Source organism: Erythrolamprus reginae, chromosome 2 (genome assembly GCF_031021105.1).
Source record: "Erythrolamprus reginae isolate rEryReg1 chromosome 2, rEryReg1.hap1, whole genome shotgun sequence".
NCBI lineage: Eukaryota > Metazoa > Chordata > Lepidosauria > Squamata > Dipsadidae > Erythrolamprus > Erythrolamprus reginae.
Genome location: NC_091951.1, coordinates 245,245,821 through 245,317,909, shown reverse-complemented (window position 1 = coordinate 245,317,909; position 72,089 = coordinate 245,245,821). Strand labels below are relative to the sequence as shown.

Genomic DNA, 72,089 nt, shown 5'->3' with positions numbered 1-72,089 from the left:
GGTTTGGGGAAAGCAGTTAAACTGCCCAATAAGATACATGTTTTGCTTCCCATAACACTTTTTTCAAAAAATCATTTATGTCAAAAAATGTTCAAGTTTCTTTTTAAATATTCATTGTTTGCAACACTACTTAGCACATTCATATTCCCAATACAGGAATATTAAAACTTCCGTCCTATGGTGCTGTTTTTTCCATTTTCCATTATATTTCACTGCGATGACTGATTTCTGTTGACCAAACAAACAACATATGGTCCAACACGCCTGCTTGTTTTCCTGAAGCTTCTAGAAAAATTAATTGCAGGGAATTTGCAAGAACTATAATATGTATACGCAGTGCAAAGTAATCAAATAAGGATATAAGCTCATAGGCATACATAATTAAACACTAATAATAACTGATTATATTGCATTGTACTAAATGTCTACAGTCACAAACTGAGAACAGAAATTATAATATTCTAAATCCTTTGTATTTCCAGTTAGGTTTGGCGTCATTTATTCAATGTACTCTTCAAAACATCACTCAAAATTTTTGCATATTGGAAGTTTATCCTAAAGGTTTATATGTGTTTTGAAGTCTAAAAAGCACACTACAAATTGTTAATGAAGTTTTATGATGAGAAGGAAGCAATTATGTTCCTGTAACAAGATATACAGTAGAAGAATTTCTTGTTACATTATTAGACTACGTACGTGTTTGGCAGGTTTATACTGGCAATAAATAAGTGGACTAGTAGATAGAACTCCGATTAGCAAAGTATCAACCTATAAAAGTAAATGGCCTTGCCTGGTTTTAAATGAGAAATCTGTTCTTTCACCACTATTGCTCAAGATCACATGCAAGACTAAAAATACATACACGTGTCTCTGTATGTTCTAATAGAAATATATGAATTAACACAAATTCTGTTAAAACATAGAAACAATCATATAATGAGAAATTTAGCTTGAGTATGATAGAAGTATTTCTATAGGCAAAACAAAAATTAAGCCAAGATCAAGCAATTTCTGAATAAAATTGGGTGTTAATCATTAATCTTCTTAGAAACCTATGTAATAATAATAATAATAATAATAATAATAATAATAATAATTTATTGGATTTGTATGCCGCCCCTCTCCGTAGACTCGGGGTGGCTAACAACAATGATAAAAACAACATGTGACAATCCAATAATATAACAACTAAAAACCCTTATTTATAAAACCAAACATACACACAAACATACCATGCATAACTTGTAATGGCCTAGGGGGAAGGAATATCTCAACTCCCCCATGCCTGGCGGTATAAATGAGTCTTGAGTAGTTTACGAAAGACAGGGAGGGTGGGGGCAATTCTAATCTCCGGGGGGGAGTTGGTTCCAGAGGGCCGGGGCAGCCACAGAGAAGGCTCTTCCCCTGGGTCCCGCCAAACGACATTGTACCTATTGTGAGCGCTCCTTGTCCACCTCTGGTAATGTCAGATTCTGAGAATGAGCCAGATGAAGCAGAGAGTGAGAATGAGAATGAGAAAGTGACCTGAATGAGCTTGAGGAAGCTGATATGTCAATGGAGGAGTGGTCCCAGTCAAAGGATAAAGAAGACATTAGAGTGGATGACCCACTCTTTGATACTAGATACAGGAGATTACTGAGAAGACAACATAATTTGTATGGGAAAAGGAAATAAGCTTGCAGCTTTACCTCGTGGGGGTTTGATGTCACTCCCAGCAAGTATAAAAGCAAAGGATTTGGGGAAATTCAGGGTGGGGTTTCAACGTTGCTTCATGAGTGCTGTGTTAGAGTTGGAGTACTCAAAAATGTCCCCCGAAAATCTGATTTCTGCTTTGATAACAACTCTCTGCCAGATGCTGCCTGACTTAGAAAATTGGTGAGCTGACTTTTCTCTTCTGTGTTGCATTCCCTTTCTTATCTCGCTGACATGCCATTAGGCTGAAGTTGGCGCCTTTCCCGGAACCTAATCTGATCATTTTGCAGCAGAGAAAAAAATACTCCCTGAACATTTTAACAAACTGCTTTTTGCTTAATGCTGTGTTTTCCAATAAATAATGTGATTTAAAGCTGAAAATAGTGGGGTTTAGCTGGTGGTTTTGCTCTGAAAGCCCGTGAACAGAACAGTACCTAAAACTCAAAATAAATACAATAAGCTGGTAGAAATTTCAACATCAATGATAATACTAAGGCCCGTGTTATGGTGTAAGGAGGTTAAAGCAATATAACAGAAACCTTCAAGACTGAGAAATGAGCAATAGATAAATAGATGGTAGATAGATAGAAGAGAGAGAGAAACAGATATATATAGAGAGAGATGCAATATACAGTATAGAAGTCAGGATTCTAGTGCAGTTACAGAGGGTATTCCTAATCTCTTTAATAAACCTATTAACCTGATGTCTACTACTGCCTCTGGAACAAACAGATAGTTTAACCACAATACCTTGACTGTTTGAACCATTGTCGTAATCTCCATATTGAGGATGAGGGTTAAATTCCATCTATTTATGTACATTATCTGAATTAATAGTGCAGTTTCTCTAAGTAACCCATTCCTAATTCAGAATTTAGAGTGAATAATAAACTCAAAATGCATCTATGCATTCTATCACCTATGACTGAAGTTGTGCTTGCGAGATAGATTTTGGTGATGTTTTGCTTCCATGCATGCACAAAAGCAAAAAATTGCAAAAATCTCACGCATGCACACATCCCCTCGCAAGAGTTTACTTCCTGGACATGCACAGAAGCAAAATCTCGGTGGGACATATGTACATGCACGCTAGACACCCGAAGCTGTGTGTGCAGCTTCCATTTTACTATCAGTGCATAATGTGGCCCGTACTGGGTAGAACCCGATACTGGGTAGTATCGCTTATTGCGCAGTCAACATTAGGTTGTTCCAAATACCATGTGGATTCACTACAGATTCTTAAATGACTAATAAATAAATCTGACGTGTTGCCCATGTGTTTTCCATCCCACTCAACTCCTATCCAAAAGAGTCAAAGGATTAATGCATTTCTTTGATGTCAGTTTTTTATGATCTGCATGAGGTTATATGTCAGAGTGTATACTCAAATCTTATGGAGATTGAAAAAAAAAGAACTATTATTTTCCTAACAGTTAACAAATTAGCCAAAGCTAATTCTGTTTCAGCATCATTGCTGTCCAGATAATATTTATTTGTTTGTTTGTTTGTTTGTTTAATTTGACTTTTTTGCTGCCCAATCTTGAAGGACTCAGGGTGGCTTACAATATATTATTATACCATAATATCAATAAGTATTATTAATATTATAATACTTATTGAGAATACTTTTGACTGTAAGATGTTATACAAGTGCTTTGGGGGAGATTTTGGATTGTAAATGGAAATTATATTTGCTGATAGGATGGCATATATGGGGTCCTGCTAACCAACTCGCTCAGACTGAAGAAGTTATTTGTATAAGCAGTGAAATGTTTCAATCCAACAAAAAATAAGTCCACTTGCATTGACTCAACTACCAGATGAGCAGATGGCAGATGAGACAGGTGACCTGTATTGGAGATTGAATAAAGAAAGAAAGAGGATTTAAGAATAATTTAAATAGACATAGAATAGAAGTAGAGATGTTTCACTAACTTTAGATTCCATAGATAGTTTCTTTTCTTTTCTTGATTTCCTCTTGTTTAATTTTATTTGAAGAAGTAGACAGCCAAGAAAAGTGGTAGAGTGGAGAGAAATAGGCTTTGAGATATGAGGAATATAAACGAAAATAAAGAACTGTTTTGGAAGTGAGTAAACAGATTAAACAAGGAGATTTCAAGAGAATGGAGTGAATTGAGATATGGGAAATATCTCAGATTCTTAGCCATTTCAATAGAAATTTAGATTCCTAGAATACAAAGTATTTGTCCATTTAATTTAGAATTATTTGGAAATTTAAGTTGTTTAATTAATAAGGCAAAAAATAGAAAATCAAAGGCATAGACAATTACAAGAGCAAGATTGCTTCATGCATAATCATTCAGCAAGCATAAACTTGAGCAAGTGACTTGAAACTTTTGTGAAATAGTTTACACACTGAATATGCCCCAAAATCCGGATGTTAGATTCCATTTTGTAGCTGAACAAGGAAAAGTACTGTAATTGTGTAAGATGTACACGATTATGTGTAATTATGTTAAGATGTACATGAAGTTCTTTTTGAAAATAGCACATGAACTTGTTAGACATGCTTTGGATCATGAAGAATATTATTTTGATGGCAGAGTCCATGGGCATTTGAGATTTAAGGAAGGTTTAGATGGTTAACTTCTAAAAAAATCACCCCAAACCTTAGATTGCTATGGTTCTTATTCACTTTTCTGTATTATTTCTTAGCCTTCATCCCTGAGCATATATGTATATGTAGATATTTTTTTTTCCAAAAGGCAACTGGACTCCCCCCCCCCCCCCCTTGCAGGAGAAAAATTATGGCCTCTTTAGGGTATCTTTGAAGTATTTTTGGGCGGAGCGTTGGAGGCTATAAAAGCTTGAGTGGATCATTTTTTTTGTTGTTGTGGGGGAGATAGGAGCCTTTTGGAGAGAAAGATAGGAGCCTTGTGGGGAGAGAGAGAGATAGGAAATAGGAAGTGAGGGAAGAGATAGAGGGTAGAGCAGTTGGAGAAGGAAGGGGGAAAGAAGGTTAAAGAAGGTAGAGGGATGAGGAGAAGAAGATGGGAAAGGAAGGCTGAGTGAATAGAAAATGAAAGTTCAGATTAACAAATTTTGGTGGTTCAGCTCAAAGTAATAGTGAGATATTTTTGATGATTTCTTTTTATTATTATTATTATTATTATGTTTGGTTTATATGGATAAAATTATCTGATGCATGGTGGAGAAAAATATTTTTTTTTAAAAAAATGTTTAATTAAGTGACGGTTATGTTCTATTTTAGGCCATGGGGCTTTCCCTGGTTGTGATATACCAATATTTTTTATTTATTTCTTGTTGGATGAACACATTTTGAATGGAAGTTAAGTGACCAATCATAAATGGATAGGGCATCCATTTATGATTGGTCATTTAAATACCATTCAAAATCAAAATAAACTTTCCAAAAATGTACTTATGACCTAGATTCAAAATTTACAGCTGCTGTTATTCATACTTATGACCAACATTGGGGACAATGCAGTATTTCCCCATCCTGCTGGATCCCATTAGGCTTCAGCCATTCAGCAAGGGAGATGAAAGAAGCTACCAGAATATGGAGGACAGTTACAGCCTGTAGGCCAAAGCCTACTTCTCATTCAGCCACCTAAGGCCTTTGTAGGCCTGGGCCTGCTCCTCAGCCCACTCCAGCAAGGCATCCAAATCAACTTAACCTTTTGCAGAAATGCCCACCTCATGGCAACTCCTGCTATTCTCCTAGCAAGCAGTACTTCTCAGGAGACTGTAGGAGGGTCTCTTGTTTTAGGAAGGCTCTGTTTGTGGTATTTATGGGCTGGGTTGGGATGTGAAGTAGGCCCAGGCCCACAGGCTGCAACTGACATCCATGTGTCAGTTTGTGCTTTAAGCTCCCTTGTGTGGTTGAGGGGCTGGTTTGGGAGCAGGACAAAGCCTGCGGAAAAGTGAAGAATAACAGGAGGCCTTGACAGGCCCTGAGTTTATAACTATGGATCCATAAAGAGAGAAGAATTTATCAGATTTTTTTAAAAAAAAATTCTATTCAGCATCCAGCCAGGGTAAAAAAAAAAGTATATTTAATGTTTAGGTCATATTTTCCCTTAGTGTTGGATGTATGTATATTTCTGTTTGTTTTATTGCCTTGTATTTTATTCCTATTGATAAAACATAATAAACATATATACACATGGGAAGTAGGCTTGAGGCCTACAGCTGCAACTGCCCTCCGGATCCCAGTTGCTTCTGCTGACTGGCTTGAGGCTCCCTTGCCTGACTGAATAACTGGCTTGGGATCAGGATGAGGCTGAGGAACCTTAAGGGAGACAGGGAGCAGATGACTGGGTGCTTCAGGGATGGGGGAGGCTATGGGCCTACGTTAGGCCTTCAATGCTTCCCTCACCCTGAGGCACCCAGTGCTCCACATTTTAATAACCTGAACGGTCATTTTTAGTGATTGCATTGGGGAGACCAGGGTTGAGGGTGGTTATTAGGTGAGATGCTTCACTTAATGACCATTTTGACATTGGCCGTAATGGGAAGTCATATCTCTAGGGCAACCTGTAACGAAAATTGGATGTAAAGGGAAGATGGCGTCAAAATGGAGCAAAAGCAAAATTAGAGACTTGTTACTGTAGGAAAAATATTCCAAGTGTGATGTCCAACAGCTAATAGCTGCAAGTATGATCAAATCATTTCTGTTACAGTGATTTAAAATTTTCCTTACTTTCCCCACCCCTTTTCCATTTCAGAAATGGATGAATCTGAACTCATAAGACCAACAAGAGCCAGTGAGGAACTTGGCTTTCTATCAAAGCCATGGATGGTCATCTTGATTATCGTATCGCTCTATTTCTTCATTGGCATTTTGATTGGTATGCGTCAGTGCTAGTAAGTTCTGCATTGTGGAAAAGATTTATTCTGTGGACAAATACATTCTTCAAGTAAGCATTTTTCTCTCTGAGCCAAAATGGCTCTACTAAATTCTGAGGGAATAATATCACCAAGGAATAATATCACCAAGAAATCAGGAGCTTGGGGCAAAGAAAACTCTACTACTTATTACAAATAATAATAATTCTTATTAATTTTAAGAAAATAATATACTGCTCAAAAAAAAATAAAGGGAACACTCAAATAACACATCGTAGATCTGAATGAATGATATATTCTCATTGAAGAACCGTTGTACCTACCTGAATGGTCTTCTCGGTGCACTGGAAGGAGAGTCCATCATGGATTATTTGCCAATCCAATTGGTAGAGACTGAGTTAAAAATTAACATAATACTTAGGTACCGCCCCCTAGCTGCCCCCATACTTTCAGTTTTAAAAACGAGACCAATGTAAGAAACTATTATTATTTATTTTCAACAATAATGAAACATATAACTTAAATGGACTCAAACTCCAGTGTCCTTAAACGAGAACAATGCTGGGTGGGTTTGGACTCTCCTTCCAGTGCATTGAGAAGACCATTCAGGTAGGTACAACGGTTCTTCTCCACTGCACTTGGAAGGAGAGTCCAACATGGGATATACCAAAGATCAAGAACCATGGGAGGGAAAAGATTGAGTCAGGGTCTTCAGAGGTGAGCACACCTGGTGTAGAACTCGTCTCCCAAAGGCTGCTTCTGCCGAGACGAAAGAGTCCAACTTGTAATGACAAATAAATGTGGATGGAGCTGCCCAGGTCGCTGCTCAACAAATGTCTTCAATGGACGCCTGTGTGGACCATGCCGCGCACTCCGGGTCGAATGAGCTGTCACCCCCGGTGGCGGGGGTTGAGCGCTTGCCTTGTATGCCTCGTTGGTACAGTTGCGGAGCCACCAGCTGATGGATGTTGATGACACTCCTAGCCCCATCTTGTGCTGGGAAAAAGATACAAACAACCTTTCAGATTTCCTGAATGGCTCAGTCCTCCTAATGTAGATTTTCAATGCTCATCTGACATCGACCTTATGCCACCTGAGCTCTTCAGGATGGTTACCATGAGTGCAGAAGTCAGGGAGCATGAGTTCTTGTTTCCTATGGAAGGTGGAGTTCACCTTGGCTATGAAGGAGGGATCTAACCTTAAAACGACTCTGTCCGGATGAAAGATAAAGAGGTCCGGATGAATAGACAGGGCCGACAGTTCAGACACTCTACAAGCTGAAGTTATTGCTACAAGGAAGGCTGTCTTAATGGAAAGCAAATGAAGAGGAATCGATCTCAGGGGCTCAAAGGGAGGACCCGTGAGTGCCCGTAAGACGAGTGAAAGCTCCCAAGATGGAAACCTGTGGACCAGCGGGGAGTGTTTGTTAGAGGCTCCTCAGATGAAGTCTCTCACCCATGGATGGTGTGCCAACGAGCGGGCTTCCATCACTTGAATAATGATTGAAAGAGCCGCCACCTGTCTCCTCAGGGTGTTAGGGGCCAAACCCTGATCAATCCCTGTTTGTAAGAATTCTAAGACTGGAATCACTGATGCTTCCCTAGGGTCAGTCTGTTGTGAGGTACAAAAGTCACAGAAGGCTGACCATGTTGTCTGGTAAATCCTGGACGTCGAGGGACGTCGAGCGGCCTGCATGGTAATAATGGCCCTGTCTGGTAATTGTTGTCCTTTCAGTCTGTTTCTCTCAACTGCCAGATGGTTAGTTGGAATCATTGGGGATCTGGATGATATCAGGTCCCCTGGCTGACAGGGGACTTGATCCGGAATCCTCCACAGGGGAGACACTGACAGGGCTACTAGATCTGAGAACCATGGTCTGCGTGGCCAATGGGGAGCCACCATTAGCATTTCCGCTCTTTCTTCCAGTATTTTGTCCACAACCCTCTGAATGAGGCTCGTTGGGGGAAATGCATACAAAAGGCCCTGAGGCCAGGCAGACAGTAGAGCATTGACCTTTTCTGCCCCCGGCGAAGGGAACCTGGAGTAAAATCTTGGGAGCTGGGCATTGATATGGGTCGCAAAAAGATCCACCAATGGAGTTCCGAATCGAAGAACTATTTTCTGAAATAGCTCCGGGTCCAGTCTCCACTCTGAGGGATCTAGGGTAGCCCTGCTTAACCAGTCTGCCTGTATGTTGCTGATTCCGGCAATATGTTCTGCTGTCAAAGAAGCCAGATGAATTTCGGCCCAGGTGAACAGATTCATAGTCTCCCTCATAAGGCGCTGAGACCTCGTGCCCCCTTGATGGTTCAGGTGGGCTCTGGTCGTGATGTTGTCTGTTAACACCAACACATGCCTGCCCAAAACCAGAGGAAGGAAGGAGTGGAGGGCAAGAAACACTGCTTTGAGTTCAAGAAAGTTGATATTGACTGGGGTCAAATCTTTTGCGGTCCTGAGTCCTTGAGTCATGTGGGGTCCAATGTGAGCTCCCCAGCCCGAAAGGCTTGCGTCTGTGGTGAGGATGACGCGATCTTGTATGCGGAAGGAGGATCCCCGCAGTAGGGCTGGAGATATCCACCACTTCAATGATTCTCTGACCTCTCGAGGAAGCCTGACCCGTCTGTGAGAGTGACTCACCTTGGCCCTCTGTGCAGGAAGAAGGAACCACTGTAAGGTCCTGATGTGATGTCGGGCCCATGGCACAATGCCTATGGCTGACACCAAGGTTCCAAGTATCTTGGAGAGCAATGAGAAGGAACCTGTCTCTGGTGCTGGAGTCTGGAAATTAAATGGCGGATGTTGACTTGTCTTTCTGGATACTGTGTTTATGTTGGAACCCAGATGCAATAACTGGGTTGTGGGACAGCTGAAAGGTGCTGGCGGCCGCTTCTGGCATTCTAATGCTCTTTGGGGGAATTTTGTAATCCCCTGAAGCCACCCAGTGGGGGGGGCGGACCCCTCCACCTTCGGCTTGCAGTCCAGTTTGGCCACGGAGGCCAGGGACCCTGGGGCTGCGTTGCTCCTCTCCGGAGGGATTCCCACTGAGGGAAGAGGCCCCCTGAGGAGAAAGACTTCGGGGGTGGTGCCCGCGGAGGGCAGAGACTCCATCCCATTCTCTTAAAGGATCTGTATGAGAAAAAATAAAAGGGGAAAAAACAAGAAGACAAGTTAACATAAGGTAATACAATTTATTTTTATAGAGAATAAAACTCAGCAGTCTCTACACATGGACTGAGTTTTTAAAAACTGAAAGTATGGGGGCAGTTAGGGGGCGGTACCTAACTATTATGTTAATTTTTAACTCAGTCTCTACCAATTGGATTGGTAAATAACCCATGTTGGACTCTCCTTCCAAGTGCAGTGGAGAATACTTTGTTCTGTACAAAGTTGAATGTGCAAAACAGCATGTGAAATTGATTGTCAATCAGTGTTGTTTCCTAAGTGGACAGTTTGATTTCACAGAAATTTGATTTACTTGGAGTTATATTGTGTTGTTTAAGTGTTCCTTTTATTTTTTTTTTGAGCAGTGTATTTACGTTAGTTAATGTTTTATTTTATTTTTGTTTTTCAATCTCCAGCAGAAGATTCTGCCAGAATAATGTGGCACCAGGGCAGGAAGACACTTCTAACAAAACCAACAATGTGGATGACTTGGAGGTTATATCCCTCCCGTATAACCTGCCAGATAACTGGAACACAAACATAAATATTACAAATGACATGAGCATCAGTTTCAGAAGAATGTCAGATATACTTCAATCCTCATCTCTCTAATATCTGGTAATCTTTCGCAAATTACTTAAGACCCCTGTATCGCCAGGCATGGGGGAATTGAGACACCTCCCCAGGCTTTTATATTTTATGTATGGTATGTGTGTTTTGCGGAGTTTTTAAATGTTGGGTTTTTTAGATGTTTTTAATATTAGATTTGTTTCCATTGTAACATTGTTATTATTATTGTTGTGAGCCGCCCCGAGTCTTCGGAGAGGGGCGGCATACAAATCTAATAAATTATTATTATTATTATTATTATTATTATTATTATTATTATTAATTGTTTAAATTAATTTGATTACCAGGTTTTCTTAATTTTTTGTCCCTTGATTATTTTAAGATATTAAATTATTATTTAAATATTAGATGTGCTCCTGTCATGGTGCAGAACACAGATGTCCCAGAAGGTAGGAGTGAGTACTTTATCCTAAAATATTAATTTATTTTTTCTCATTTTGGATATGGAGCAAATTCAAATTTTATTACAAATTTATTTTACAAATAAAATACTCTTATTATTAGTGTTTAAAAATGTTATATAAGTTAATAGTATTTTATTCACTTTTTGTTCTTAGATATCCAGGAAAAGCTGTTGCATTGGGAGAGTGTTGCCACAACAGTAATCCACCTCCCACAATACCACCAAGCAGGGCTTGAAATTCAAAACTTTTCTCTACTGGTTCTGAAATGTGGCTTGGTGGGCATGGCAGAGAAAGGATACTTCAAAATCTCCATTCCCACCACACTCCAGGGGAAGGAGTGAAATCCCCATTCCATCCCCACTCAGTTCTGCTACCAGTTCTCCAGAACCTATCAGAACATGCTGAATTTCACGCCTATCACCAACACAGAAAACAACATGGCTGAAATAAAAATGTGAAATTAAATAAGATTTGATTTGACAAAAACATCAAGACTTCTCTCAACATCTACATGGTATTTGGTAATTTTTAATATTTGTTTTAGTTTCTTGCTGCTTCTTCTTGTTGTTGTTATTTTATTCACCCCAAAACCCAGTAATACAATCAAAAAAGATTTATATTCTGGATTTCGCATCACAATATCAGAAGTCAAACACTTCCAAAGCGTCTAGGACTGTGTGATATATTTCCGTATGATGCCTGCAGATCCAAACTACTTCCAAGTAGTTTGTAGGTGAGGTCTCCAGATCAGTTCTGGAGACCTCACCTACAAAAAGATATTGACAAAATTGAACGGGTCCAAAGACGGGCTACAAGAATGGTGGAAGGTCTTAAGCATAAAACGTATCAGGAAAGACTTAAGGAACTCAATCTGTATAGTCTGGAGGACAGAAGGAAAAGGGGGACATGATCGAAACATTTAAATATGTCAAAGGGTTAAATAAGGTTCAGAAGGGAAGTGTTTTTAATAGGAAAGTGAACACAAAAACAAGGGGGCACAATCTGAAGTTAGTTGGGGGAAATGAGAACATGAGAAAATATTATTTTATTGAAAGAGTACTAGATCCTTGGAACAAACTTCCAGCAGACGTGGTTGGTAAATCCACAGTAATTGAATTTAAACATGCCTGGGATAAACATAGATCCATCCTAAGATAAAATACAAAAAATAGTATAAGGGCAGACCAGATGGACCATGAGGTCTTTTTTTACCGTCAGTCTTCTATGTTTCTATGTTTCAAGTACGGTGGCCTTTTGCAAGTGATAGATCGTGATTTTGTTAATGTTTATTGTTTTTAAATGCCGGCTGAGGTCCTTTGGCACAGCACCTTGTTGCCGATTACTACTGGGACCACCTGTACTGGTTTATGCCAGAGTCGTAGTTCGATTTTAAGATGCTGATATCGGATATGTTTTTCTTGTTGTTTTTCATCAATTTCATTGTTGTTGTTGTTGTTGTTATTATTATTATTATTATTATTATTATTATTATTATTATTATTCTAAACGTGTTCCTGTTATGGTCTAGGACTCAGACAACTCAACTTCCTTGAGGAAGACGTTCTAGCAGAACTGTGAATGTCAGCCTCAGGAGACACAAAGCTAAGCATGAGGCTGATCAAAGAACAGCAACAACTGCAGCAGTCAGTTAATATTGATGATGTCAGCACTCCTAGCTGTGACTAGAGTGAAGACTGAGCAACATTGTTCTATTAGGCTTCTCTCCAAGAAATATTTCCAGTAATTTTATATAGGAAAACCACTGTCCATACATAAAGTATCTCCCTGTTAAAATTTCAAAATTATTTTTGGGTCTTTTTTAATTTATATGCTTTCTGGTTTACTCAAAAATTCAAAATTCTTTTGCTTGGTATAGTTCTTGATTTCTACTCCTTTTATTGCTGACATAGATAATTGTCCTTCTAAAAATCTAATTTGACTTGAAATACTTTTCTGGCAATGTATTTATTCTTCCTTTTCAGTTAAGTATTATATTGTATGCAATACCTTCAAAAAAATATTAAAGAGTAATATACAATTAAGATCATGTTTTTTCTTTAGAGATTGATAAACAATTGAAAAAAATTCCTGAAACTTTGTTTTCATATAAGATAACTGCAACAAAATTATTGTGTGTAGTCCGTCATTTAAGATTACAGTTGGCCTCAAATCTCAGTTGTTGAGTGAAGCAGCCTTTAAGTGAGATGCCACATTACCACTTTACCCTAACCCTACTAGAGAGAACAATTGTGAGATCAATGGAATTTGCTAATATTAGGGCTGGTTTTACAGTGCATTGAGGGATTTCTGGAAATAAAATCCCTTGGCGGCCTGAAGGACTGGATCTCAAATCAGGCAAAAATACTGATGAACTGCCTTATTCCAGAAGGCACAGAACAGCATTTTCTTCTCCAGAAGAGGGGAGACATGGTTCACTAATATGCTGGCAAATATCAGTGTTATAAAAGGTCCAGAACTTTAGATAATTGACTTTTGTTGGTGTTTTCCTCTCCCTACGAAAACAAACATGGTGTTCATTAAAACACTAACAAATATCAGTCTTCTGAAAAAAGAAGAACCCAGAATGTTCACTAGCTTTTCTCCAGATTTGAGGTCTGTTCAACCAACACATGCATGGATTTCTCATTGCACCATGGAGATGAGGGGAAATCCTTCAACCTGCTGAGAAAACAGACCTCAAATCCAATATACTCTCCACTTGCAACATTCCCTGTTTATTTTCCCACTGGTTTTTTTGAGAACCCAGTAGAGAATCTTATAAATGGCAATCACATGATTGCAGGGCACTTGGCAACCAATCGTAAATGTAAACAGGTTGCCATCCACCTGAAATAAAATCATGTGACTGTGGAATCAGCCAAGATATTTTATAATGGTTGGAAATGCTTTATAGACTATAGAATACCTGTTCCAAGGCTGTTAAGATGCAAATGATAATGTTGATGAAAAATCAGTCATAAATTGAGGATTACCTGTACACATAAGGATGGAAAGATTCAGAACTACCCACAATTGTATAGTATGTTTGTATGTATGTTTGGTTTTATAATAAGGTTTTTTTTAGTTATTTTACTATTGGATTGGATTGTTACATGCTGTTTTTTATCACTGTTGTTAGCCGCCCCGAGTCTACGGAGAGGGGCGGCATACAAATCCAATAGATAGATAGATAGATAGATAGATAGATAGATAGATAGATAGATAGATAGATAGATAGATAGATAGATAGATGGATAGATAGATAGATAAAAAATAAATTGGTTGCCGATCAGTTTCCGGTCACAATTCAAAGTGTTGGTTATGACCTATAAAGCCCTTCATGGCACCGGACCAGAATATCTTCGGGACCGCCTCCTGCTGCACGAATCCCAGCGACCGGTTAGATCCCACAGAGTCGGCCTTCTTCGGGTCCCGTCGACTAAACAATGTCGTCTGGCGGGACCCAGGGGAAGAGCCTTCTCTGTGGGGGCCCCAACCCTCTGGAACCAGTTCCCCCCTGAGATTAGGATTGCCCCCACCCTCCTTGCCTTTCGTAAACTCCTTAAGACCCACCTCTGCCGTCAGGCATGGGGGAACTAAAACACCTCCCCCTTGCCCATGTTGTGTTGTTGATTGATTGACTGTGTGCCTGTTTTTTATATATATTGGGATTGTTTTAGGAAATTACTAATTTTAAATTGTAATTAGATTGGTGGGCATTGGATTTTTATTATGTACTATTTTTTATTATTGTTGTGAGCCGCCCCGAGTTTGCGGAGAGGGGCGGCATATAAATCCAATAAATCTAATCTTAATCTAAATCTAAATCTAAATAAATAAACAAACAAACAAACAAATAATAAATAAATAAATAATAATAAACAAACAAACAAACAAACAAATTTGGACGACAAAGGTGATGGTAATGCTAAGATGGTTAAATTGTCCTCTTTGATCAGAAGAAAGACAAACTCTACTTTATTGCTGACTTATAAACAACAATACTGGAGAATTTGGTATTAAGTTCAAATATTATACTTTTTTATGATAAAAACAATTTAATACTTTCTGCATGATATCTTTTACTATCTTTTAAATAAAAGTATAAAAAGGCACAAAAAAAATCAAGCACTAAATAAAAATTTAAATGTTAAAAAATTATTTGTTCAATGGGAAAAAAAGGTGCTGGGTGGATGGAGAGATATTTAGGTCTACTTGAATGTGCTTTCATCAATTGGTTTTATTATAATTTTGTTTCCTATTGGAATTATGGCTGGAACATTTAGTTAGTCAATTAAATTTACTGTATATACCTCCCACCTCACTGCCAAGCAACTCTATGCAGGTAGTAAGGATTAAACATCTTATGCTTTCATAAATTCATCTGAAGGGATCCAGGTAGTGAAACTTTAAATCGTGTATTTTGAGACATATGTACTTTGATTCCTATCATCCCAAATGTTATACCTCCTTGGGAAATAATGGTTTGCACTCCAGCCAGGTGCACAGTCACATCTGCATTCAGCTGATGAGTCATGACCATCCTGTTCAAAATGAAGTAGAGTAGCCAATATGCTCAGTTACAACCTGCCTCTTGCCAGGTATCCTTTGGAGCCAAAGTTCCTACATCATCATCCAAAACATAAACATAATGGAATAGAAAGATCTGCTGAAATCACAAAGCAACTTTTCAGTCAAGGTTCACCAACTTTAAGAACTGAAGGTGTTGTGGTTTTTTTAGAGTTATAGAAAGGGTGTGTGTGTTTCCCGTTGGAAAGAGGACAGAGTGGCAAAATCCCAAATAAAACAAAAGTTGCAGATTTATAATGTCAAATGAAGAAATGACAAGCGTTGAATGTAGTTGATTCTGAAAAAATAATGCAAAAAGTTACAAAATAACTACAGTGACCATATTTTCTTGGGAGAAAAAAACAAAGGACAAGTCAAGAGTGCACTAAGTGATCTACAGCCAGGTGTTCGATCCTCAGGCTTTCCTTGTTTCAAGGCAGTAAAATGAAGACCCTGAATGTTGGGTGTAATATGCTGACACTGTAAACCACTCAGAGACTGCCATAAAATCATTGTGGAATAGTAGTATATACAGTAGGTCTACGTGCTATTGCTACAGCAACCTAGGGATCTTGATTTCAAATCTTATGAAAAAAAAGCCACATCTTCTCATTGGCCCAAGCACAGCCCATCAATTATTGATTGATTGATTGATTGATTGATTGATTGATTGATCGATTGATTGGATTTGTATGCCGCCCCTCCCCGTGGACTCGGGGTGGCTAACAACAGTGACAAAAACAGAATGTAAAAATCCAATACTAAAAACAGCAAAAACCCTTTTTATAAAACCAATCATACATAAAAAAATACCATGCATAAATTGTGGAAGCCTAGGGGGAAAGATTATCTTAGTTACCCCATGCCTGACGGCAGAGGTGGGTTTTGAGGAGCTTACGAAAGGCAAGGAGGGTGGGGGCAATTCTAATCTCTGGGGGAAGTTGGTTCCAGAGGGCCGGGGCCGCCACAGAGAAGGCTCTTCCCCTGGGGCCCGCCAACCGATATTGTTTAGTTGATGGGACCCGCAGAAGGCCCACTCTGTGGGACCTAACTGGTTGCTGGGATTCGTGCGGCAGAAGGCGGTCCCTGAGATAATCTGGCCCGCTGCCATGAAGGGCTTTATAGGTCATAACCAACACTTTGAATTGTGACCGGAAACTGATCGGCAACCAATGCAGACTGCGGAGTGTTGGTGTGACATGGGCATATTTAGGGAAGCCCATGATTGCTCTCGCAGCTGCATTCTGCACGATCTGAAGTTTCCGAACACTTTTCAAAGGTAGCCCCATGTAGAGAGCATTACAGTAGTCGAGCCTCGAGGTGATGAGGACATGAGACTGTGAGCAGTGATTCCCGGTCCAATGCCCCGCAATGGAAGTAAATTTTTCAAATAAGATGGAAACAAATCTGGTATCAGATGATATCGTAAAACCAAATTTTTAAACTTTAATCAACATGCGAACACCACCACTTCAGCATACACACATTCTTTTTTTTTTAACAATGCAGATTAAAGTCAAGCAGGGCAGGCAAGGGCACTTACCAATAAATCCAACAAAGGTGTAATGTGGCAAAGAAAGAGGTAAGGGCATGATGGCCGGGGAGGGGGTGGGAGGAATTATGTGATGCCCTCTTTCTTTGGTGCCTGAAGTTTATTTTGCTTAATAATTTCAGCCTTTGAATGTAGTCCAGACTAGGAACCAAAGTCACAAAACCGGTTTTATTATAAAGTTATTGTCAGAAACAAACTCCCAGACCCATAGATGAAGTGTTCAATTAGCTGTTTTGCTGCTCAAGCCTATACACAGGAATCTTCTCACATCAATGGTTTGCACCTGGAGTAAGACTAAATAAGGTTCAACCATGTGCAAGGAGGGGGACAGACTTCAACCTCGTGTAGGGCACGGGTGTCAAACTCAATGGCACCATGTGACATCAGAATTCTTTTCCTTGGTGGAGACAGGATAGACATGTTTACGGAGTCTACGGAGAGGAGTGGCATACAAATTTAATAAATAATAATAATAATGTTTGCATGTGATGCATCCAGCCTGCGGGCCATCAGTTTGATACCCCTGATGTAAGGGATTCCAGACTAATATCCCATTTGACTCCTTCCCCCTGTCTCAGCACTCTCTAAGCCTTCCACCCTTCCGAGGTGGGTAAAATGAGGACCCGGATTGTAGGGGCAATATGCTGGCTCTGTTAAAAAGTGCTATTGCTAACATGTTGTAAGCTGCCCTGAGTCTAAGGAGAAGGGCGGCATAAAAATCAAATAAATAAATAAATCTAATAAATTAAGTGCACAAAAGAGGAGGAAATAAGATGAATCTGTAACTCACTATGGTTCCAAGGAAAGAAACGTAAAGGGAGAGGAATACCCACGTAAGTAAACCCAGTCTAAACATGTAAGTGAAGGCTTTTCTAAATTAATCTTCTCATGATCATGACCAGCACTGAAGCACCTATGTTTTGCCATCTAAAGGGACCCACACGTTTTAACCACAGCATGAAACAAATCAAAAACACACTTCCCCTCCAGAAAGCATGTACAAAAAAAATCTAACTCATCTTACTTCCAAATAAACTCCATGGAAATCTAGCCAGTTGCCATGTTTAGCAGCATTTCCCCTAAGCATATATTCTCGTGGTGGTCCTGAATGTTAGCTCCAAATCAGTTTATATCCTGAAGAGCACATTGACGCAGTTTACTTCCGTAAGACTGAGAAACAAGTAAACAAATAAATAAATAAGCAAAGAGCCTTTAACTTCATTGTATAAAGAGAAAGAGATTTGCTATACATGGAAGAGCAGACTGTATAATTACATTCCCCATTCTCCTCTTAATTACAATGCTGTCTCTCAGAAGGCCTGTCACTATCACACTGCCCTCTAATTGAGCACATCTGGAAAATCCCTTTTCTGCAACAATGTTAACCAATGGCATGTAATTAATAATAATAACAACAGCTAGTTGTGATACAGCTCCATGCATCCAAGACTCTTGGGCTGCTTTCCATTAAAATAAAAGGCTCTGGCCAAGATTTTTGCAATGTGGCTTTAAAGAGACAGATGACTATGAAGGGGGGGGGGGATCGTCTATCTCCCAAAAGGGATTTTTACTGGGGCTTGCAAGAAACAAAGAAGGAAGCTCAAGTTGGCATTAATAATACAGCAATTGTTGACTTGAATTAGACAGATGTTAACTCTCCAACAGGCAGATGCTAAGATGGAGTCGGTCACCATTCTCTGTGCCATTCATTAATATGGCAGATTTTTCCTTCCTTCAGCCACATGGTGGGGGCTTTGTACAAGACAAGAGTGATATCTATGTAACTTCATTTTAGCATGAGTCTTACTGGTTTGTTCTTTGCTGACTTAAAATATTTGTAAAAAAATATTTGTGGGTTTATAGCCCTAGCTAAAAGGGTGAGTTCCTCCTGGTTTGGACTGGATCAACCGAACTGGTAGTGACTCGCTGTTGAGGTCACAATGGTGTCATAGATCTAGTTTGGTTGGTGCTGGCCCATGAGTGCCACCAACTTGTTTTTTGAATTTTTTTCTGAATTTTTTACTGTTTGGAAGTTTTTTCCTCTGCTGCTGGAAAAGGGCCTTCCCGCCTGCCGCCGGGTTTATACTTACCTTTATTACTTTGCCTGAAGCACAGCTGATCAGCTTCTCAGCTGTGTTTCGTGCTGATTATAGCTACTGAGCATGCACAGAAGCAGAATTGTCTGAGGGGATGAGTGGAGCAAGCAAGTAAGCATGAAATATCATGATGCGAGCTGGTGGCGAAGGTAAGTGAAACCTACCCCTGCCCAGCTATTTTAAACCATCTGTTAAAACTTCCCCAAAAGCGGTTTTAAAAGACAGGGCAAATAAAAATGACAATAAAAGATCTGAGCTCTGAATATAATAATAATAATAATAATAATAATAATAATAATAATAATGATTTGTATGCCGCCCCTCTCCGAAGACTCGGGGTGGCTTACAACAATAATAAAAACAATATTATAGTAGAACAAATCTAATATTAAAAAGCATATAAAACCCTATTTAAAACCCTATTTTTTATTTAAAAAAACCAAACAACACATTCATACCAAACATAAAACAAAATATAAAAGAGCCTGGGGGAAAGGTGTCTCAACTCCCCCATGCCTGGCGGTAATGAATCTGATAATGAATATGCTATTAACAAATTTGTTCCAGCAAATTCCTCCAAAGCAAGGCTGAGCAATTATGGCCCCTTTACAAGCATGGCTGGCTCAGGAATTCTGGGAATTGAAGTCCATAGGTCATAAAGTGACCACATTTGCCTATCCCTGCATATTTTTTGTAGTGCCAGTTAATAGTGGAGACAATTCAGATATTGAATCCATCTAATTTTGCTCTGAGAAATTGCTTCTCTAACCTTGGGTGTGTTTATATGCATATAGGTGAACAAGCACTTTAAATATCAATTCAGAGCTCACTAGGTTCAAGATATATTTAATGTGTTATCAAGAATTAAAGTTTTAATACTTTAAAAACTAAACTGGGATGCAGTGATGGACTACCAAATTTTTTTACTATCACTCTGTGGGTGTGGCTTATGCTTTTTGTTTCACCATCTTTCAGTGCAAACTTATTTGTTTGTTCCTTTCTTTGTTTGTTTGTTTATTAGATTTTTATGCTGCCCTTCTTGAGGTGACTCAGGACAGTGTACAACAACTGGGTGATCTGGGGTGGAGCTCCATTTTCGCTACCCCACTGCATTCCCCCCTGTCCAGGCAGTAGCTCACTCCTGATTATCTACTATATAAAGTGTATGTACACACTCGCACATACAGCTCTTCTAAAATTATACACATTCAACCTCATTTACTATGATAGGGAAAACCCAGAAGGGAAAAAAGAAAAAAAAATCAAAATTTTGCTACCGGTACTGTGTACCTGACCGTACCCATAGGAGCCCACCACTGCTGGGATGTGACAATAAACAACTAGATTATCAAGGAAAATACAGGTAGTTTACAAGGAAACTACAGGTAGTCTACAACTTACAGCAATTTATTCAATGGGTCTTTATTTATTTATTAGTTTAATTTATATGCTGCCCAACTCCTGAAGGACTCTGGGTGTCTCACAACAAAGAGAAATAACATCTAAAAAGGAACAATTTAAAAAGACAATTTAAAACCCGTTAATAAAACCATGCATATATTTTGTGGCTGGATCTAGATGATGCATCATTTGATCAACTGCCCAGAAGTTACAATGGCATTAAAAAAGAAACTTATGACCATTTTCACACAACCTTAACACCACCCCTATGGTCACATGATCAAAATTCAGATACTTGGTTCGTATTTATGATTCAATTCAATTCAATTTATTAGATTTGTATGCTGCCCCTCTCCGAAGACTCGGGGCGGCTCACAACAACAATAAAAACAATATTCTAGCGAAAACAAATCTAATATTAAAAAGCACATAAAAACCCTATCATCTTTAAAAAGCAAACAACACATACATATCCAAACGTAAATATAAAAAAGCCTGGGGGAAAGGTGTCGCAACTCCCCCATGCCTGGCGGTATAGATGAGTCTTGAGTAATTTACGAAATTGCCATATCCTGGGGTGATGTGATCACTTTTTGTGACCCTCTGACCAGCAATGTCAATGGGGAAGCCACTTAACAACCCTAACTAACTTAACAAATTTATTTATTTATTATTTAGATTTGTATGCCGCCCCTCTCCGAGGACTCGGGGCAGCTCACAACAGAGAAAAACAAATCATAAATAATTCGAGTAAGTTTAAAACATTTAAGATTTAAAAGAAAACCCCATATACTAACAGACACACACACAAGCATACCATACACAAATTAAACATGCCCAGGGGGAGATGTCTCAATTCCCCCATGCCTGACGGCAAAGGTGGGTTTTAAGGAGTTTGCGGAAGGCAGGAAGAGTAGGGGCAGTTCTAATCTCCGGGGGGAGTTGGTTCCAGAGAGCCGGTGCCGCCACAGAGAAGGCTCTTCCCCTGGGGCCCGCCAACCGACACTGTTTAGTTGACGGGACCCGGAGAAGGCCCACTCTGTGGGACCTAATCGGTCGCTGGGATTCGTGCAGCAGGAGGCGGTCTCGGAGGTATTCTGGTCCGATGCCATGAAGGGCTTTAAAGGTCATAACCAACACTTTGAATTGTGACCGGAAATTGATCGGCAGCCAATGCAGACTGCGGAGTGCTGGTGAAACATGGGCATACCTAGGTAAGCCGATGACTGCTCTCGCAGCTGCATTCTGCACGATCTGAAGTTTCCGAACACTTTTCAAAGGTAGCCCCATGTAGAGAGCATTACAGTAGTCGAACCTTGAGATGATGAGGGCATGAGTGACTGTGAGCAATGAGTCCCGGTCCAGATAGGGCCGCAACTGGTGCACCAGGCGAACCTGGGCAAACGCCCCCCTCGCCACAGCTGAGAGATGGTTTTCTAATGTGAGCTGTGGATCGAGGAGGACGCCCAAGTTGCGGACCCTCTCTGAGGGGGTCAATGATTCCCCCCCCAGGGTGATGGACGGACAGATGGGGTTGTCCTTGGGAGGCAGAACCCACAGCCACTCCGTCTTATCCGGAGTAATTGTAGTAATTCACTTAACAACTCTGGCAAAAAGGTTGTAAAATGGGTCAAAACTCACTTAACAAATGTCTCACTTAGCAATAGAAATTTTGGGCTCAATTGTGGTCTTAGGTAAAGGACTACCTCTGTAGATACTACCTCAACAATGGTGATATTCCAATCCCTGACCTCTTTCAAAGAGATTCTTGTGTGTTCATTGTATTTGTATTGCTTGGTATTTTAAAATCCTCAGTCCTCTCTATCCCACAACAGGGATTAGATCAGGGGTGGGTTCCTTCCAGTTCAGACCAGATGGTGATGTCACAATGGCATCACAGATCCAGTTCAGTTAGTGCTGGTCTGAGGGCACCGCCATCTTTTGGGGGGAATTTTTTTCTGATTTTTGTTTACTGTTTGGAAGTTTGCTGCTTTTTGAAAAACAGTTGTGCTTCGAGCTGATTATACCTACTGATCATGCGCAGACGCAGAATTGCACTGGGGACGCACACAAAACATCATGATGTGAACTGGTTACGAAAGTAAGTGGAACCCACCCCTGGACTAAACTGCTGCTCATTTGGGACATTGCTGGAGTGCAGTATACAAAATTGTAACTTGTAACTCCAAATAGCACCTGACAAATAAATCAAGTCCCAGTCCAATTCTCTTGATCAGAGCTCAATTTATTAACATAACCATGTTGATTACACCGTGGCCATTCCGATTCTGAATACTTCCCAGAATCCCACCTGGCTTAAGGTTCATCCTACATCCCCACACCCACAAGTTCATCACGAGAGCCAGTCCGTGTGCAGGGGTTTATCAACTTCCTCATTTTCTTCAGTTGAGGCAGAACAAAAGATGACCTTGGCTCAGAGAAAATAATCGTCGACTAAACAATGTCATTTGGCGGGACCCAGTGGAAGAGCCTTCTCTGTGGCGGCCCCAACCCTCTGGAACCAGCTCCCTCCAGAGATTAGAACTGCCCCCACCCTCCTTGCCTTTCGTAAACTTCTTAAAACCCACCTCTGCCGTCAGGCATGGGGGAACTGAGACATCTCTCCCGGGCCTATACAGTTTATACATGGTATGTTTGTGTGTATGATTGGTTTTATAATAATGGGGTTTTTAGTGTTTTTTTAAATTATTAGATTTGTTTTTACATAGTCTTTATTATTGCTGTGAGCCGCCCCGAGTCTACAGAGAGGGGCGGCATACAAATCTAATAAATAAATAAATAAATAAATAAATAAATAAATAAATAAATAAATAAATAAATAAATAAATAAATAAATAAATAAATAAATAAATAAATAAATAAATAAATAAATAAATAAATAAATAAATAAATAAATAAATAAATAAATAAAAATAAACAAACAAACAAACAAACAAACAAAATAATGAAAAAACAAAAAAACTAAAAACGTAAACAAACCAATCAACCAACCAACCAACCAACCAACCAATCAATCTTTGGTTGTGTCTAGTAGTTTCCCCACTGACTACTCACTACTCTCCCAACCCCCCTTATGCTGCATTGTTGTGGCAGGCCTAAATCTCTAACTCCATATGATGGCTTCAGTCTGACACGTGAACAGGTTTTACAAAGATGGCTGAATATTAGTGAAACAGGACTCTGTTTTTAAAAAATGTAGAATAAATCAGGGAACATCGGATATAAGAGCTGGGGTTATGAAAGAATCAAGATAAAACACAGAGAATAGCAAAACAGTCCTGGAGATCCAGTTGCCCAAGGTAAATTAAGAAAGTGAGAGGAAAGATCAGAAGATTACAGGAAAACAGTAAGTGCAGACCTGTTGGCTCTAGCTCATGATTGTTTATTTTTGCAATAAACACACTAACTCATGGAAGCATGGGGTTGCCCAAAAGACAACTGGAAATAATTAACAAGAAATACTATATGAAAGACTATCAACTCCATCCAAAGGACACGCACACATACCACACATGCACGCAAATATATAAAGAAGGATAGATGATCACTGACTTCTTAGTTTTCTTCTTTAGAAGTCAACTTCTTTGCTAAATGTCACTCATATCAAAATTTAAAGGAAGTGGGTGGGGGGAGAAAAATGAAAAAGAAAACCAACTTCTCTCCACTTCCAGTAGCAGTGTAAGTTTAAACTGATCTGAGCACTTTCACTGTAAACCGCGATAATGGCTCAAGGTCTGTAATCATGCCTAAATATCATCAGTCCCATATGGAGGAGAGGGCTTAGCAGGCCACACAGCTATCCAAGAAATCTACCATCACTCCAACTTTTCAGTCATGGCAAAGCTCTGAATAAAATCCATTACTGTAAAGGAAAGAAGTGAATCATTTAAAGATGATGGCTGAACTCGCAACAAGCATAAACGCAAAATTCAGCTATATACCCTTTTATTCTTTAGAAAAATATATCTTTAATTCAGTGAAAAAAACAGCTGTATTCAGGTGTCACAAAAAGCAAAGATTTTTAAAAAAAATATAGACTAGTAATACATAGGCAATATTTTCAGGTACATACCCATGGCTTCCTCTTGATTCTTCTTACTGTGCCTATTGATAGGTTGTTTAGAAATATGTGTGAACACTGCAAGTTGTTTTTCTTCCAATGAAGAAGAATTTTTTAAAACTCTCATAAATTGTTTTAACTAGATGATTTAATGCATACAATGTTTTAAGAAATGTAATGCATTTGAGAATAATCTTAACTACAAATCTCAAGTGTGGTTAGATAGGAATAGACAATTTATTATCTGGATAGTTATTCACTCTTACACATATGTACATAAACCGTAGACTTTATTTTTTACAAAACAATTGATTATTGGAATGGAATGGAATGGAAAAAATTGTTACTTACACAAGTGGTTTGATGTAACTTTTACAATATAATTTTGCATAGTTAAGGTATTTCTGAGTGGTGCAAGTAATTTTGTTCCACAAAAGCAATCTGTTTTATACAGCTTTGATTTTTATTTATTTATTTATTTATTTATTTATTTATTTATTTATTTATTTATTTATTTATTCATACATTCATTCATTCATTCATTCATTCATTCATTCATTCATTGGATTTTTATGCTGCCTCTCTCCGTAGACTCTCGATATGGATTTGTATGCCGCCCCTCTCCGTAGACGTTTTGCAGATTCTTTGACATTCTTTCCAAAATATCAAACTTTTTTCCTTTGGTAATGCAACTGTAGTGTTGGCAGCATTGTGTATCACAGCTGTCTTCTTCTAGTAACAATTAAAGTAGTAGGTGGCATCTCTCTCCAACTCTTTCCATCAGTCACTGCAAATCATGATGTTGTCCTGTATTCTTTGCTCCTCTAGAGAATTACTTTCCCCAGAATTACAGAATTACCCTTCCCCCCAAAGAAGCAGAAATTTTACAGATAGGAGAACAAAATTAATAATTTCCCTGCCTGTTCAGACATTAGGCTTTTCAAGTTTGCACTTGACAAGAACTTCCTTCTCCAATAGAAACCTTAATCTGACCTCTAAGAGTGTTTTCTGGTGAAAAAGGTGTCACAGTATTACTATACTATATTATATATATAGTATATTGCATGCTTCTGACGAAAGAGACTCCAGCTCCAAGTCAACAGAGTTTCAACACATCACAACGGTTAAAGCAATGTGTTGGATTCACTGACTGTTCCTATATCTGGTGCTTCTTAATCATGCTTTCACTTGCAACATAACCAAAAGGCACAGAAACATCTTAGACAGATTAACTTTCGACAAACAGAGCAGGGAATGTCGTCTTTACTGAAGAAAACTGCACATGAGGAAAAGGGGAGGGAAGCATTTTGTTACTGAAAGGTATTTACATCTACTTGTCGACTAATACAAGAAAAACGAAGATTTCATCAACCAACAGTGATTTATTGCAGTGCACTTATCTTACTTAGCAGAACATAAACTTTTCATCCCGTATTAAATCTTCTGGTTTTTATTATATTAAAATGACTAAGCCCCAATCTCCAGATGGATTTTGCAAGTTTCATTCTGGTCATTTCAATGTGGACCAATTCAGAAACTGAATGCTCCGTTTAGATCACTGGGCATCAGCTAAATTGTGCATTGTGCCCAGATGCATAACATAGTTTGGCACAGTCAGGTTTATATCCTTAGCACTGAAATTCCTGCCTGCCCTCGACAAGCAACCCATTTATCCTCTGTAATTTTAGCCTGGGAAGGAAGACTGTCGTGTACTATAAAAATAGTCTAACCACCCTAATTATGGAGCAGATTAAAACAAACAGCAAGCATACAATATGCCTCCATCTTCATAGGCTTGGGAGACTGCAGTAGCTTCAGCATTTCAAAAACATCAAATGATAAACATTTGAAATATTTTTCTATCCAAGGAATCTTCACTGTGTTTGGCTAATGGACAATGCTTGAGTGTAACCACTGCCAGAAATTGATTAAAAAATTATCCTTTGCACTTTTGTGGCTGCCTTTCCACCCCTCCACCCCTGTGTAAGGTCAGAAACCATAACACCACAATAAAATTTCAAAATTGGCTCAGATATAAGGCTAGCAACTTTATTGAGCCAATTTTGAGGAAGCAGCAAGTTTGCAACATTCTGAGCTTTCCAAAGCTCTATATCAGGGCATTAATACATCCCAATTCATTTTTAAAAAAATTATATTTTGGGCATAGATGTTCAGTTATGTTCAGCTTCGTAAATATATGTTCATCTTTTCTTCATTAAATATCCTCCCAAGAATGAAAATTATCCCTTACCAGGCAGGTCACAGTTAAATGTTGAGATGGGGCGAACACTGCTTTTTGTGTCAAAGGGAACTTTCTGCAGTCACCTCCCCGCTACATGTAACTGCTGAGATATATGATTTTTTTTCAGAAACATGACTGGAGAAGAAGAAAGAAAGAAATTTTCACATGCCTTAGTCCTAAAATAATCTTTTACCCACCTCATTCCTCAGATGTGTTTGCTATAAAAACTCTGAGATGGGTAAAAGCCAGACAATTAGGTTGACATAAGGAGATAACTCTAATGCTTGCAGATTAATTATTGTAAATGTGCTTTCTATTGGAGGATGGAGATTTATATATGCATGCAGATCAACATGCAGCTTATCACAGGCATATGGAATGTCCCAAAGGTGCTTTTTCATAAGGCAACTGGATTTTGATTTTCCTTGAAGACGTTTTGTTTCTCATACAAGAAGCTTCTTCAGTTGTTCAGAACTTGGACAAATGACTTCCAGGAAAAACAAAGCCCTATTGCTTTTTGAGAAACCTCCCCCCCCCCCACACACACACCTTTCAGACAAACATGCCCTGGATGACTGAAAATCTCTATAGACATTTATGCATATAGGATACATATGAATTTATCTTAGATAGGATCCATATTAGTCAACTAAACAATGTCATTTAGTGGGACCCAGGGGAAGAGCCTTCTCTGCGGCGGCCCCGGCCCTTTAGAACCAACTCCCCCAGAGATTAGAATTGCCCCCACCCTCCTTGCCTTTCATAAGCTTCTTAAAACCCACCTCTGCCGTCAAGCATGGGAGAACTGAGATATTCTTTCCCCTTAGGCCTTACAATTTACGCATGGTATGTTTGTTTGTATGTATGTTTGGTTTTATAATAAGAGGTTTTTTAGTTGTTTAGTATTGGATTGTTACATGCTGTTTTTTATCACTGTTGTTAGCCGCCCCGAGTCTGCGGAGAGGGGCGGCATACAAATCCAATAAGTAAGTAAGTAAGTAAGTAAGTAAGTAAGTAAGTAAGTAAGTAAGTAAATAAACAAACAAACAAACAAACAAACAAATAAATAAATAAATGTGACATCTTCTAGAATCATTCCACCATTGTGGTACCAATGCAACAGTAATGGGGATAGACTTTACATGATAGCCAGGTGACACTAGAAAATTCTTTTAGTTCTTCTTGTGGAAACAGCCCTAGGCAAATTTCAGTATTCATGTATAGATATGCATGCACATAGTTTCCCATATTGACAATGATATTTCAAAGCACTGCAGAAAATTTAAAATTATAACGCATGATGCAAAAATCCCACCACATTTTAAATCATTTAAATATTCAGAAATTCATCCGCATGAATATTCAGATAGGAACACTGGTGTCTGCTCCTAATTACAATGACATCCAGATGAAACCTGAATCATATCCATGTCGTGACATAGTTCACAAGGTCTTAAGGGACAGAGTTTGTACTCAGGGTTGTTGCGGGGGGAGGAGATTGAGGGAGGAGAGGGTTATGAAAAAGTGAAAAAGTTGGCTACCATCTTCTAAAAACCCTACTTCTTTATACATTCCTCCTCTTTCTCTCTTTTCTATATTTCTATGGATAAAAAAATCCAGAAGAAGAAATACATCTTAAACCAGGACTTTTATCATACCACATTTAGTACCTGTCAAAAAGCAGAAAACTATTTCGATTTTATCATTCGATTGACCTCATTACATTTGTAAATCAAATGCCCATAAATGAGTTGGGCAGTTGTATTCCTTATTCTGATTGGTGTACTTGATCCTGATTCACAGTTGCTGGCTCTTTATTCACAGCTATGGAGTTGGAAGTGTGGATAATTTGGCAATTTCCTACCAAAAGAAAAAAGGCTAAATTAACACAATACATCATTTAACAAAGTCAATACCACAAACAGGAACAGTTTTAAATGCAGAGACCAAGTTCTTGGCCTACATCCATTTCTATTTTCTTTGAGGAATTTGAATATGTTTGCTATTCCAAAGATAAACCTATTTGGGTTTACCTTCACTTTGGAAAGCATGGATAAATTCATAATTCCTTGGCAATTTCCTGAGTATATAAGTGCATAATTAAACCTAAGCACATTAGCCTCTAGCCTAACATACGATCCTTCTGGAAACTCCCTCTATCAGACACGAAACCCTACAACCTTACATCATGCCAGTTCCTTCTAAAGTGAGAACTTTTCTTTTTCTTTTCTCTTCTTTTTTCTTTTCTTTCTTCCATTTGTCATCTATTTTTCTCCGAACAATTTTTGGAGTTTAATTTACTATGATCAAACAATTCCCTGCCTTCAATCTCTATATATTTGTTAGAAGCATTGTTAGAAGAAAGTCTGATTTACTTCATAATTCATGGAAAATAAAAGGCATTCTGAGGGAGGGAGTCAATTATTTAGGGAATTCCATCTCCTTCCTTAGAGGTGAGACTAAATGATTAGAAGCATTTACAGATCTTTATTTTATGATTACCGCTTTTGCTGGTGAACTTAAATAATATCCCCACATCACTTAAGGGATCACTGAAACCTTAATTACATCCATCTTCTTGAGTGTGAAACCAAAGGCATATCACTAAAAATCAGATGCAGCTCAAGTTATTTCTCTGCCTGTGTCCAAAACAAGATAACCACCCTTTCCCAGAGCAGCTGAACAATACTTCATCATAAGCAGTAGGGAATTCCTCTCCCTACAGTTAAAGAGCCAGCTAGTTTACATGACACACAACAGGCTGCATGACATTCCGTATTGCCATTTACAATTGTGCTGCTACTTCCTTGCATCTGACGCCAGAATTTACCACCTCATTCTGTTAATAGCAAGGCTAATAATCCATATTATGAAGCCACCAGACTCTGTGTAATTCTACAGACTGGATAATCTGGTCTTTGGGAATTGTTACCAGAGGGAATTTGCAGAGTTCAGCACAAAGTTGTGTTTGTGTGTGTGTGTACACTGATTATTTTAAATGACACTTATTTCTCTTTGAATAAAAGATGTAACCAAGTACAGCAAATTCCAGAGATTGGAAATGAATGCAAAGACTCAGTGTATTAAAATGCAATTAATCATAACTGGGGGAAGGGGAGAAATTCCTCTCCGTTCTGGATAATATTACTTGTATAAACTATTACAACTTTATTAAACGTCCAGGGCTGAGAAGCAAAGAGGCAAAGAAATATTGAAACAGTACCTCTCTTTCAGCCCCTGAATCATGCTGAGGAATGTTTACTTACTCCAAGATATTTTACACAAATAACCTCACATACACTCATATTGTAATTGTTTCTAAATAAATGGTTCCGAGTAGTTCTCTTGTAAGTTAAAACAAAAATATTGCCGTAACCTTTTCTTTGGAAATGGAGGTGGAAAAATAATCACTCTGTGATTTCTGAAGAGCACCACTTGGCAAAAGCAATCTGAAGAGCTGTTTTTGTTTATGCAAGAGTTCAGCTATGTGTGAATAAAGCGAGCTTCAAGGCACATGGCAGGTCGCCATTTTGAAAGCATTTTCGACTATTGTACAGTCGAAATGATAACAGTGTTTTGGTGTCTGTATACATTTTGAGAAGCAAGATCTTTTTGATTAATGTTTCTAATTTGTTTTCTCTCTCTCTTTTAGCCTATCAGAACTTTCTTTCCAATGAGTAAGAGTGCCTTTTGTATTGTTTCAAAAACATCCCTCCCCAAAGAAGTGTTTTCACAACTAAAGAACTTTCTTAGACTCTCTAATCTTTAAATGCTGGTCTGAATGTTTGAGTGCAATTTTCAATTTACAAACATTGAATATAAAGTGGATGGATTAGAGAAGGTTTTCTAGAAAAATAGGTGTGAAGGTTGTTTTTAATTTTAAAAATTCAGAATGACAAAGTCAAACTTACCTAATAAAAATGGACCGTAGATGGATTGATCTACCCAATTCACCATAACCTTCAATAAATTTGTTCTTTCACAGCATAGTGTGGGACAATTCCTTCTGTAATGTCTTGGATTGGATTTTTTAGGAGTTTACATGGTAGCATTAATACCCATTCTGGAAATCTACTCCAAGTCACTTCAATGAAAGCAGGGTAAGTACCAAATAGAGATAGTCATACATTATTCTTCAATAAACCCATCATCACTTTTGTAATCTACAATTCATCTGGGGAATCTTCCAAAAATAGAATACAACTTCTGGTTGTGTTGATATTGGTTAACAACTTGAAAATATCAGTTCTTTAAAAGTCAGCTATAAATGAGATAGATGGCACACAAATCTAATAACTAAATAAAGATGAATTCTAAAAAATTCAACTTTGACAATAACCGAAATATTTAACTCAGAGCCTCCTTTCCTAGCTTGTACCTTCTAATTTCCACTTACTGTATGTTCTAATCTAACCATTACATTCACTTCATCTCCTTCCCTAATAGGCCTGATTCCTAAGAAGATTCTCAGGCCACAAACCTTACTGTAGCTTATGACATTTTAGTGCATAGTTTAAAATTGAAACCCTATGCACAGTACTGCAGGCATTAACCTAATTGTTTAAGGCTGTCTTACTATTACTGTTTTTCCTTCTCACAACTGCTGAAGGCTCATTCATCACTTCTGGGCCAAAAGAGAAAATAGGAGATTTCTCATACAGCAACATCAACATTAGTAGCCCAGGTGCCAAAAGGCAAAAGGGAAGAGGCCGTCTTTCATTCCCTCTCTTTACTTTTTGCTCCTTTTTTTAAAGTTTTATTTATATAGCATAACAATTCAACTTCCATCAATTTCCAGAATTTTTGCTCCTAATGTGAGATTGTTACAGCACTGGGCTGAGTTAGTAGGATGGAAGTTATACATCTCCACCCCATGTCCAGTCAACGAAGCAGTGGAAGTGATGTGCCGGTGCCTGGAGGATGTTGGGGCCTGGATGGGTGTCAACAAACTCAAACTCAACCCAGACAAGACAAAGTGGCTGTGGGTCTTGCCTCCTATCCGTCCATTACCCTGGGGGGAGAATCATTGACCCCCTCAGAGAGAGTTCACAACTTGGGCATCCTCCTCGATCCACAGCTCACATTAGAGAAACACCTTTCAGCTGTGGCGAGGGGGGCGTTCGCCCAGGTTCGCCTGGTGCACCAGTTGCGACCCTATTTGGACCGAGAGTCACTGCTCACAGTCACTCATGCCCTCATCACCTCAAGGCTCGACTACTGTAACGCTTTCTACATGGGGCTACCTTTGAAAAGTGTTCGGAAACTTCACATCGTGCGGAATGCAGCTGCGAGAGCAATCATGGGCTTTCCCAAATATGCCCATGTTACACCAACACTCCGCAGTCTGCATTGGTTGCTGATCAGTTTCCGGTCACAATTCAAAGTGTTGGTTATGACCTATAAAGCCCTTCATGGCACCGGACCAGATTACCTCAGGGAGCGCCTTCTGCTGCATGAATCCCAGCGACCAGTTAGGGCCCACAGAGTGGGTCTTCTCCGGGTCCCGTCAACCAAACAATGTCGCTTGGCGGGACCCAGGGGAAGAGCCTTCTCTGTGGTGTCCTAGCCCTCTGGAACCAACTCCCCCCAGAGATTAGAATTGCCCCCACCCTCCTTGCCTTTCGTCAGCTGCTTAAAACCCACCTCTGCCTCCAGGCATGGGGGAACTGAGATACACTTTCCCCCTAGGCCTTTACAATTTTATGCATGGTATGTCTGTATGTATGATTGGTTTTTATATAATGGATTTTAAACTGTTTTTAGTATTGGATTATTGTTATATACTTTTTTGTTACTGTTGTTAGCCGCCCCGAGTCTGCGGAGAGGGGCGGCATACAAATCCAATAAATAAATAAATAATAAATGAATAAGTCAGTGGGGAGAATGGCTTTAAAAAAAAAAAAGATTATTGGAAAGGTGATTTTATTTTGGAACTTAGAAACTTAAATCAGTCAGCAGAACCCAAAAACTTTACCTCTCTTTTATTTGCTACCAGAATGCTAGTCCTTCTGAAACCAAATCACCCCGTTGTTATTATTTTGTAACCATTTCCCCCTGGAATTTCAGTTATTGAATGACTTGAGGAGTCAACAACTCCTACTGACATTTCTTGCATTATGCAACTTGTTTTAAGTAGTTACAGCAGCAGATTCTTGGCACCTTATAGATAACCTAAGTTCTATCCCAGGGCTGTAAAACTCATGCCCTGCAGGCTGGATGCATTACATGTTGGCCATGCCTATGCCCGGTTTAACAAAGAGGGAGAAAGTCCCAATACAACACATGAAACCGCCATGATGATGTGAGTTTGACACCCCTGTTCTATCCTATGCTTAATTCTTTGGTAATTCTCTCCATCATCCCATCTTTTAACACAGCAACTTCTGCCTCACTTTGTGTTCACTCATCACTTGAGCCCCAAACTTGCTAATTGCATTTTAAGCATAACACATTATGTAAACTCAACTCATGTGGTCAATTTATTATTCAGTTATGAAGCCCATAAAATTGGGCTAATTGACGGCACTTCCACAGAAGGACAGCATGCCAGTTCAAAAGCCAGTTTAGACCTCTGCGATCCCACAACAGCAGTTCAGTTCAGGAACTGAGCCAATATGCATTTTAGCATGGTCGTTCCTTGCAGTGGGGACCTCTGCAGAGTTTGTAGGTGGTCTGCTTCTCCATTGGAGGGAACTCTTATTGTTCTGCTTTCCTCTGAGCTTCAAGGCCCTTTCTGCCTCCCTTTCACCTGGAAACTAGGCAGGGAATTGAGGGTTGAGGGAATATAGGTCATTCTGATGGAAAGAGAAAAAAAACATAGCAGTATAGAATTGCTATTAAAATTGTTCTATCTTCTGCAGCTTCAAAGTACACATTTTTGTTGGAACTCATTGCTCCCCTTTCAGTGATTGACCAAAATATTTATAGGCTTTGAAAAAAGGCCCTGGTTACAAAGTGGATAGCATGATAATGCATCACCTTCCAAGATCTCAATGGGATTTGTAATGTTGGAGGAATGACAGCTTTGGAAAAGGAAGTTTTACCCTATTATAAATGCTGGGTGATTTTATTGCATTTCAGTTCATTTTAAGGTGGAGTGAAGGAAAGAAGAATCCTTGTTACTTCTGCAACCCAAGAACTGAATGAAATTGGTTTTGAGGAGAAATTTCATCACAGTGAGAACAATTAACCAGTGGAACAGTTTGCCTTCAGAAGTTATGGATGCTCCATCTGTGGAGGCTTTTAAGATAAAACTGGACTGCCACTCATCTTCAATGGCATAAGAATTCCTGCTTGACCAGGGAATTGGACTAGAAGGTCTCTAGGGTCCCTTCCAACTCTGTTATTCTGTTAAATCTCCTGTTGGTCAAGTAGAGAAGTCAACGTCTTCTTTTTTCAGCCCACCATCATCAGTGTTCTGGGATTATACAATATTTGTGTTAACCAAATCCTAACAAGACAGCTTTGTCTCCCTGTCTTCCTTTTGGAGGCAAAGTAAAACTGTAACTCCTAGAGATTCTGGACGCATGAGCCTCCTAAATAGCCTTCAAAAAGGATATTCCAAGAACCAATCTTTGTTGCATCTTATTTATTTATTTATAAAATGTATTGGCGACCCATCTTATTACTTTGGGTAACTCTGAGGATCTTACAATATTAAAAAAGATTAAACATATACAAAATGTATAGACGATATAAATAAAACACTATAAAGATCTAAATGCTCAGCCCTAACTAAAAGATGAGAAGGGGAGAAGTGGGATCACTTATTAACCGATCAACCACTCCCATCATGAAGCCCCTCCCTTGGAGCCCCAAGCCATCTGTCTGAACCTGATGTCTAAGCCCGTGTTTCCCAACCTTGGCAACTTAGAGTTTTCTGGGAGTTGAAGTCCAAATATCTTCAAGTTGGCAAGGTTGGGAAACACTGGTCTAAGCTCCTACAGAAGTTCAGGAGGGTTGGAGATGACCTCATTCCAAGGTGCAAGAGGACAGGTGCAATGGGAAAGAGGGCTCTTCTCCTAGACTCAACCCACCAGAATACCCTGGCTGATTTGGCCTGCAGTGTCTTAGTTAAAGATAGCTGAAGGACACTTTGATAAACCTAGAACCTATGAAATCATCTACTCAAGTAATGAGTAGTAATATGCTTTAGTTATATGGAGTCTGATTTAGACACAATGCTAAACTGTGGTTTATTCTCTCTCTCTCTCTCTCACACACACACACACACACAATCAGTGTCCAGCCAAATTTAAAAGAACAAAAAACATAAAAGCAGACTGAAGAAAATAAATACAATAATGTACTAACAGTTAGCAAAATAAATCATAGACTATAAAATTCACTCTTCTGTCACTATGTTAATACAATTCTTACGAGATATGTGTGTGTGTGATTAATCTAAGATACTACTTGGTGCAAAATAAAAAAAATTAAAACTACATATCCCCTAAAGTTAACGTTTAAAATGTCTATCAAATCAAGTAATATTTTACAACAGAATAAGTATGTCTTTGACCTTTGACCAGTGTCTTGCTTTTATCACAACAACACAAAATATGGCTATCACGCACATAATAAATACCCGGCCAACGGTTTCTCCGTCGGCCGGAGTTGCCTCAGGGGCGGGGGAGGCGATGAGGCAGCTATTTTAGCTGCGAACTTCCGGTCTCGGCTGAAACCGGAAGTTCGGGTTCTGGCAACGCGCCAATCAGAGCGCGTTGCTGGCAACTTGAGGCGGGCCAGCAGATCGCCCTATTTAAAGGGCGATCTGCAAAAGCGGCTCCCATTGCTGTTTTTCTGTTTGCAAACAAAACAGTTTGCAAACAGGCTTCTTGACGCGGCGATCGGCGGCGGCTGCAGCGGATCGCCTTCAACGAGGACGGGGTCTATCGAGGCCTCGACAGGTTTCGAGTTAGGGGCTTGCTGCCCCTGACTCTTTTCTGTTTATTTGGCAGCGGAGGGTAGGGTAGCCTACTCTCCTGGGGGGTGGGGACAGGTGGCAGCCGGGCCCAAAGACCTCACCCGGTGGCATTAGGATTCTGGGGCTTTTACCTCTGAGTCTGGGATGGGATTTTGATTATTTGCTTGGGAAACTTTTACTTTGTCTGGGAAAGGCTGGTGCCAGGGGTTTAAGGGGGTGTAGTAGGCCTCTTCCCCTGGGGGGGTGGTAAGCTAGCCCACCCACCCCAGCCTAGCACCCTCTGCAGGGTGACGACCCCCCCCTTTTTTCTTTAGTGTGGGGCACAGGGGTTTTTTGGGTTTTTTGGGCCAAGGGGCCTTGTTTTGGGGGTGCTGGGGTTAGGTGGGCTGAACCAGGTTCCCTACGCCCCTGGGCTCCCTTAGTGGCCACCCCTTGGTGAGTTTTTATTTTTGGGGGGGTTTTTTCCCTTGGTGGGCTTTGCCCCAGGTTTTTAGGACCTCTAGACCTCCCATCCGGGGGGCTAGGGGAATAGGCCCATTTTTGGGGGCTTGTTTTTTATATTTGGGTTTGTGCTTGGGTGGCCTGTTTAGTATGGGCCCCAGGAAGCGTGTAGCCAAGCAGGCTCCACAGGGCCCTCGCCCTAGAAGGGCCAGGGTCCCCTCTGTCAGGGCTAGGGAGGCTGGGGCCGTAGTTCCTACCCCCCAAGCGCCGCCCCCGCCTGCCGCCCAGGCCCCTCAGGGCCAGGGAGCGGTGGTATCTGCTCAAGCTCTTTCTGCTCTCTTAGATCGCCTGGACCGCATGGACGCCCGCTGGGAAGCCGCCTTCGGGGCACGCGGGGGTTCCGGGCCCTCTGCAGCGTTGGGGGCCCCTCCGGCTACTGCGCACGCGCAAGAAGCTCCGGACCAGTTCGACCCTGTGGTGCGGGATGCCAGTTCTGCAGCGGGGGCCCTTGGGGTCCCATTGGATGGCAGGGGTGAGTCTCTTTCCTTCGCACCCACGCCGGTTGTTCAGGGGTTACCCACCCTAACCCCCCCGGCGGGAACGGCTGGCTTGGGCCCTCCTTTGGGGTCCAGCACGCCTGCGGTCTGCTCCCAGGTATGGGGGCCGACCGCACCGCCGGCTTTAGCTCCAGCCGGGGCGCCAGTGGTGACCACGGGATCTTTGATTGGCACGACTGGGGTGACCGGGGTCCAGGTGGCCCCCACTGGGATGGGTGGTTCTGTGGTTCTGCCTGGATTGGCCAGCCTTCCGGCGGCCGTATCTTCGGTGGGGTTGGCCAATAACAGTGTGGCCACCTCGACTGACCCCATGGCAGCCGCCGTGGGGGCGCTTCCTACGGGCCTTCCCTCGACCCCTTTGGGGTATCATTTACACCCCTCAATACGAGATAAGATTTGGAGGGGGGAATACATTGATCTCTACACCCTTTTGAATAGGGAAGTTCCCAAGAAGGAAAGGGATGAGGAGGCCCGTACCGACCGGGCCAAAAAGGTCAAGGTACCTAGGTCGTTCCGTTCTTGGCTTTACGCCTTTTTGACATACGCCACGGTTGTCATACAGAAGGAGCCGGGCAGGGCCACTGCGCTCCTTAAGTACATTGACCTCATTGCCATGGCACACTTCGAGGTCAATGGGGATGCCTGGCAGACTTACGACGAGTCATTCCGCATGAGGGTGGCGTTTGACCCTTCTCTGCCCTGGGATCGGGAAGTTCCCGATCTATGGTTTCAGGCGACCCGCAAGAGCGGGTCGGGCCAAAGGACCGATAGTGGTCATTTGATGGAGGAGGAGCCGGCTGCGCCCCGCACGGTTGCGGGGCAGGGTGTTCGAACCACCCCGCTTTGTTTCGAGTACGGCGCCAAGGGCTCTTGCACTCGCTCCTCCTGTAAGTTCCGGCATGCCTGCGGGAAGTGCGGGGGTTCCCACGCCACGCACATGTGCCCGCGTCCCGGGAGAAACAGGAACGGCAGGGACGAGAACAAGCCCGCAGTTCCTGCGACTCAAGGGCCCCAGTCCGGTCAGGCTTAAGCCCCTGGCTGAACTCTTGCGGGGATACCGACCGCCACATAGGGCAGCCGCTATCCTGCGGGGCTTTAGTAAGGCTTTAGAATTCCGTATCAGGGTCCCCCTAGGGCCTTTATGGCCAAGAATTTGAGGTCCCTTCAGGGTTACGAGGAGTTGGTTAGGATAAAGATTAAGAAGGAAGTAGATGGGGGAGGGTCCTGGGCCCCTTTCCCTCCCCTCCCATCCCGACTTTGAGGGTATCCCCCCCTTGGGGTGGTACCCAAGAAGGCACGGGGTGAGTTGGTTTGATTCACCATCTTTCTTTTCCCCGGGGGGAGTCGGTGAACGACTTCATACCGGAGGAACTGTGTTCGGTCTGCTACGCCTCGTTCGACGCGGCAGTAGCTATGGTTCGGGCTTGTGGGGTCGGGGCGCTCATGGGCAGGAGCGACATGAAGTCCGCTTTTAGGCTCCTGCCCATACACCCCGACGATTTCGATCTCCTGGGTTTCTGCTTTGAGGGAGGTTTTTTTTTTTTTTACATGGAGCGCACACTCAAAAGCAAGATTTGCTTCTCCAAGCAGACTTGCAATTGCACTCCGACGCCTCGGTTTCCCTGGGCTTCGGGGTGATGCTTGCAGCTCCAACGTGGTCTGACCGTGAAAACCATTAGGGGCAAGTTGGCGGGCTTAGCGTTTATCGCCAAAGCTCAAGGGTTCCCTGACACGTGTAGTGACTTTCGGGTTAGGCGTATGTTAGAAGGGTGTTCCCGGGAACGGCCGACACCGGCGGCTGATGCCCGGCAGCCCTTATCCATATTCCAGCTGTCGGCCCTAAGCCAAGCGTGGGTCAGGCTGTGCACTTCACACTATGATGCCTGCCTTTTCCACGCGGCAGCGGCTACGCCCTTGGGGCTTTTCGGGTGAGTGAAGTGTTAGCCAGCTCTGTTCGGGACAATAGCATGCGCGCGCTCCAGCGGAGCGACGTGCAGCTACAAGTTAGTAGGGTCTCCATACGTCTGCGACAGTCCAAGGGACCAGGTGGTCGCGGTGTGGAGATTGTTTTGGCACCAACGTCGGATGGTGCAGTGTGCCCGGTGTCGGCCCTAACCGCCTTTTGCGCTAATCGGGGGGGAACACCCGGGATTTTTATTTTGTCATTGGAAGGGCCCCTTAACTATGTACCAATTATGGGCGGTTACTATGTGGGCCCTGGAGCTGGGGGGCGCGGACACTGCTAGGTTCGGCACCCACTGTTTCATATAGGGCGGCTACCGCAGCCGCCAACGCTGGTCTGACGGATCGCCATATTATGGCCATAGGCCGTTGGAGATCGGCGGCCTTTCGTACATACGTCAGGCCCTCCCGATAGGGACCCGTTTTGGCTGCTTTAATTCTCTGTTTGTCTTTTCAGCTGTTGTTGGTTCCCGGCCCGCAGTTTGGCTCATGGGCCACAGTTTCGTGTTTTGGGCCGGCCGTTTTGCCTCACGGTCCCCTGTCGGATCACGCTTTCCCTGGGCTCGACGGTGGACGTTGTTCGGATGGGCCGAAGGGGAATGCGCTGGGTGGGGCTCTGCCCCCTGTTTTTTGAACGGTGTTGTGCCAAGGGAGCCCCCGAGTTGTTGGTGATCCACCTCGGGGGCAACTATCTTGGCGTGTTGAGCGGCTTGTCGGTGAGCATCCAGGCTCGCGAAGACCTTCGGGCCATCGCAGCCGCGTATCCAGGCACACGTCTGGTTCGGTCTGAGATCCTTCCCAGACTTGTTTGGCGGGATGCTGTTTCACCCAAAGCCGTTAGCTAGGCCAGGTTGTGGGTCAACCAGGCCATTGGTAAGGTGGTTAGGGAGTTGGGGGGGGGTGTAGTGAAGCATCCCCACATAAAATTTGGAACCCCCGGCTCTACCGAGCCGACGGCGTTCACCTCTCAGAGGAGGGGAACGCCATTTTCCTGTCGGACCTGCAGAGGTGCCTCCAGGAATTGGTGTAGGAGGCTGGGTGGGGGTCGGGGGGGCCAAGATTGAGATCTGACCCCCCCTCCGTGGCAGGTTTGGGGCGGAAATGGGCATTTAGATGCAACTGCGCATGCTCCTTTCAGGGCATCATTAAAGGGTGATGGACCGCCTCTCTCCAGGAACCAGAGGTTTAACAACGTCGGGGATTGGAGAGAGGATGTCCATGGGGAATCACCGGATCCAATGTCCCACGGGGATTGGAGGGTGATCTCCTCCCACACGCGAAGCGTGGCTAGGATCCAGGTGATGGTGGTACCTTCACCTGGATCAGCATGGAGTCATTGCCCAATGTTGCCTAAGTATGTTATGGTAGGAATTTCCGCCCCGTTAGTTTTGCTCTGCAGGTCCTTAGTTTGTTTGGAATTAAATATTCAAATTTGTTTATGCAAATTTATGCAAATTTATTTAAATTTATTTATTTAAATTTATTTAAAGTTATTTAAATATGTTAATTAATAAATGACTCTTAATTAATCCACAACTCACGTCTCAGCGTCGTTACTCCGCCTCCGGGGGCAAATACCCGGCCAACGGTTTCTCCGTCGGCCGGAGTTGCCTCAGGGGCGGGGGAGGCGATGAGGCAGCTATTTTAGCTGCGAACTTCCGGTCTCGGCTGAAACCGGAAGTTCGGGTTCTGGCAACGCGCCAATCAGAGCGCGTTGCTGGCAACTTGAGGCGGGCCAGCAGATCGCCCTATTTAAAGGGCGATCTGCAAAAGCGGCTCCCATTGCTGTTTTTCTGTTTGCAAACACCCGCCCACCCTCCGCTATCACCAGTGTGTCCTCCTGAGGTCGCCTCGGGGCCGAATAGGAATTTTTTGCGGCCTCCCCTTTAGAGGCGGCCGTTTTTTCGCCTATTCCACACTGACGGGTGCGGATTGGATTGGTTAGGGGGCGCGGTGCATTTATTTAAATAGGCCTCCCTTTGGTCATTGGGGTTGGCAGGTTTGGGGCGGAAATGGGCATTTAGATGCAACTGCGCATGCTCCTTTCAGGGCATCATTAAAGGGTGATGGACCGCCTCTCTCCAGGAACCAGAGGTTTAACAACGTCGGGGATTGGAGAGAGGATGTCCATGGGGAATCACCGGATCCAATGTCCCACGGGGATTGGAGGGTGATCTCCTCCCACACGCGAAGCGTGGCTAGGATCCAGGTGATGGTGGTACCTTCACCTGGATCAGCATGGAGTCATTGCCCAATGTTGCCTAAGTATGTTATGGTAGGAATTTCCGCCCCATTAGTTTTGCTCTGCAGGTCCTTAGTTTGTTTGGAATTAAATATTCAAATTTGTTTATGCAAATTTATGCAAATTTATTTAAATTTATTTATTTAAATTTATTTAAAGTTATTTAAATATGTTAATTAATAAATGACTCTTAATTAATCCACAACTCACGTCTCAGCGTCGTTACTCCGCCTCCGGGGGCAAATGGTTTTAAATCCTGAAGGAAAAGGTTTGTGTAACATTTATCTGGCCTTCTAAGGAACATATCTATTAGAAGGACAATATAGATTGACCTAATGTCTTTGTAAAATTTACAATGTAGTAATACCCATAAGAGGGCTAGTGGTAATACCCATAACAGTGGATTTTTTAATAAACCACTGTTGATTAGGTTCACACAACTCCTTCAGTCTAAATCAGACCAAACATCTCATGAGGTAATGCTGTGAGTAAACCAGAGCGTCTCAACCCATGCCTCGTAGTATGGCTGAAGTAAGTAAATCAAAATACGTCACATAGCAAGCCCTGCACTGTGTCTCCTGAGGAAAGGAATAAATTGTACAGATAAAGCGTAAGAGGTTTTTAAATCACACACCCTGGACTGGGGAGTATTAAACACTTAGGGAGGGAGGGGAAATATTCATTATGGAGAGCAGAGCCTTTAAATTGACCCTTGGAATTTCTGTGTTAGATCCAAGCAGGATGGCTTTTATCTAATTACGAGTATAAATATATCGCTGGCCAATTTTTCCCCAGACCCCACACTGTTCTCGCTCACTTCTGATGTCACTGTGATCGTCAACGCTTCTCAGTTTGGCAGAGGATGAAGCCAAGAAACTAAGAATCGCTGGTTTCAAAAGCGATTCTGTCCTTCTGCAACTCCACCGTGGAGGAAGAAAAGCCTGCCAGCAGCCTGGAGCGCAGGGCCAAAGGAGACACTGAAAAGCTGGGCTGGACTGGCACCTCTAGGAGAGCCAATGGGAAAATCTGGCTATTTGGTTTGGAGTTTAATTTTTACATAAACAGAGGGATTTGAGAGGGGTTTTTTTTTGCCTGTCTGTTTTCAGTCAATCACAGGATGTCCCCTCATTCTCACAACAGTAAATCTGGCACCAAGATCATGGCTATAAATTGAGATTTCTCCACGTAGTTTGTGAGGGTCCTTCTGCCATCCTGTTCTTTGCGGTAAGGGTTTAGCTCCAACCAGCTTCACTTGGCATCTGAAAGCCAAAAGGGCATCTGTGCTTCAGAGTGACTCCCAATGGGGGATTGTTTGTGCCCTTCTTATTACGTTAATTACAGCACAACTATTAGAGCAGACTCAGGCCCAGAAAACAGAGAAAGATCAAGACGGAAAGACCTAACCAGAGTTTGTTTGCAAAGTTGCAGCTTTTTCTGTCTGTAGCAGCATCAACTGTTTGAAGCTAAACAACTCTGAAAAATTACAGCCTCTCCCTATGTCAGAAACTTCATTGATAATAATAATAATAATAATAATAATAATAATAATAATAATAATAATAATATTGCACAGACTGACTACAGGCATAGACATGATGCTGTGGCACAGATGATCCACTGGAACTTGTGCCGGAACTACCATTTACCAGTGGCAAAGAACTGGTGGGATCATAAGCCCAAAAAAGTGGTCAAAAATGAGCAAGCAAAACTACTGTGGGACTTCCGACTTCAGACTGACCGAATTCTGAAGCATAACACACCAGACATTGTGATCGCGGAGAAAAAGAAAGTATGGATCATCGACATCGCAATCCCAGGAGACAGCAGAATTGAGGAGAAGCAGCTAGAGAAATTAGTGAAATACGAAGATCTAAAAATCGAGCTGCAATGACTCTGGCATAAGCCAGTGAAAGTGGTCCCAGTGGTACTTGGCACGCTGGGCGCAGTACCAAAGGATCTCAGCTGACATTTGAAAACCATTGGAATTGACAAAATCTCCATCTGTCAATTGCAAAAGGCTGCTTTACTGGGATCGGCAAACATAATTCGCCGCTACATCACGCAGTCCTAGGTGCTTGGGAAGCGCCCGACTGGTGATGAAATACGAAATCCAGCATAGTGATCTCGTTTGCTGTGTTGTACTGACATAATAATAATAATAATAATAATAATAATAATAATAATAATAATAATAATTTATTAGACTCGGGTTACTAAGTAACTAAGTTACTAAGTAACTCTCGGGGCAGCAAAGTAGCTCTCAGTTAAACCTTCATTTATTCATGGTCAAGCAAGAAGTTCTAGTTTCTGTATTTTGGTTTTCTTTGCATTTTTGCACATGTGTAAGTGTCTGAAAGTGATCGGGACAATAGCTTTTAAACAGTGTTGGTTTCTGAAAGGATCCCTGTGCAGCCCACTAGACAGGAGTGGGGGAAAAAGAGGGACAATTTTGAACAAGGCTGACAACCATCTCATTTGAAACATTATCCTTTGCAATTTGAATCCTTCTTTGCTGAATGATTTGCATTTGGAGAAAATATGCTAGATTGCTTCAGCAAGATTTTGAATATTTACCTTTGGAAGGGTACATTGGGAGTGGGTTTCCCACTAATGGTGGAATAATAACATCCCCACTTTTGGTCTCTCTTTCTCATTTACTATTTCTCTCCTTTTCAAATCAAAAGCATGAGAGAATTCCAAAATCCTTGGAAATAAACATCTTACACCTCACAATTGATTATTGGAGACCCACTTCTAACTGAGAAAGCTCTGGATTGGCCAGAGTCACTTCTAGTGAGATGGACATCTATCTATCTATCTATCTATCTATCTATCTATCTATCTATCTATCTATCTATCTATCTATCTATCTATTTATTTATTTATTGGATTTGTATGCCGCCCCTCTCCGTGGACTTGGGGCGGCTAACAACAGTGATAAAAACAATATGTAGCAATCCAATAATAAACAACTAAAAACCCTTATTATAAAAACCACACATACATAGTGACATACCATGCATAAACTGTAGAGGCCCAGGGGAAAAGAACATCTCAGTTCCCCCATGCCTGATGGCAGAGGTGGGTTTTAAGGAGCTTATGAAAGGCAAGGAGGGTGGGGGCAATTCTGATCTCTGGAGGGAGTTGGTTCCAGAGGGCTGGGGCCGCCACAGAGAAGGCTCTTCCCCTGGGTCCCGCCAAACGACATTGTTTAGTTGACGGGACCCGGAGAAGGCCCACTCTGTGGGACCTAATCGGTCGCTGGGATTCGTGCGGCAGAAGGCGGTCCTGGAGATATATTTTTTTATTTAGTTTATTTTATTATGTTTTATTATTTTTATAAATAACTCAATGCAGCAATTTTTCCTTCCTTCTCCTATTTTCCTCACAACAGTCTGTGAGGTTCATCTGAGAGAAAGTGGCCAGTCACTTTCATGTCTATGGTGGATTAAAACTCACATTTTCCTGTTTTTTGGGACAGCCCCTTAATCACTAAACCAAACTGGCTGTATAAATTTGATAAGTACATTAAATAAATAAAATCTCACGTTTATCACATTAAACATACTCAGCTCTATGCAACATGAAGCAAGCAGATGTGGCTAAAGGTTGTCCCCTCTTTTATTAAGACTTATGCAAAATAAAAGAAAAAATCCTGTATATCTCCAACAGCCTGTTTGTCCTTTTATTATGTCTTTCAAATGATGGGCTTGCAGACAAAGACAGTGCCTTGATTCCTTGGTTAACCTGCACTTTTCTAGACTTCCTTGGAGTTGCAGTGCCGGTAATAATTTGTGTAAATGATAGGTTATCCCTTGAAGTTTTATGTATTGCTCTGCATTTGTTTGGGTTGCATACATATACTCTGACATTACATTAGCTTTGCAGACAGCCTGGTCCCCTTGCCCACTGCCTTTTATTTATTTATTGTATTTATTCATTTGTCCAATACACAATTACATAGGAAGAAAAATAGACATGTAGTAATATATATAAGGGTAAAAGTGAACTTAGAGGAGAGGATATATGAAAGGAAGAGAATATATATGATAGGTGAAAGAAAGGAAAGACAATTGGACAGGGGACGAAAGGCACACCAGTGCACTTATGTACGCCCCTTACTGGCCTCTTAGGAACCTGGAGAGGTCAATCGTGGAGAGTCTAAGGGAGAAATGTTGGGGGTTAGGGGTTGACACAATTGAGTCAAGTAATGAGTTCCACGCTTCGATAACTCGATTGTTGAAATCATATTTTTTACAGTCAAGTTTGGAGCGGTTCGTATTAAGTTTGAATTTGTTGCGTGCTCTTGTGTTGTTGCGGTTGAAGCTGAAGTAGTCATTGACCGGTAGGACGTTGCAGCATATGATCTTGTGGGCAATACTCAAATCGTGTTTTAGGCGCCGTAATTCTAGGCTTTCTAGGCCCAGGATTGTTAGTCTATTTTCGTAGGATATTCTGTTTCGAGTGGAGGAGTGAAGGGCTCTTCTGGTGAAATATCTTTGGACATTTTCGAGGGTGTTGCTGTCTGAGATGTGGTATGGGTTCCAGACAGATGAGCAGTAGTCTAGGATGGGTCTGGCAAAAGTTTTGTAGGCTCTTGTGAGTAGTGTGAGATTGCCTGAGCAGAGGCTGAGTAGGATCAGGTTAACAACTCTAGAAGCTTTTATCATGCTGCTGCTCTGAACGGATTAAAAAACAAATAGATTTGAAAAATCAGGTGCTTCAGCCATTTGCGAAGTGTTTCCCTCTGCACCAATGGACAGCAGCTCTGAGGACTATAACTCTGACCTGAAGTGGTAGCTGACTTAATCTTACTCAAACAAGACAGCCACTCATACACAGTTACTAGGAAGAGTAGATATAATGACCTCACACTGAATCATAATTTGCTTGCTTATAATTTTTAAAAGACCGCAGTTACGGTAAATGATCCTTTCCAGACTCACTTCTCTGGTTTGCCAAGGAATTTAACCTTTTTATGAGTGCAATTTTTTTATAGTACTTAACCTATTTAGGATTTCATTTTGTGGGGCCCTTCAGCTTTAAGTAAAATGAAATGAAAATTCTGTTGCTTTATTTTTCTACCTTTTCCTTAACTACTTTATTTTTATTTTTTATTTTTATTTTTTGTCTAATATACAATACATATGGAAGAGAGTAGGCATTAGGTAATATATATAAAGATAGAAGGAAAAAGAGGATAGAAACATAGAAACATAGAAGTCTGACGGCAGAAAAAGACCTCATGGTCCATCTAGTCTGCCCTTATACTATTTTCTGTATTTTATCTTAGGATGGATATATGATGGATATATATGATATAAGAAATAAGGAGAGAATATATATGATATATGTATGTATATATATGTAGATAGATATATATATGTAGATAGATAGATAGATAGATAGATAGATAGAAAGATAGATAGATAGATAGATAGATAGATAGATAGATAGATAGATAGATAGATAAGGTAAGGTAAGACAATTGGACAGGGGACGATAGGCACATCAGTGCACTTATGTACGCCCCTTACTGGCCTCTTAGGAATCTGGAGAGGTCAATTGTGGAGAGTTTAAGGGAGAAATGTTGGGGGTTGGGAGTTGACACTATTGAGTCCGGTAATGAGTTCCACGCTTCGACAACTCGATTGTTGAAGTCGTATTTTTTACAGTCAAGTTTGGAGCGGTTAATATTAAGTTTGAATCTGTTGAGTGCTCTTGTGTTGTTGCGGTTGAAGCTGAAGTAGTCGTTGACCGGAAGGACGTTGCAGCATATGATCTTGTGGGCAATACTTAAATCATGTTTTAAGTGCCGCAGTTCTAGGCTTTCTAGACCCAGGATAGTTAGTCTGTTTTCGTAGGGTATTCTGTTTCGAGTGGAGGAGTGAAGTGCTCTTCTGGTGAAATATCTTTGGACGTTTTCGAGAGTGTTGATGTCTGAGATGTGGTGTGGGTTCCAGACAGATGAGCTGTATTCGAGAATGGGTCTGGCATAGGTTTTGTAGGCTCTAGTCAGTAGTGTGAGGTTGCCAGAGCAGAAGCTACGTAGAATCAAGTTAACAACTCTGGAAGCAAAAAGCACACAGTTGCTTGCAATATTATCACAGAGGTCATTGATGTATAGGATGAAAAGAGTAGGACCTAGTACGCTGCCTTGGGGAACGCCGCTTATGACAGGGACTGGGGTGGAAATGGCGCTTCCGATTTTGATAACTTGTTGCCTGTTTGACAGGAATGCAGTAATCCAGTTGTGGAGGAGTCCTGAGATGACATAGGATTTGAGTTTTAGGAGAAGTTTGTCGTGAACTACTGAGACAAAGGCTTTGCAGAAGTCAATATAAATTGCATCAATGGATTTTCCTTGATCAAGGTGGTTAGTCCAGATGTTTTTGCAGTGAAGTAGTTGTAGGTTGCAGGATAGTTTCTTTCTGAATCCAAATTGTTTTTTTGATAGTAGGTTATTAGATTCTACGTAAATGGTGATTGATCGGTTTATAATTGATTCCATGATTTTACAAGGGACGCAGCATAGTGATATTGGTCTGTAGTTGTCAACTAGTGATGGGTCTCCTTTTTTGAAAATGGGGATGACTACTGCTTTTGACCACAGCTTGGGGAGAGTGCTGGTCCTGAAGGATTTTTGGAAGATAATGCTTAGGGGTTCAGCTATGGCAGAAGAAAGTTTTCTTATGAAGTAAGCACAAAGACCGTCTGGTCCGACAGATAGGGAAGGTTTGAGGTCACGGATTGCTTTTTCAACGTAGTCTATGGTGAAGGTGATTTGGGTTAGGTTTTTTAATGAGTTTGGAATGCGATTTGCGAAGAAGGGGGATGAGCCGATACTGTTAACAAAAACAGATCCAAAAAAGGAGTTGAAGAGGTTAGCTTTGGATGGGTCATCATGGTATTCTTTGTTGTTGGGTCCTACGAGAGGTGGAATAGGTCTGGAGTCGTTAAGTTTGTTGTTGACGAAGTTGTAGAAGGCACGGTTAGATTTGGTGCGTAGGAGGTTTTCCTCTTGTTCATTGTGATAGTTGAGACATTCTACTTTTATTTGTTGGCATATGCTTCTGTAGCGGCTTTTAAAGTTGGTTACTGGGCCTTTTTTGTTTCTATGCCAGAGGGATCTTTTTTTGGTTTGTAGTTTCTTTATCGATACTGGTACGTTATTTTTTCGTTTTCTTCTAGGAGAGGTGAGTGGAACATGCAGATCTATAAGTCTATTAATTTGGTGTAAGAACAGGTTGTAGAGGTCATCAATGGTGATGCATTTAGAGAACAAGGATTGCCAATTAATAAATGAGAGATTGGCGTCTATGAGTTCATAGTTGGCTTTCCTGAAATTGTACTTAGGCGCGGCATACTTCAGGTGAGTGTTTAGATGATGTAGGTTGAGGTTGAAGTTGATCGTGCTGTGGTCGCTGTTGGAGAAGGGTTCTTTTATGTGCAGTCCATAGATAGCACTTTTGCTGTTGCAGATTATGAGATCGAGACAGTTGTTGAGTCTGGTGTTGTTTGATACTAATTGTTCAAGTCCTAGGCTGGTGACGGTGTTATAGATGGCGGTATGTATAGGTTATTTGTTTTCATTTTTAAATGCCAAGGCTTGGATAATGGGTGTGTTTTTATCAATATTATGATCCTCTGTGAGAATTTGATTCAAACGGGTTAATTTTTTTAAACTCAAGGGGAAAAAATAATTTTTCTGGCAAACAAATGATTAGCAATGTGCATAGCTGTTTTTTCCCCCCTCCAAGTCTCAGATCATATGAAAAAAGAATGAATATGGGGCTATGTGAGTACAGTGATCCCTCGAGTTTCGCGATCTCGATGTTCGCTAAACGCTATATCGCGAGTTTTCAACCCGGAAGTAAACAACACCATCTGCGCATGCGTGCCCTTTTTTTCTATGGCCACGCATGCGTAGATGGTGGAGTTTCCCCACCGGGCTGAGCGGCTTCCCCTGGGTCTTCCCCCTCTTGCCCCGGTAAGTGGCGCGAGCAACGGCGTGGGCGCGCGCGCGGGGCCCGCTTCCCAGCTGGGAAGCAACAACACCAACCGGGTGGGTGGGGGAAGCCCCGGCGGCGCACGCGCGAGGCCCGCTTCCCAGCTGGGAAGCAACAATACCAACCGGGTGGGTGGGGGAAGCCCCGGCGGCGCGCGCGCGAGGCCCGCTTCCCAGCTGGGAAGCAACAATACCAACCGGGTGGGTGGGGGAAGCCCCGGCGGCGCGCGCGCGGGGCCCGCTTCCCAGCTGGGAAGCAACAATACCAACCGGGTGGGTGGGGGAAGCCCCGGCGGCGCGCGCGCGGGGCCCGCTTCCCAGCTGGGAAGCAACAATACCAACCGGGTGGGTGGGGGAAGCCCCGGCGGCGCGCGCGCGAGGCCCGCTTCCCAGCTGGGAAGCAACAATACCAACCGGGTGGGTGGGGGAAGCCCCGGCGGCATGCGCGCGAGGCCCGCTTCCCAGCTGGGAAGCAACAACACTAACCGGGTGGGTGGGGGAAGCCCCGGCGGCGCGCGCGTGGGGCCCGCTTCCCAGCTGGGAAGCAACAACACCAACCGGGTGGGTGGGGGAAGCCCCGGCGGCGCGCGCGGATAAGCAGCAGCAGCGAGGCGGCGGGGAAACTCCAATCTTCGGCTCCTCGCTGCTGCGGTGGAAGTAAAAACACCATCTGCGCATGCGCAGATGGTGGTTTTACTTCCGCACCGCTACTTCGCGAAAAATCGATCATCGCGAGGGGTCCTGGAACGGAACCCTCGCGATGATCGAGGGACCACTGTATTGCAACTAAGAACTTTTTCAATAAGGTGTACACAAAGGACCAAAAATCATTGGACTAAATTTGTTGCTAGCATAAGGGACACAGATCCGTATTTATGATGAAAAGTTTAAAAAAACTCTTCCAAGCTATTGATAAACTATTGATAAGCTATTGATAAAAGCAGAGTTTATAAAACAAATTTTCATTGCTGAGCTGTAGGTTCAGAAGCTGTATGGAAGTATGATAAAAATATGCTTAAAGTTAGGAGTAGAGCTTTAGGCTGCTTGACTTTATGCTATACTGAATTTGCTCCTTAAGTATAATCTTGTTTTCATTTGTTCACATTTCTCTTTAAGTGCTTTTCTGAAAAACATACCAACACTATTTTTGAGGTTGACAGCATTGTCCATTGTAACTGATTGATGGAATGTATCTGAAGAGGGGAGATTGGATCTTTAGTTGATCTCCAACTTTCAGTTGTTGTTATTTTTCACCATTTTCACCAGTTATGTCCAATAGGCAAGTGATCTATCAATAGTGAACTAAAAAATCCCAAATGTGGATAATGTTGCATATTCTCTTTGTTGTACCTATGCTCCTCTGGCTAGTTTTCAAAGTATCTAAAGTTCCTATTTTTTTTCTTTTGAAACAGATTGTTCCCCAGACCTGGAGTATGGCCTGCATCTTGTTTATTGATGTTTATTGGGTACTCGGATAATATCCTAGAAAAAAAAGAATGTCTTGAATTAAAAAAGGCTGACTGTTAAATAAGTAATCAAGGAGTTGGTGATCCAAAGATTGACCAATGAGTAGTAGTTCCATTGCCTCTGTAACAAATTGCTCCTGACTCCAGGTGAGGTCAGATCCTTCCTTAATAATGTTTCAGAAGAAAATAAAATCAAGCTCTTTATTAAGGTATATAAATTTTGGATATCAATAAATAAATCCATGCTTATAACCAATTTGGGGCACATTAGACTATCTCTTTGAAGAAGGGTCTAAAGTTGGGAAGAGTGAAAGGAAAGAGAAGAAGACAACCAAGAGCAAGATGGATGGACTCAGTTATAGTGATGGACGAACCCAACGGTGTTTGGGTTCGGCAAGTTCGGACGAACTTTATGCAAAATTTGGGCAAACCCGAACCAAAACCGAACCCAAACGGGGAATCCCTCCCACGAAGAGATTCCGGGAGCGGAGCTTTGACATCACCGGCAGGTTGCTAAGGACGCCAAGGTGATAACTTCCTGGATTCCATGGAATCCAGGAAGTGATCACCTTGGCATCCTTAGCAACCTGCCGGTGACGTCAAAGCTCCGAACGCCGAACATGACCTCGAACTTTGCCCGAAGTTTGAAAAAATTTCGGGTTCATGTTCAGCATACCAAACACCACAAAATTCAGTACGGACCCGAATTGTGAGGGTTCGGTTCGTCCATCACTACTCAATTACAGTGGTGATGAGCATACCATTGGAAGATTTGAAAGATCAAGTTAGGGTCAGATTTCCTGGAGAGCACCAATGTGATGACTAAGAATTGTCACCAACTTAATGATGCATAATTAATCAAGTACTGTTCATTCATTCAGAATATTACATTTAAATACATACTTAACACTAATATTAAATATTTCAATATTGGCTTCAAGGAAATTGACTCCCCAATGGGGAAATATATTATTTATTTATTTATTTATTTATTTATTTATTTATTTATTTATTTATTTATTTATTTATATTTCACTTTGTTCTCTGGAATTTGAGACAATGCACATAAAAGTCACTTCCCCAGTTTTCCCCAGAACAGCAGTCCATTGAGGGGGGGTGTGTGAGTTGAAAGACCTTACCAAATAATAAGCAATGAAATACTTTATTGAATTTGAAAATGTTTCTCCTAGACATTAATAAAATTTGAAAGTGTCTGGATTGTGCCCATGTTCCCAAAGCATATTCATACAAAGACATACTAAACTCTGACAAACTTGCTAAAAATAAGGCAGTATTCTTTAAATCAAATGATCACTTGTAACAGCAAATTCATCAAGATCAAAGTCTGTTTCAAGTACTCATTTCAACACTGTGTTTAATTAGGTGGTGTTCTTTTCATAAATGTGGCCACAAAATTAGAATGACTGTACAGCAGGAACTTATTATAAATCCAAGACCAGGGCAGATTTTTCTCCTTTTTCTCCTTTTCTGTTTTAATGAGACGCTTGGGAAGCACTTTAAGAAGCACTTGTTTGGAAAGAAAAATAAAAATTGAAGGAAATATAAAAAGAGAGCTTCAACTTCAATAGCAAAAATGCTGTTTTGTTTGTTTGATGGTTGGTTCTTTCCTAAAAATGGAGATCTAATTTAAGTAGGAAGCAGTTCTTGGTCTTTTAACAAAGAAACCTGAAAGAGTGCAGTTTTGTCCCGCCAACATTTATACGCTTTATCTGCACTTTTACACAAACATGTGCAAATGAAGCTTCATACTCTCACCCACCACTTGCCCAACTGGTCTTCAGCCTGGGCATTGGGGACCCCCAGGATGAGGGTTGGGGACCCCTGTTTTAGATCCTGCTAAATCCAACCAATTGTGGCTTATTAAGCAAAACATAAACAATTATACTAATGTGACATAATGAAGCCATAATGATAGATATATTTTATTTTCAAAATCATATTTAGTCATTTTAAATGCCTCCTTTTTAAAAAATTATCTTTTCCTAATTTTCAATTCCCTCATATAACTATCATTTTTAATAAAGATATTTTATTGACAGGTTTGAAAGTCACAAATAAATAAATTCTTCCTCTGGTTGAAGAGAAGGAAGGAAGGAAGGAAGGAAGGAAGGAAGGAAGGAAGGAAGGAAGGAAGGAAGGAAGGAAGGAAGGAAGGAAGAATCCTAACCTTTGTGTTGGGATTATAACTCCCAGAATTCACAATCAATTGTAATTCCAATTTTCTTGATAGAAATTGGTTTAAGTCAGGTTGTTTTAGCTATTATGAATTTTTGTTCCACTGGAGAAGTCCATTAATTTCCCTTAAAAGAGAATGGCATTTATTTAACCAATAAAGATTTTAAAAGAATTAGTCGAAGTCTCAGGTTGAAAGGAATTTAGCTTATGGGAATTCTGTCAGAAAAAGTATTTATCCTCTGTTTCACGCAGCCAGATGCTGGGATTATTATAGGAATTAATCAAGGAAAAAAGCATGTTATTAAGTCATAATGCAATCGTTACCCCTTAGGATAGCAACATGATAGGACTGGCAAAAAAAAGGCAAATTCTGGCTCTGGTTAGTACATTAAAGGTTTTTAAAAAGTAAATCTTTTCAGTCCAGCAGGCAGTCAAACACTGAATTTTACAAGGCAGAAGGACTATCCTGAGCATGGCAAATGAAAGGAGAGCAAGAAATAAAGCCACCTCATTCTAGAATCCCATTGATGATGTTCTTCAAATATTGAGGCCAACCTCTTAATATTTACTTACCCTTACATTCTCAGCAAAATCACAAAACTGGGTCTCGCTTACTTTGGCCATGTCATATCGGGCAATTCACTAGAGGAAGCAATTATGTTGGGAAGAGTAAACGGTAAAAGTAAACCAGGCCATCAAAGACACAATATCAAAGTTGACCCCCAGCCACAGCGTAAAAAAACTCTAAGAAGCAATGCAAGATCAGAGGAAGTGGAGAGACCTGGTCTATAGGATTGTTAGGAGTCGGACACAACTGAATGGTTAATATCATCATCATCATCACATTCCCAGCAGCCTACTTTGGAAGTAATGAAAGTGATCACTAGGAAATTTAAAAAAACATTCAGATGACTGCAAAGAAATATGGGGAAAAGGAATCCTCAATCTGAGTATTGTATTGGCAGTTCTGTGTTAGCAAATACTTCAAAAGAAAAGGATTTAAGGGTAGTGATTTCTGACAGTCTCAAAATGGGTGAACAGTGCAGTCAGGCGGTAGGGAAAGCAAGTAGGATGCTTGGCTGCATAGCTAAAGGTATAACAAGCAGGAAGATGGAGATTGTGATCCCCTTATATAGAGCGCTGGTGAGACCACATTTGGAATACTGTGTTCAGTTCTGGAGACCTCACCTACAAAAAGATATTGACAAAATTGAACAGGTCCAAAGACGGGCTACAAGAATGGTGGAAGGTCTTAAGCATAAAACGTATCAGGAAAGACTTAATGAACTCAATCTGTATAGTCTGGAGGACAGAAGGAAAAGGGAGGACATGATCGAAACATTTAAATATATTAAAGGGTTAAATAAGGTCCAGGAGGGAAGTGTTTTTAATAGGAAAGTGAACACAAGAACAAGGGGACACAATCTGAAGTTAGTAGGGGGAAAGATCAAAAGCAACGTGAGAAAATATTATTTCACTGAAAGAGTAGTAGATCCTTGGAACAAACTTCCAGCAGACATGGTAGATAAATCCACAGTAACTGAATTTAAACATGCCTGGGATAAACATATATCCATCTTAAGATAAAATACAAAAAATAGTATAAGGGCAGACTAGATGGACCATGAGGTCTTTTTCTGCCGTCAGTCTTCTATGTTTCTATGTTTCTTCCATCCCCCTCACCCATTCTACCAGAACTGATGAAGCTTCTTGGGTGAGAAGCGAAATATCTGATTCTTCAAGGAAAAAAAAATCTTCCTCAAGAAAAAACATAGTTTAGTTGACATTTTGGGCAGGGAAAAAAACACCTTTGTGACTTAAAAGGTAGATATTTCTGTTTTTGTTTTTTTACTGGTTATTCAAAATCTCTAAAGGATGTCACAAATGACAATTGCGAATTAGCTATGTTTCTCAAATAATATACTGTATAGGAAGAACCATTTTGCCTGTGTTCAGGCAATGAATTCTGAGGGTTTTGTCTAGTTTTCATTTAAATATGTTGTTGAGATTTTTTGTAATGTCACTGTTTTGCATTTTTTAAGAATTCAGTTCCATTGTCTGTCTCTCCAGAACTATAAATTCACAAATAATGGATAAATGGCTCTCAGATTCCAATGTACATTTAGATAAATGCATGCTTGACTTAAAACTGAAATAATGTTTCCATCTCTTCCATTACCACCTAGCCAAATGTAGTCGATATTGCTCAATGTGTTTTGAGTTGTAGCTAGTCTAGAATAAATACAACCAAATGTACTGTATGCCTAGTGAGATTAAACAGTCTGTAAAATAGACCTAATTAACTAAATTGGCCAGAAGTTATTTCGACGCCTTAGCAATAGGGAATGGGGGGGAAAATTGGTTCATTTATTTCATTTTGGGATTGTGCCCCTTTATACGAGAATAAGCATTAAAGAGCACAAGCACTGCAATCTTGCAGACTTCCCTAAGCTTTGTTCTGAAAGGTGACCAGATTTTAACATTGGTAAAGTGGGACACCATTGATGGGGGATGGGCTTTATTAAAAATTTAGTCTACATGGAGCAAAAAAAAAAATTCTATTTCTCCCTCTCTCTCTCCCTCTCTTTCTTTTTCTCTCTCTTCCTCCCTTCCTTTTCCTCTCTCCCTCCCATTCATTTTTCTCCCTCCTTCCCTTCCTCTCTTTTTCTCTCCCTTCCTTCCTCTCTCTCTCTCCCTTTCTTTTTTCTCTCTCTCTCCCCCTTTCCCTCTCTTTTTCTCTCTTCCTCCCTCCCTTTCTCTCTATTTCTCTTTCTCCCTCCCTCTTTCACCAAAAGAGCGTGCACGTGCACTATTGCACATGCACGAGTGCTCACACCCATAATTCAATGGCTGGGGAGGGTGAAAACAGCTTCCCCTATCCTCCGGAAGCTGAAAACGGCGTGTTTCCCAACTTCTGGTGGCCCAGTAGGCTCATGTTTCGCCCTCCCCACCTTTCCTGACGCTGGGAGAGGGTAAAATAAAAATGGCCTCCCCAACTCCCAGAGGCTCTCTGAAAGCCAAAAACACCCTCTCAGAGCCTCTGTGAGAGCCAAAAATCAGCTGGCCGACACACACATGCACGTTGGAGATGAGCTAAGTCAAACACTCGCTGGAAATGAGCTAGGTCAATCACTCAAACTAACCCTAACCCTAACCCATGCCATAGGTTCGCCATCACTGATCTAGATCATAAATCACTTAAGAGAAATCTTAACAATATTTCATTACTATATTTATAGGTGTCTTTTTTACTGAGCATACAATTATTTCTATGAGTCTATCACATGGTACCAATTTTCCGCTTCCTCTTTCTTCTTCCTGGTTCAGAGTATCCAATATGTCCACTCGTCCACTTTTGGCATTTTTGGAAAGTCCACACTTATATGTAGATTAAGGGTTAATTAAATAGAAACATAGAAACATAGAAGTCTGATGGCAAAAAAAGACCTCATGGTCCATCTAGTCTGCCCTTATACTATTTTCTGTATTTTATCTTAGGATGGATATATGTTCATCCCAGGCATGTTTAAATTCAGTTACTGTGGATTTATCTACCACGTCTGCTGGAAGTTTGTTCCAAGGATCTACTACTCTTTCAGTAAAATAATATTTTCTCATGTTGCTTTTGATCTTTCCCCCAACTAACTTCAGATTGTGTCCCCTTGTTCTTGTGTTCTCTTTCCTATTAAAAACACTTCCTTCCTGGATCTTATTTAACCCTTTAACATATTTTAATGTTCTATCTTTGAAAATTTTATTTAACCCTTTAACATATTTAAATGTTCTATCTTTGAAAAATAAGAAAGGTCTGAAAAATTAATATTAAAGTTCGCCGTTTTACCAATCGGTTCCAGCCCATTTCATTTGGTGGTAGAATGAGATAAGATTTCCAAATATTGCTGAATCATCAGATAGGTTTTGCTGCTATCCCAGTTCCTTCTCCCCAAAGTCCTGTTTACACAGTACAAGATGTTATCACAATTCTAACTTTCCCGTCTTTGCATTAAATCCATGCAAAGTTCCATTCCTTTCTAGTCAGCCCTTTTCACTGAGTCACTCCATCCTTCTCCTTAAATTTTTCTCCTCCTTCTTGAGCATACGCAATCTCTGTTCAAAACTGCTTTTGTCGACTCTTCATTTTTATTTATTTTATTTATTTATTATGTCAAACAATTATAGGGTGGTAATTTGTACAAAACAAACATTAGATAAGTAATGATAAAAAATAATAAAAGAAGACAATAGGACAGGGATGGTAGGCACAGTGGTGCGCTAATGCACGCCCCTTACAGACCTCTTAGAAAGGGGGAGAGGTCAACTGTAGATAGCCTAAGGCTAAAGGTTTTGGGATTAGGAGTAGAAACCACAGAATCAGGTAGTGCATTCCAGGTGTTGATTACTCTGTTGCTGAAGTTGTATTTTTTGCAGTCAAGTTTGGATCAGTTGACATTTAGTTTAAATCGATTTTGTGCTTGTGTGTTGTTGTTTTCCTCTTATGCCACTGCTGTTTTTGCTCCCGATCGGCCACCGGCTTTAAGAATGCTGCTCCTCTCCACCCGCATAATTTTAAGTCTACCCAACATCTCCAGCGCTTCCTCTTTATTTTATCGATCTCAGTGGGATCAATAATGCCCTCAAAGGGCTCCTGGTGAAGATATTTTTAGGTTTCAGAAGCAGAGCAGAGCTTCCTCGCCTGGTCTGCGATGAAATCACTGCTAGAAATCCGAAGTGTTAATTATCTGCACCCCCAGATATAAAATAAACTTACGCCAGGGGTGGGTTCTAACTTACCTCTCTGCCAGTTCACTTCCTCCCATGCTGTGTCACTGCGCACACATTGTGCAGCATGTGGTCATGCTGTGCGGCCACATGTACAGGTGCACAATGCCGAAAATGTGGCTTTTGCACATGCAGAATATCTCTGGGACCGCCTTCTGCCACACGAATCCCAGCGACCGGTTAGGTCCCACAGAGCTGGCCTTCTCCGGGTCCCGTCGACTAAACAATGTCATTTGGCGGGACCCAGGAGAAGAGCCTTCTCTGTGGCGGCTCTGACCCTCTGGAACCAACTCCCCCCAGATATCAGAGTTGCCCCCACCCTCCTTGCCTTTCACAAGCTCCTTAAAACCCACCTCTGTCGTCAGGCACGGGGGAATTGGAATTTTTCCCTTCCCCCTAGGCTTATAGAATTTATACATGGTATGCTTGTTTGTATGATTGGTCTCTTAAATTGGGGTTTTTTAGATTATTTTTTAATATTAGATTTCTTACATTGTCTTCTTTATTGTTGTTAGCCGCCCCGAGTCTTCGGAGAGGGGCGGCATACAAATCTAATAAATAAATAAATAAATGAATGAATGAATGAATGAATGCATGCATGCATGCATGCATGAATGAATGAATGAATAAATAAATAAATAAAAACAGCTTCTGCACATGTGCAGAAGCAAAAAAAACAAGATGGCAGCACCCGCGGATAGGAACGGACAGAACCGGCTATATGACATCATCACTGGTTTACTACCGGTTGTATAGAACCGGTTAGAATCGGTAGGAATCCATCTGACTTACTCATACCTGCAAACACACTTTAAACATCTGCTTTTCAAAGATAAAAGGAGTCCTTAACTTACAACCATTTGTTTAGTGACCAACGCAGCATCCCCAGAGTAAAATGATCCAAAATCAGGCTCTTGACAAACCAGCATTTATTGCTGACGGCTGCAAGTGGCCCAGGGACATGTGATCAAAGTTAGTTGGAAAGCTTGATTCACTTAACATGATTCACTTAAGAACTGTAGGGATTCACTTAAAAACCCTGGCAAAAAAAGCTTGTAAAACTAGGCAGGACTCACTTAATAATTTCCTTGCTTAGCTACATAAATTCTGGTCATAACTTGAGGACTATCTGTACTCACTTTGCTGCTAACTTACCAACAATTGCCTGATTTTACACTGCATGTTTTAACCTAAGCAATAAACTGTTATAATAATGCAATTTACTTTTCTTTGATGTTGCAGTGATGCATAAGATTTTCTTATTTCTTTCTGTTGGTATCCATGCATTTCTTCGTAGGGATGCAGAATTTTATCAAGAATTTTCCCAGCTGTTCCTTTCTAAAATCTCATGCTGACAATTTTTCAACTTTTTCGGAGGCACCTGCATGGACACTTAGCCCTGTTCTTTATACATTAACTGCACCAACTTCATTTGTCAGTTGCATAGGCCTGTCTGCCCTCTGAGCTGGTTTTCATTATAGCCCCCTGACATTTATTTTCTGATGTTCCTCTGTTCTATTCTTCTTTGCTCTTTGAAGTGCTTTGTGTTAGAAAAAACCTTAGCACAATATAAATAAAATGATGACACTCATTATTAGCATGAAAAAAACATTCTGTTCCAATTATGTTTATGTTCTCCCTCTCCGCTTCAACTCCTTCATTTGAAACAATAAGGATTAAGAATAAATAAACAAGGAGAGAAGTGGAAAATTAAGGACTTGAAAATCAAAGTGGAAGATCTGATATGTATGTATGCATGCATGCATGTATGTACCGGTATGTATGTATGTATGTATATGTCTGTGTGTGTGTATATCTGTATATATGTATGTGTATGTTAAAAAAATATAAGACATGGTCTTATTTTTGGGGAAACATGGGGTACATATACATATATGTACATACAAAGTGTGTATGTATACATACACATACACACTTTCTTTTCATTATCAGCAAAAATATGTTACACACACCCACACATGTGTGTGTGTGTGTGTGTGTAATATACACTACTCAAAAAAAATAAAGGGAACACTCAAATAACACATCCTAGATCTGAATGAATGAAATATTCTCATCGAATACTTTGTTCTGTACAAAGTTGAATGTGCTGACAACAAAATGAAATTGATTGTCAATCAGTTTTGCTTCCTAAGTGGACAGTTTGATTTCACAGAAGTTTGATTTACTTGGAGTTATATTCTGTTGTTTTAAGTATTCCTTTTTTTTTTTTTAGCAGTCTATTTTTGCTGATAATGAAAAGGAAGGGAGACTAGTATAGATCTATTTCAAGCTATTTTGCTCTCATCAGCTAGCCATACCCTTACTGGGATTTGAACCTGGATGACAGGAAAACACACACACACGCACACTCACACACACATAATATATGTATAAAGCTGAAAGAATGACATCATGTAGCCTAGAGATTAATTCTCTGCCTTACAGGCTGCAGGATTAAATCCCAGTAAGGGTATGGCTAGCTGATGAGGCCACAACAAGGCCAAAATAGATCTATACTAGTCTCCCTTCTTTTTCGAATTCAGCAGAAATGTTACACACACACACACTGGGGGGGCTGGGAGAGAGATACTTTTTTGCTAGCCCATATAACAGTTCTACCAAATGGAAAGGTCATTGCTCTGATGTATCCATTTCATAAATTTTCACATGAGGAAATGTGTAAACTGCCAAAAATAATTAATTAGCAGTGATTTAGACAGAGGCTGTTTGAAATCTGCTTCTAGCAACTGTTGCATGAAATTGAAGCAATCAAATTATGACCGACACCTCTCACAAAATCATTTGCTGACATTGCTGCTGTACAGCAGATTGTTATATATATTTGATATGCTCTGAAAGTACACATATAATATACAATTACAGTAGATCCAAGAAATGGCTAGTTGGCTAATCTAAAATTATGCCAATGAAAAATATTTTCGAAGCCTTACCAGAATTAGACATTTTTATAGGCGATTTTCAGTCTAACTGTAGTCTAGAGAACTACAGAATCTAGAGAAAAAAACATGTCAGTTGTCTTTTTTGGATTATTATCATTTGATTGTCAAGCCAACTTCACCTATGCTAAAATTCCTTTTTTTCTGTGCAATAATAAAAGGTACCAGAATCCTGTTCTCTTTTGACTTCCTTGGATAGCAAGAATCAAAGTGCTTTATAATGAGAAAAATAAGAAGGAAGGAAAGAAGGAAGGAAGGAAGGAAGGAGGGAGGGAGGGAGGGAAGGACTGATTTGTATGTAACCTGTCAGAAACCTGTCAGATTTGTATGCAACCTGTCAGAAACAAACCACAGGAAAAAAACAACCAAAGAATTGATGTCTGAACAATGCATTCAATTGATTGATTGATTGATTAATTGATTGATTAGCTCACATGCTACTCAAAACTAAAGATTCCCAGAGATTTTGAGTATTTTAAAATCTGCTTATTAAAGGGAGGGGGGGGAATTGGTAAAAGTTAAAGCACGTACAACTATGGAAACACAGAGAAAGAAAACTAAATTATAAAGCTCCGTTACCATAGAAAAGTTATTAATAATATATGTTAACAAAATGCTTATGTGTACAGAAAATCCTTGGGTGCTGGAAAGATAACAAAGAAGTCATCTTCCCACCATGCAGAGGAAGAAGCAGTTCAAAGCTGGGACCACCATTAAGAAGTCCCATTCCTTTACAGCATCCCACCATGCTTCTTTGTGGGAGGCATGCTGAGCAGATCCTCTGATGTTGATGTGAGGGTTTGAGTAAGGACACCGTGAAAAAGACGTTATTTGAAATATAGAACTTATTGTTTCAAACTGCGTAAGGCATTATTAGTTAAAACCAGCCTCATAACTTGGAATCATAAATCAACAGAGAGAACATGAAGAACATGTCAGCTGGCACGGAATTAGGCACAACAACTCGACCCTGCCAGTATTTCTTCTGCTACAATTTCTAGCAGGTAAAGCATCCTTTTCCAAGGAGAGCTCTACATTTGTTTGTTTGTCGAACATATATGCCACCCAACTCCCAAAGGACTCTAGGCTGCTTCCAACTAAAAAACAACATTAAAAACAATTTAAAATACTTAATTAAAACCATAATAAAAACCATACATATCTTTCAACATCACTCATGGCCGGATCTGAACAGTATCACATTTAATCAACAATTTGTTTGTTTGTTTGTCAAAACATGTACAAGATAGCAGGTATGATATTAATATAAACAAAAGCAAAAGAGGTACAGGTACATTTGGACAATAGGACAGTAGGACAGGGACAGTAGGCACAATGATGCACTTATGCACACCCTTTACAGACCTCTTAGAAATGGAGTGAGATTGACTGTAGACAATCTAAGGCTGTCTAACCACAAAGTCAGGTAGTGCATTCCAGGCATTGATCACTGATGCTGTAGTCGTATTTTCTGCAGTCAAGTCTTGAGTGGTTTACATTAAGTTTGAATCTATTAAGTGCGTGTGTAATGTTGCAGTTGAGGCTTAAGTATTCATTGACAGGTAGGACATTGTGGTAGATGATTTTATGATAAGCTGACCAAACAGTCCCGCTTTTTGGCAATTTGTCCCGCATCCCGCGAGGTTGTTAAAAAGTCCCAATTTTTTTGGAACGCCGGCTGTGATTGCGTTGGAGTCGGAAAGACTGGGTCTTCAATGCTGGGCAACCACACTGCCCGAAATCGGCTGATGCGGAGGACTGTTGGGTATGCGGAGGCAAAGTGGGGAGCAGGGGAAAGAAAAATATGAAGCGAGAGCGAGAGATCGGAGGGTTGGAGAGCGCTCACCTCTCTGGCCCCACCCTAACACAGTAGAAAATCAAGTCTCAAGTAGACGGTGCTGCAGCCTTAAAGCAGAACAGGCAAGATATGTTGCTCTCTTTGCTGCCACATAATATCTAATGGAGGAAGGAGATCATGTGGAATAAGCAGACAAAATATGTCTGTTTATTCCAGCAAGCATACTTCAAGAGGTTAATGTTAGCTTTAAAGAAACCCAGTCTTTTACCTCCCATTGAGAATCTGAGATAAAATTCCAGAGGGCCCTATTAAAAGTAACGACTCTCTAGCATTCTCTCAATGCCTGTTTAGATTTTCACTTCCCTTTCAGCCACATGGGAAAGAGATGAAAAAGAGCAGAGGGGGGTGAGCCTCTTAATCTATTTGGATGATATTTATTCAAATTGCACCAATGTGATTTTTTTTCTTTAATTTTATTTACTTCGGTTTGAAAGAAGAAAGAAAAAGGCAAAGGGAGGGAGAGAGATAAATAGAGAGAAAGGGAGGGAAGAAGAGAGAGAAAGAGAGAGAAAAAAGAGAGGGAGGAAGAGAGAAAGAGAGAAAGAGGGAGGAAGGGAGAGAGAAAGAGAAATGGAGAGAAAGAGGGAGGGAGGAAGAGAGAGAAAGAGAGTGAAATGAAGGGAAGGAGGGAGAGAGAGGAGGAAGGAAGAGAGAAAGAAAGAGAAAAAGAGAGGAAGGGAGGAAGAGAGAGAGAGAGAAAGAAAGAAAGAAAGAGGGAGGAAGAGAAAGAAAGAAAATTTTTTTTTGCTCCATACAGGCCAAATTTTTAATCAAGAAGCACACACACACCCCTGGTCAATGGTGTCCCACTTTAGCAATGTTGAAATCTGGTCACTTTATTTTATGAACTACATTTAGATCAGATCTCTCAATTATATTAATGTCCAATATGCAGTGCGGGTTCCAGAGGATTACAGCATTGTAAATCCAGGCAGAAAGTTGGTCATAAGGATGTGGTTTATTGAAGCAAGGTTACTTGAGGGACTATCTCACCTCACTGGGATTGGCCTGTACCACTTATTATTATTATTATTATTTTATTATTATTATTTATTGGATTTGTATGCCGCACCTCTCCGCAGACTTGTGCCAGAAGAAGAGGCAAGCTGCGGGCCCTGTCAGTCCAATTATTCCACTAGTGGGGTCCAGGAGAAGGGCCTTCTGTGTTGTTGCTCCTGCCTTCCGGAACATCTTGCCCCCGATGTGAAGTTGGCCCCAATCCTCCTATCATTTTTAAGGGCCTAGAGATGTGTCTCTTTCAGTCAGCTTGGACCCCCAGCAGGGGAGCAGTGCAATGGAGATGGCTGGTTGAGTAATAACAGATCTCACTTCTACCACCCCCATTCCACCCCCACCTTCCCCGTGTGTCCTTGATTTTAATGTCTGATTTTAACGTTTTCTGTTTTAACTGTACATGGAACTGTAAGCAGCCCAGGTTTACCTTATGTAAAACGGGCAGCCAATAAATTTTATAAATAAATGAATAAATGAATAAATAGAATAAAATGAATGAATGAATGAATGAATGAATACATACATACACACACACACACATACACACACACACACACACACATACATACATACACAAACTGGCACATAGATGACATCTAGTAAAATACATATTTTAGGATACCTTCAGATTGTTTAACTGATTCTTCAGCTTCACTGCAAAAACTCATTCAGAACAAGCTAAAATGCCACTCCCTGGACAGATAACCAGCCCATTAAGAACCCTTCTGTCTTGTCCAAATGGAGATGCAATTTCTTGACTGCCATTATTATAAACAGATTCGCTCTGTTTATAAACAAGTGTTGAATGATTAAACACTTCCACTGCTTCACTTATATTTGATTAAAACCTGCACACTAATGGCAATATACTCTCAATCTCCAGATAGTCTCATTTAACATTTTATGTAGCTATACAGTAGATAATGTAGAAAACTGAAAGATACCATGAGATGGATGAGATGGGTAAGAAATCCCTCAACATTATCTTTTAAAAACAGTCATCCAAATATGACTGGAACCATTGTAAAGTTCTGGAAGATAAAGCAGATCAGGACTGAAAAGTCCAGGAACTCAATGTAATGAAGCATTTTCCAGAAATAACAGAAAATACCGATTTACTTGGACTCATGGTCTGCCTCAATCAGCATAAGAAATCAACATCTGTTCAGTTTGTTTCATTATTAAGCAATACAAAGTTTGAACATAAAAACTGTATTGTGCTAACTAGACCACAGACATTGTTTGATTAAAAAAAGAACCCATTACCAGAATAATATTGGTTGTAACCTTCATCTGACACTTAAATCCACTGAAACCTAAGTTGTAGTTTGTAATGGACAATGACACTGCATTTTCTCAGAGACTGGGTAGGAGAACCTTACTTGCATATAGACAACCACCCAAACATCCAACTTAACATATAACATATTGTTCTGTCGGGCTCTCTGGTAGACTCCTCCCAAAAATTCACAGGTACAAATTTCACACACACACACACACACACACACACACACACACATGTTTGAAAATTCAAAACAATGTTCTTTATAATGAAAATTTACTTAAACTAAGCCCTCTTTTGGTATAGCAAAGAGCACTCGTCTCCAAACAAACTGGTAATTTGTACAAGTCCCTTATCAGTTCTGTAATACTTAGCTTGCAGCTGTGAGGCAATTCACAGTCCTTCTTCTTTCACAAAGTGACACACACTTTGCTCTCGTTTAGTTTCAAAGCGGGGGGAAATCAGCACACAAAGTCAGTAAAGCAGTCACGAAACACAACAGATAATCCTCCACAATGGCCAAACTCACAGGCTGCTATTTATAGCAGCCTCACTAATTACCACAGCCCCACCCAACCACAGATGGCCTCATTTTCTTTGATAATAATCTCTCAGTTGTTGTTGCCTATGCATGGCTCTCCGCATGCGTGGCTGTATCATTAACTCTTGTTCTGAATCCAAGGAGGAGCTAGATAATTGATCACCTTCTGAGCTGTCTGCCATACTCTCTTCCTCCCTGTCACTCATGTCTTCTTGGTCAGAGGAGCCTTCATCATCAGATTCCGCCAGGGGCAAAACAGGCCTGCAGCATGTGGATGTCTCCCCCACATCCACAGTCCTTAGGGCAGGAGCTGGGCCAGAGCTAACCACAACAACATATAATCTATATAATTACAAAATAATCTTGATGTTAGATTGGGTTCATACATTGTCCTAACCATTTCTACTGAATACACTTACAATAAGTAGATTCCCATCTTATAAGCCAGAAGTTATTGTTTACAAATCAAAATGGCTGTGCTCATTTTGCACTTCAGGATATGTGAAAACCAAACATTTACAGTTCAAGGCGACATGCAAATCTAGCCATCAAATCTATTAAAAACAGAAGAAGAAAAATTTTAGGAAATATCTTATAACAACCACTCTTAATCTTGCGCCTGGAAGCCATTGTTCTCAGGACAGCTGTGAAAATGGCAAAACTTCACACTTCATACATATCTGTCATGCATAGACTGAACATATTATTGAAATAAAATTGGTCCAACTGTGCTCTACAATGGACTTAATTTTGTTTAATTAACTTTATATCTTGCCTTCCACTTGGAATACATTAATTTATATGTACTTCAAATAAATCCATTCATCATTTATTTATTTTATTTTATTTCTTTGGGATGAATGCCATCCTCTCAAAGCAAATGGTAATTTAGGACATTTGTTAAAACTTGCAGCCTTAACAATAAGCCCACACAGAGAGGGAGTGTCTCACAAACATAGCAGACACACAAAAGATGTAGTTTTGTGTCTTTTTTCTTTCTCCCCAATATCCTTCCATGTTTTTCCATAAAAATGTATTTAGTTGCTGTTTGTACAGATACTACTGTTGATGCATTACCCAATTATGGTAAAAAAAATAACTTACCAAGAAGCAAAAAAAAAACCAGTGTTTTAATTGTCTGTTTTGCCAATTATAACAAGCAGAGTACACATATTCATACTTCAAAGTATCCCCAAAACATGTTCTACCAGGTTTTCATGAGGAAAATGCATTTCACCTTAACTAGATAATCTGCAAAAACTTCTCTTTATTCATCCATTTCTGTTGACTCTTCCTATTTCCCATGAATACAAGACATTACACAACCTGGTGAAAAGTCAGCAGTAGCTACGATTTTCAGTTTCACCAAAAGATTCTTCTTTTGATATTTTATTTAGCTAGACAGTTTCTAGATATATAAGATGACCTCACTCAAAGCTACTGTGCCTTGTTTGGATTGCAAGGCTGAAGAAAAATGAATATCATTAGGTACTGAAATGCTCTCTACATGGGGCTACCTTTGAAAAGTGTTCGGAAACTTCAGATCGTGCAGAATGCAGATGTGAGAGCTATCATGGGCTTCCCCAGGTATGCCCATGTTACACCAACACTCCGCAGTCTGCATTGGTTGCCGGTCAGTTTCCAGTCACAATTCAAAGTGTTGGTTATCACCTATAAAGCCCTTCATGGCACCAGACCAGGGTATCTACGAGACCGCCTTCTGCCGCACGAATCCCAGCGACCGGTTAGGTCCCACAGAGTGTGCCTTCTCCGGGTCCCGTCAACAAAACAATGTCATTTGGCGGGACCCAGGGGAAGAGCCTTCTCTGTGGTGGCCCCGGCCCTCTGGAACCAACTCCCCCCAGAGATTAGAATTGCCCCCACCCTCCTTGCCTTTCATAAACTCCTTAAAACCCACCTCTGTCGTCAAGCGTGGAGGAACTGAGATATCTCCCCCTGCCTATGTAGTCCTAGTGCATGATATGACTGTATGTATGTTTTTTTATATATTGGGGTTCCTTGCTTTTAGATTTTTAAATGTATAATTGTTATCTTAGATTTTAATTATTAGATTTGTCAGTATATATTGTTTCTGTCACTGTTGTGAGCCGCCCCGAGTCTGCAGAGAGGGGCAGCATACAAATCTAATAAATAATAAATAATAATAAAGTAGATATGAAGTGACAAATGTCGGCGTATTCAAAAAAGGTTCAGTAATATAGGTAGTCCTTGACTTACAATCACAACTGAGCCCAAAGTTTCTGTTGTTAAGTGAGGCATTTGTTATCTCGCTTAATTTGCCCCGTTTTACGACTTTTCTTGCTAGAGTTGTTATATGAATCACTACAGTTGTTAAGTCGCTAACATGTTTGTTAAATGCATCTGGCTTCTCCACTGACTTTCTTTGTCAGAAGGTCACAAAGATCCCTGCAGGTCACTGCAATGGGCATATATAAAACATCTGAACATTTTGATTACATGACCATCGAACCATGGTGGTACAGTAGTTAGAATGCAGTACTGCAAGGGACATCTGCTGACTGCAAGGTGGCAGTTCAAATCTCACCAGGCTCAAGCTTGACTCAGCCTTCCAAGGTGGGTAAAATGAGGACCCAGATTGTTGGGGACATTATGCTGACTCTGTAAACTATTTAAAGCCCTTCATGGCATCGGACCAGAATATCTCCAGGACTGCCTTCTGCCGCACAAATCCCAGCAACCAGTTAGGTCCCACAGAGTTGGTCTTCTCCGGGTCCCGTCATCTAAACAATGTCGTCTGGCGGGACCCAGGGGAAGAGCCTTCTCTGTGGCGGCCCCGACCCTCTGGAACCAGCTCTCCCCGGAGATTAGGATTGCCCCCACCGTTCTTGCCTTTTTTAAACTCCTTAAAACCCACCTCTGCCGTCAGGGGAATTGAGACATCTCCCCCAGGCCTATATAGTTTATGCATGGTATGTTTGTGTGTATGTCTTGCTTTTTAAATAAGGGGGGTTTAGATATTTTAAATATTAGATTTGTTGTACATTGTTTTTATTATTGCTGTGAGCCGCCCCGAGTCTACGGAGCGGGGCGGCATTCAAATCTAATAAATGAATGAATGAATGAATGAATGAATGAATGAATGAATGAATGAAGTGCTGTGAGTCAAGGACTAGCTGTAATATTTTAATGGTGGATCTTAATCTGGAGAGCTGACTGTTGACTTTAAGATAGCGTATGAATCTATATCACAAGAGACATCTGGATTTTTGCATTGTGCTTCACTTGGGGATGTGCTTGAAGGACATTAGAAAGCTACAATTGGTCCAGAATGTGGACAGTTTTGGAGCCCCCCTGACTGGCACATGTAACACCACTCTTACGCAAGCTGTACTGGCTGCCGATCTGCTTCTGGGTACAAGTCAAATTGTTAGTTATTACCAGTATTGTGTTGCTAGCTGGTGTGCGTGGATGCACCCCAGTGAGAGTTTGCTTCTACGCATACGCCGGCAGCAAAATCTCATGAGAAGATGCATGTGCATGTGAGAGAGATTTTGGCAATATTTTGCTTCTGTGCATGCGTGGAAGGGGGAAAAAATGCCAAAATCTCACGTGTGATTTTGCTTCCTGCGCATGCAGAAGCAAAATCTTGCTGGGGCACATGCGTGTGCATGCTCGCAATGTGGAGCTGTGCATGCATTCTTCTGGTAGCGGTGGTAAGTAGCAAAAAAACCCTCCCCTGGTTATTACTTCGAAACCCTTTATGGTCTGAATCCAGAATTTATGCAGAATCCAATGGGGTTGGCCTGTCTCTCTCTCCACTAAAAAGGATGCAATGACAATAACTTCTGAAATCTTGTCCCTCCAAAATTTAAATCCTTCAGGGACTTGTCCAGATCATTGCAAGGAGTCAGCACTGCATGAAAAACGCAATAGAAATAGTTCCATGTGCTTTTTCTTATCATGACATCTTGTTAGAGAAGGAACTAAATAGACCTTTATTACAGTCAAAGACCATCAATATAATAATAATAATAATTAAACAAAAAACAAAAAAAACAGAAAAACAGAAAAACATTATGACATCAGCCAGTTCCTACCTGGAAGTAATTTACCTTATTAAAAGTATTATTTAGAAAGTTCTGAGAAAGGAAGAACTCATGATAAGTCATATTCCAGTAAAAATAGCCACAGAACACAGACTGGAAGGGGAAATGGAAAAAAAAGGCAATAGGATGAGGACGAAATGAATACTTATAAAAAGAGAAGGCTCGTTAGAATATTTTGTAGCACCTAAATATGAAGTGAACAATTACAAGTGAATAATACATAAACGAAAGCAAGGACCCGAAGATGCTTCTAAAAATGAATCACATAATGGATCACTGAAGAAACAGGAATAAAATTTGGGTACCAAAGTAATATAGCAGATTTTGTCCAAAGCATCTTTAGTCTGAACAGAAAGAGAATTAAGACCATGTAGTTTAATATGTTTGTAATATGGTGATATTGTTACATAGATGATATTGATAAGGAAAAGCTTTCTAATAAACTTGGAATCTGAGTGCAAACAACTTTTTTGATGTACAAAAAATGTAGATGAAAAACTGAGGCATTTAGAAATCTCAATTACATATGAGGTAGTGAAGGCCAGATCAAGAATGTAGTTCTCCAGGTGCTTCCAGGTAGAAAGCATCTACTCAGACTGGCTGAATATCATAATACAGCAATTCCTTCCTTAACAAGATGCCAAACTGGGAGCCGTTCCGAGTCTTCGGAGAGGGGCGGCATACAAATCTAATTATTAATAATAATAATAATAATAATAATAATAATAATAATAATGCCATTAGAACAAATGCTGTCAAAGCCAGAATTGAAAAATCAACAGACGATCCAAAGTGCAGACACTGTAAAGAAACAGATGAAACAATCGATCACATACTCAGCTGCTGCAAAAAGATCGCACAGACTGACTACAAGCATAGACATGATGCTGTGGCACAGATGATCCACTGGAACCTGTGCCGAAACTACCATTTACCAGTGGCAAAGAACTGGTGGGATCATAAGCCCGAAAAAGTGGTCGAAAATGAGCAAGCAAAACTACTTCTGACTTCAGACTGACCGAATTCTGAAGCATAACACACCAGACATCCTGATTGTGGAGAAAAAGAAAGTATGGATCATCGATATCGCAATCCCAGGGGACAGCAGAATTGAGGAGAAGCAGCTAGAAAAATTAGTAAAATACGAAGATCTAAAAATCAAGCTGCAACGACTCTGACATAAGCCAGTGAAAGTGATCCCAGTGGTACTTGGCATGCTGGACGCAGTGCCGAAGGATCTCAGTGGACATTTGAAAACCATCGGAATTGACAAAATCTCCATCTGTCAATTGCAAAAGGCCGCTTTACTGGGATCGGCAAACATAATTCGCCGCTACATCATGCAGTCCTAGGTGCTTGAGAAATGCCCCACTGGTGATGAAATACGAAATCCAGCATAGTGATCTTGTTTGCTGTGTTGTATTGATTAATAATAATAATAATAATAATAATAATAATAATAATAATAATAATAATAATCCCTGATCTAGAGACAAGCTTACAAATCAACGTGTTGCTGCCTGCAATTCATTACCTTGAAAGTAGATCGAGAGTAACAAATATATGGAGAAAGAGTGAATGCATCGAGAGGGAGGGAAAGATCAAGAAATGTCATGTTCAGATGGAACTGTGAGGCCTTCAAAAAAGGAAGAAAAGGAGGGAGAGGAGGAAGAAGTTAGAAATAAGGATGGTTTTCAAGAGAGACCAGTGAAGTTCATGTAAAGTAGATATAGGTAGTTTTGCTTCTACTTTTAATTATTTTTCTTTGTGCATTATGCAGGGTATTCTTCAGCCCAAGAGACCATGATTATGTATGTATGCATGTTGATATAAGTAAATAAATGAAGATTCAAAACTTTTCCACCCCCTAAACTTTGCTAAATGGCCATTTCAAGGTTGACTCAGCCTTCCATCCTTCCGAGGTAGGTAAAATGAGGATCCGGATTGTGGGGGCAATATGCTGGCTCTGTTAAAAAGTGTTATTGCTAACATGTTGTAAGCCGCCCTGAGTCTAAGGAGAAGGGCGGCATAAAAATTGAATGAATGAATGAATGAATGAAAGAATGAATGAATGAATAAATAAATAAATAAATAAATAAATAAATAAATAAATAAATAAATAAATAAATTAATTTCTCTCCCAGTGCACAATTCTTTGAGTTGGTCCTAAGCCTGAGAATGCACCTATTGACAGTTGGCAAATTAAATGTATAATACCAAACTATGCACGTCAAGTAGATTTTACATAACTGGGCAGGAAATCTTTCTTTTTCCTTATGGAAATGTGTAGAGACTGGAGGAAGAGATATACAGATGCTCGGCCCTTAGAAATCCAGAGGGAACGACTTAGCAGCGTGCCAGCCTCTTCTCTGAGCTTGCTTCCTGATGTACTGAAAGACGTCATTAACCTTCCTCTCTTGCTTCTCTCCTGCTGCTGTCATTCTTTTACATCTAAGCATTATTTAAGAAGTACACAAAAGGGTAGAAGCCAAAGTACTCTTATCAGCACTTACTTCGTTAAAGGCTTTGGATTGCTTTTAATATCTATGGGTTTTAAATCTCGTTTTTTAACTCTATTGGATTTGTATTTTATGTATTGTATTGTTGTTGTTGTGAGCCGCCCCGAGTCTTCGGAGAGGAGCGGCATATAAATCTAATAAATCTTAATCTTAACCTTTGGAGCAAGTGCACCAGTTGCGGCCCTATTTGGACTGGGACTCATTGCTCACAGTCACTCATGCCCTCATCACCTTGAGGTTCGACTACTGTAACGCTCTCTACATGGGGCTACCTTTGAAAAGTGTTCGGAAACTTCAGATCGTGCAGAATGCAGTATGTTACACCAACACTCCGCAGTCTGCATTGGTTGCCGATCAATTTCCGGTCACAATTCAAAGTGTTGGTTATGACCTATAAAGCCCTTCATGGCATCGGACCAGAATATCTCCGAGACCGCCTTCTGCTGCACGAATCCCAGCGACCGATTAGGTCCCACAGAGTCGGCCTTCTCTGAGTCCCGTCAACTAAACAATGTCGGTTGGCGGGCCCCAGGAGCCTTCTCTGTGGTGGCCCCGACTCTCTGGAACCAGCTCCCCCTAGAGATTAGA

At 40.8% G+C, this 72,089-nt stretch overlaps 1 long non-coding RNA gene across 1 annotated transcript; it reads left to right on the top strand.

Moving 5' to 3' along the window:
* The first annotated feature begins 19,030 nt into the window (after positions 1 to 19,030).
* On the top strand, positions 19,031 to 50,264 carry LOC139158898 (uncharacterized). The gene is made up of 3 exons (XR_011557765.1): positions 19,031 to 19,087; positions 30,648 to 30,762; positions 50,211 to 50,264. It is a non-coding gene; the product is annotated as an uncharacterized lncRNA (long non-coding RNA).
* Positions 50,265 to 72,089: the final 21,825 nt, after the last annotated feature.